The sequence below is a fragment of the Camelus bactrianus genome, chromosome 9 (assembly GCF_048773025.1).
Source record: "Camelus bactrianus isolate YW-2024 breed Bactrian camel chromosome 9, ASM4877302v1, whole genome shotgun sequence".
Classification (NCBI taxonomy): Eukaryota; Metazoa; Chordata; class Mammalia; order Artiodactyla; family Camelidae; genus Camelus; species Camelus bactrianus.
This window is the reverse complement of record NC_133547.1, coordinates 19,443,847-19,515,458: the sequence shown is the minus strand read 5'-3', so window position 1 is coordinate 19,515,458 and position 71,612 is coordinate 19,443,847. Positions and strand designations below refer to the sequence as shown.

Genomic DNA, 71,612 nt, shown 5'->3' with positions numbered 1-71,612 from the left:
TTATCTCCAAAGGCCTGCTCTCAGCTATTTCAACCATCTGGCTGTAGAGGGTGACACCCAGCTTCTGCTTTCAAAACTAGAATTCATTCTTGAATGGAGAGCAACTTAAAGCAGTTGTAATATGACCCTTTTTGAGTCAAGGAAATGCTACCAGCGCATGATACCAGAACTGGAAGAGGAGTCTGCCCTTCTCCAGCAGCTGTTGGCAAGGGCTGTCATGGTTAATTTGCATGCCCAATTCTTTGCGCATTGGATGGAGAGGAGCTTTATCCAGCTTTGCTCTTCTCAGTACACTGAAAGTGCTCTGGCTTCCTCTGAAAGTGGCCGGCGTGCTGTGCTCGCCTCCGTGTCCCGTATCTTCCAGGCAGCACTTGGAGCCCAGGTTGCCGTGTTCATGTACAGTCTTCTCAGTTGTCTCTTTTCTAGTAAACAGTAATGATTTCTCTGCTTAAAAAAAAAAAAAATGCCAAGAGTCTGAGACTTTTCAAAGAGCTTCCATGCTGGCAGGGTTGTTAACATGGCACATCTTACAACAAAACCATTATTTTATAATTTTAAAAATCAATCATTGTCTCTTAGAGTAGTATGATAAATAGTACCTTTAAAAGGAAAAATTTTTAAATAGCAAAATGACATTACTTTCCAAATACTAAAAATTGAACAAAATTAAGTATCTGGGATCTTTAAAAGAGAAGCGTTGTTTTGGTTTTTAATGATAGTTTATTCAGTTAGCAGTTATCACTCTGTAAGGGTTTGGGTTTCAAAGGTCTTCAGGAGTATCAAGACTCCGTCTACACACTTAGTATATATCCTGTGACTGTTGCTTGATTTGCTTCTAACTAGGTGGATATTCCTTTTGTTTCATTTTGAATTAAGGAAAACCAAAGGTCCCCATTATGTAATATATTTGGCTTGATCTGCAACCAAAGGAAGATGTCACATTTGATGGGTTTTGTTTTAAAATAGGGGAGACTTCAAATATAGATGGCAATCAATTTACATTTTGTTCTTTTGTACTTGTGAATGTGTAGTGCTTATGTAAATACTTTTATTGGAAATTCTGTCTTTCACTCTTAAGAAATTTTAGTAGGTTAGTTGTACTTCTTAAAAAAAACAAATGTTTGAATTGTGACCAGATAATCTCACAACACACTTTAGAAGCCATGCTGTAATACCTCTCACTGAGCTGCAAATGGATTTTATTCTCTTTTTTTTTCCCCTTCAGTAATATAAGAGCTGTTTGTATTTTGTCTAACCCTGCCTGCTTCCATTTTGCTGCTCAAGCACCTCGTATGAGGATGGTGATGTGGAGGAGAAAATGTTGCTAAAATGCTTTCTTAGGTATTTACTGCACAAACTCCTAAGCTTAATGACAAAAATGAAATGAAAGCTTGGAGTCATTACTGTGTCTTTTACCTATGCTTGCTATCTCCATCTTAATTTAGGCCAGAATATTGATTTAGACCTGGAGATTACTCTCCAGTGTGAAGACATTTTCTGTTTTACTGGCTGTTTGACAAATCAATGAATGTAAAAACAGCTGGTTTACATCAAACATTTAAAAATGTGTCTTTCTTTTTATAGCCTTGGGACAGTAATAAAGTCTGTGAAAACCCCTGCTCCTTGATTCCCACACCTGACAAAGAAGAGGATGAACTGGTATACCCGAATTCCGTGTATAAGCCTCAGAGCTGCACACCGTCCAGAGCCTCACCGCTGCCCATCCTGAAGTGAGCCGCCGGCCGAGTGCCTCCCAGACCCCTTACTCCCTGTACGCACTCCCACCTCCTCAGGGTGGAAGCATACTGACACCTGTCTTTTGTTTTTTTGGCTTGGTTTTGTTTTTCTGTAGCTGGGCAAATAGAGAGGAGGTATGGAAAATCATGTTGAATAAGGAAAAGATGTACTTGAGGGATAAGCACTTTATGCAGCGGCACCCTCTTCTGCAGCCTAAAATGCGAGCGATTCTCCTGGACTGGCTGATGGAGGTGAGCCGGAGCCTTCCTGGTCGCTAGGACCATTGACCACTTCTAGATTCTTCTGTCTGTTATGGGCTCTTCACGTGTTCGATTCCACTGACACATTCTGTGTCTCTGAACCGTGGCACATATACTGCAGTAGTCTAACTTTTTCGCTTATGTACTTTCTTAAAAGAATTTTTGAAGTCTTAGATATTTATAAGTTGGCATCTTTTTCCCTCAAAGTTTAAATAGTTGCAAAGGTTATATTTTCCAATTAACTATAAATGTTTGGTATTTGATCTTTGTTAATTAAATTGCTTTTAGGTGTATACAGAGGAATGTGGATAATAGCTATTTGACAGCCACTGTCGTATGCTTTAAAAATAGGTGAACGAACTTATCTCCAGCAGTCAGAAATTTTACGTCATTTTTTTTTAATTCCTTGGGATCTGTTTCTCTTTCCCCACAGAATTTTATCCTCACAAAATATATCGTTCACATCTTTTATTGATCATACTATCACTTCTCTACAATAATTGATCAAAATAACAAGTGTTACAAACTGTGATAGACAACTGTTAAACATTAGAAGTAATGCTGTGTAGGCAGTGCCCCTCTTCCTGGGAGGAAGTGTGGGTGACTCAGTAGTGGCTTGATTAAGGGACACTCCCTGGATGCCTCTGTAGGCCCTGGGTGGGTGAGAAGTGGGTTTTCTTCTGTGATGTGGAGTGATATCTCAGGCAGATCTGTTTTATGAAAAAGTATATATGCAAGTTGAGTGTCTAAATATTCCCTAAAAGTGAACTGAGCCGTGTGCCCTTTAGAAAGTCTGTATTGCCAGGGGTACGCGTGCCCTGTCCTGCACGTCCTACAGTCAAATCCCCTGCTGCCACTTAGTGACTGTGTGCCCTGGTCAGGCAAGTCACCTAACTTTGAGTTTTGGTTTTCTCGTCTGTAATATTTTCTAGCAGTATTTTCCTTGCAGAGTTTGTGTGGATTAGAAATTGTGTATATGAAGTGCAGCGTAGAAAGTAGGCAAGGAAAGATAGCTTTTTTTTTTTTCCATTCTTGATTTGTTTTTCTTCATTGGTCCCTAAAAATGTCAGCATAGAAAAGGTACCAATGTACAAATTCTTTGGCAGGCCTGCTTAAATCTATAGGCCTTGCGGGTGTCCACCAGAGACCCAGTATGGCACATAGCCCTTCTGGGCCCTTTAGAACATCTTATAATTCCTTGAAGCATTAGGTGTACTATGCTCTAATCTCCTAGGCTTCAACTGTGATGTTGTGACTGAGAGGTTCTATTTTATATAATGGCAATGGATGCAACTGATACTTCAAAGGAATGATTTTCTATGAAAGTTAATGAAAAAATGAAATACCATTGAAAGGATGGAAAAGAGTGGTCACCGTTATGTCTTCAGTGGAACGAAACCGGAGTCCACAGTTCACAGGTTGTCTGCAGCGAAGTTACGTTGCCCAGCCCCGGCCCAGCCAACAAGTCTTACGCAAGAAAGGCGGTGCTCGCGCTGTGTGCCCGACTGTGAGCGGGCGAAATAGGGCTGGAAGTTGTTTCCTTAGAGAACAGAAGCTCTAGTTTCGCTTCTAATCAGATTGTAGTTGTGTGGTTTTATAAAAACTGACTCTGAATGTGACTCCACCTGGACTTAGAAGTGCTCTTTGGTGACTGATGGAGTTTTTCACTAATATTCCTGTTGTTTCCTCTGGTGTCTTTTCTACTTACTAACCCCGTGAATTATACTTAGAAGAGATGTACTGTTAGGAACAGCAGCTTTATATGCATAATCAGACATTTGGTGATGGTAATGAATTGAGGTCTGATATCTCCTTGGTCCTTTTCAACTCCATCATGTAGACTGCTTGGCCACACCTCACAGCAGTCCTGTGAGGCAGGCAAAGCAGGTGTTGTCCTAATTTTGTAGTATGTTCCAGCTTTCAGGCTTTCATACTGAGAGTGCCCAATGTGAAGAAATGTGGTAGTTCTTTTCTCACATCGTAATGGAACTTATAAAGGGGACACATTTTTATTGTGTATGTGCTTAGGGGCAAGCAAGGTCACCATCCCTTCAGAAAAGCCACGTTCTCTCTCTTGATTTGGTTATATTATCCTTCCCCAAAAACTCATGGCAAGTTTTTTGTCTGTCTCTGTTCTTCAAGTCACTGTTCTAAAACTCACTAAATATTTTTTCAGGTGTGTGAAGTCTATAAACTTCACAGAGAGACATTTTACTTGGCACAGGATTTCTTTGATCGGTATATGGCGACACAACAAAATGTTGTAAAAACACTCTTACAGCTTATTGGAATTTCATCTTTATTTATTGCTGCCAAACTTGAGGTAAATCAATTTTGAAATGTTTGTTATGTAATACGTGCTTTTCTTGACTGCCACTGGGATTAGGGGAAGAGGTCAACTGCTTGTTTAAATTTTTCTAATTTGAGGCCTTCTAAAATTAAGCCACATATGAAAAAGGCTAGAAGTTAATCAAGAAAAGTATGAGTATATAAAATGCTTAGGTATTCCTTTAATCAAAAAAATTGAGCTTTGACCAAAAAGGATTAAAATTTTGGTGTGAATAGAAGGGCGGATGGGCCTAACTTTCAAACATGTTGCTATAGGTATTGAAAAGGTGAAAATTTCAAAACTTCCCAATGAGTAAAATTTTATTTATTGATTGATGAGGGTGAGTGTTCAATTTCTTTCACAGTTCATTCATTTTGAACCACTGAGTGGTTCTTGGATTTATCCCATCACTGTACCCCCTTTTTCTTTCTATGTCAGCATACTAAAAAGAACAATTTGGGATGTGCATTGGAAGGTAAAACTATTAGAGACTGGCTTTTTGCTAGTAGTATCTTCCTTTTATTTCCTTTTAGGAAATTTATCCTCCAAAGTTGCACCAGTTTGCTTATGTTACAGATGGGGCTTGTTCAGGAGATGAAATTCTTACCATGGAATTAATCATTATGAAGGTAGGTTACAAGTTAATTTTTCAGTCCTTTTTAAGAATACATACATAATATCTTTTCTACGTTCAGCATGAGTGCGTCTGGCTGGGTGTTCTCCGGCTGGACACATTGTGGCATGGGAAGCGGCTGCATTTTGAGCTGCTGTAGAGGACCAAGGGGAGGAGAAATGTCTTTTTCTTTTTTCAACCACTGGTCTCTTTTCTCTGTTTTCCCTCAGGCCCTTAAGTGGCATTTAAGTCCCCTAACCATTGTGTCCTGGCTGAATGTATACATGCAGGTTGCGTACCTAAATGACTTTTATGAAGTCCTCCTGCCACAGTACCCTCAGCAAGTCTTCATACAGATCGCGGAGGTGAGCAGCTCTGTTCCTTCTGTGGGGCTGCCCACCCACAGCTAGACTGAGTCTCTCCAGGAGGGATGTGAGCTGGCCGTCTCCTTCAGTGTCCTTTTCTTCTCCATAGCTTTTAGATCTCTGTGTCCTGGATGTCGGCTGCTTAGAATTTCCCTATGGTGTGCTTGCTGCTTCTGCCTTGTATCATTTCTCTTCATCCGAACTGATGCAAAAGGTTTCAGGTAAGTTGACTTCCCGGTCCATTCACAAGGTGTATTAAACCGACAAACCCAGATGTAACCAGATTGAGCCTATCGTATATTTTCATTGCAGGGTATCAGTGGTGTGATATAGAGAAGTGTGTCAAGTGGATGGTTCCGTTTGCCATGGTGATAAGGGAGACAGGAAGTTCGAAACTTAAGCACTTCAGGGGAGTTCCTGCTGAAGATGCGCACAACATCCAGACCCATATAAACAGCTTGGATTTGCTGGTCAGTACTGGTCCTTGCTTCCCAGACAGAGTCTTAAACCTGCTGGAGTAGCTAGCCTCTTCACTTCCCTTCACACAGGCTCCAGGTATCCCCAAAAGACTCCAATTCTTTTAATTCCTTGGGAAAGAAGAATTGTGGTCAGCAGATCCCGTGTCTAAGTATCATGCAGACAAGATACTTTTAGATTGTTCTTTGCTATTTTTTTCCTTCACTTACTTCCATTTAAAAAAAAAAAAAAAAAGCACAAAGTAAAGCCCAAAGGATACTTCCTTCCATTTTAACATTTCTTGCTTTTATTCTTATCAACAGGACAAAGCCCAAGCAAAGAAAGCCATATTGTCTGAAGAAAATAGAATTTCTCCTCTCCCCTCTGGAGTCCTCACCCCACCACAGAGCAGTAAGAAGCAGAGCAGTGAGCAGGAAACAGCATGACCACACCATCATCCTCCACCAAAGACAGCTGTGCGCAAGTGCCTGCTCCAAGTTCTCTCCTGTGTCCCACAGCAGAGGCGTGCGTTCGCTTTTTCAGACATTGAAATGGAAGAGTGTGTCACTTCTGCAACAGAGGGTTTCTGTGGATGGCATTGGACAGGGAGAAGTGTGTTTTATTGAATGCTTAGATTTTTTTAATAAGTGGGTCAAGTACACCAGCCACCTCCAGAACACCAATGAGTGCTCCAGATGCTGCTAAGGAGGGTGATACTTGACTTGATTGACTATTCACACAAATAACAAAGGCTTGAAGTTGAGGAGCGCCACGTTGCTGCTGGCCTCCCCTCGGGTGTTCTGGGTTGTGTTGTAGTAAGTGGAACAGGTGGTTGTGAGCGTTGTGATACGGAGCCCACAACCAGCTGTGCTGGGGGCCTGCCCTTTTCCATACTATCAGTTGACAGTGTACAATGCCTTTTATGAACTATTGTTTTGTAAGTGCTGCTACGTCTATCCGTTTTTTAATAAAGATAACACTGTCTTTGAGACAGCTGGTTTTATGAGCTATGTCTGGTAATTTAAGTTAGGAGTCAACTTTGAATGTGGCTGTATCAAGTTCTCTTTTTTTTTAACTTCATGCTCTTGAAGCTCAAGCCTTTCAAGCAAATACATTAATAGAAAACTTCGGACGTGAGCTTCTGGCGCAGCCTTACAGGCCCCTTGAGGGCCCCTGGGTTGGGGATGAGGTTCCAACTGGCATTTTCCCATGACACCCTGTGCAGCGGGAGCTCCGGTCGGGCTCGCGGGCTGGCCCTTGCAGTGGTTGTGAAGTCACATCTGCATCCGAGAGGGTTCTTGGGTATGATTCCTTCCCTGGCACAGGACAAAGGTCATGAAGTATCTGTAATTAGTGTCATTTAATAATCTTTTCGTCCCCACCCAAACCTAAGGCATCTTACCTAAAGGAGTTTTGTTCGGAGAACTTATTAACCCAACATCATAGCCTCAAACTATACCTTGAAAAAGAAAATGCAAAGTAAAATTGTATGTAGCTCAAGGCCATGATGTTCGTATACTGTCTGTCCCCCAGCCGTTGATGGAATCACCAAGTGCCTTTCGCTTTAAGGCCCCAATGTGTACAGTTCACATCACATTTTGTGGGACATTCTCAAAGGGGTGGCCTCGTGGAGTCTTGTGTTTCTCTTTCTCACAGTGCTGTGGTGTGTGTATGGGTTCATTAAGGGAGGGTGAATGAGCAAATAAATATCATTTATTTTCAACTTGGTATTTTATTATTTTGAAAAAATCTATCTGAAGTAGAAAGAACTACAGCCATTTTTAATCTACCATATTTACATGAAATTTGAGAGAGACCCTACTTCTTCACATTGTGATGTTCTGGCAGTTTTAATACAGTTTTCCTAATAAAAGCATTATAAATCTACATGTAATGGTATTTAGCCAAGTGATGCTCCTAGCTAATTAGTTCTACATCCCAGAGATGCTCCTGCCTTAAAGTAGTGAATTTTTAATGGTGATCATTTGTGATTTGTTGGAAAAATCCTAAAAGTGGTTTATTTACATTTGACATTTTTTGTGCAAAAATTGGGCACTGAAAACATTTCTATTTTCCTATAGGTTTATGTAAGTTTGAGAGCTTGGCAAATGTGAGGAAACACTGGTTTGAAAGTATGTTTGAGGCAAATACTTCTTGGATCGTTTGGCAGAGAGTGTTACTGAGTGTGCTGAGATGAGGGTACCTTACATGTAAATTGTGCCTCATTTCTGGAGATCAGTGTTGTTTTTTTTTTTTAATGGCAGTGTTGCCACAGGCAGCTCTTAATAATCTGTGCTAATAAAGGATAAGTCCCAGATGGGTAAGTGAAATCCACAGTAATCAATATTTTCTGTGGCTCTGCCAAAACCCCGAAGAGCCACTAGCAACTGAAATCAAGTTTCCCCTCTCAGAGGAGCTTCCTCCACTTGCTAGTCGTCAGTACAAACTTTGGCCCCTCACTGGTTGGCTCCATACCCATCTGCCAGATCACTTGTTCCGCAGTTCAGCTGAAACCGGCGGAGGCAAGGTGAGACCAAACAGACAGCAGGGGTGGAAATGGCAGCTCTAGTCAACCTAGGTGAACAAAACGCTCTGAGGCAGAGACGTGTCAGCAGGGAGGGCCCAGAGAAGGGAAGGGGTGTGGGCCCTTGGTCTAATTTGTGCTAGAGCTGGAGAAACAGTAATTTTATCGACAAACCATGAAGACAGATTCGATCGTGGCAGAGCACACCCCATCCTCGTGTTGCACTCTGGCTCACAGAACTCACCAGAGCTGCTGGCAGGTCTCTGTCCCCTGTGCCCGAGGAAGAAAACACTGGCCTTCAGGTGGTGGGTGCTGAAGGTTTTTCCAGGCCATCCTCCTGGTGTGGGGCTTGGACAGCGCACTGTGTTACGGAGGTCATTTCATGCTAAGCGGGTGAGTAAATGATGCTAACGTTCACATCACCCTTAAGTTCCCGAGGCCGTAAGTACAGCTGTGGGCCCTCACAGATTGGCGCTTAGTGTGAGGATATACTTCCGGCCTCCAACTCAGACACAAAAGAGATTGGAGTTTATTTGGGCAAAATTAGGCTCTACCTCAGCGCAGGGAAGGAACGAGAAATCAGATCTGATAATGTCTAGTCATATTTACCCAACCGTGCATTTTCCTACCGCATGTTCAACATTTTGAAATTCAAATCACATTTATACCTTGGACATTGTTAGAAGACTATTTTTATCCTGGCTATAATCATCTAATTTGCTGATTACAGGTCTCAAATTGCCACAGAGAACTCAATTTTTGAAAGAATTGTCCTGTTTGATCAAATATGTTATTCAAGCAATGCAGTCATTTGTTCCACAAGGTTACCTGCCAGGCAGAGCTAACCAGGAGTAATAGCATTAGAAGCCTGTACTTAAAATCAAGCATTAGCTAACCTGTCTGTGACAATAGAGTCTTAAATATAATTTGCTGCAGATACTTCAGTTCCTGCACTGACAGACAATTGCATTTCGCATTCAATGAGCATAGATTTTTCCTACCTCATCCCAATTCCAAATTTAACTCCAGAAGACTCTAATGTGCCCAGTTTCACAGGCTTACCAGGTACCATTTCCCAGAAGCCTCATACAGGAGGGCAATGGTATCCTCTATTCAATAAACACTCCCTTTGCCCCCTTTTTAAATCATTTTCCTGATCAATGCCAATTCCCCAAAGTGTGTAGCATCTGCCTGTGCGGTGAGGTTCACGTCTGATGCTGGCTCCCCTGGCTCAATGCAAGAGCTCGTCTCCCTGGGGAGCCCCTGCTGCGTGCTGGGCACCACCAGTCCAGGGCCCAGTCCAGGAGCTCAGGTGAGCCTGGGAGACAGGCAAACCACTGGAATCCCGAGGGCAGCCATACAACAGATGAGCGTGGAGTGGAAGTCCTACTTGTGCTCGAGAGGCAGACTACTGAGTCCTCCCCAGGAGGCATCAAAAGCGGAGTGGAAGGAGGGAGGCGAGGCAGGAGAGGTGAGAGGCCACATCCCAAAGGGCTTCTGCATGTGAAGCCCAAGAGGGGCTGGATATCCCTGGCAGCAAGGCCAGTGTTTGAGAGGAGGGGAGTGAGGGCTCAGAGGGATGTGTGGACACAGAGGTTGAGGAAACAAGCCCAGAGTCCTGCTTCTGTGCCACAGGGAAGTGCGCAGAACGTGAAGGACATGAAGGAAGGCGACGGGGGCCTCCATGAAAACACCCTGCATCAATAACTAACTTCCACATGGCTCTGCCGGAGGGATGGCCCGCACCCTCTGCAGGCCTCAGGGATTTCGGCCCCTGCACCTCTACATCCTCAGCCAGCTGGAACCTCACCTCCCGCAGGAGACGGCCCCCGTCTGGGGCCCACACTGACGTCACCTGGACCTGCCACCATGTGTGATTTTGGGCACCATGCTTGACTTCTCCACGCCTAACAATTCTCAGCTGTGAAATGGGGATGATAACTCATTTGTGTTATAAAGTTAAGAGGGAGTTTAAATGGGATTAGGCATGAAAAGTGCTTAGCATAGTACCTAGCACGTTAAAAGGAAAACATAATTGATGGTTGACCTTGCTGCTGCTGCTGCTGCTGCTGCTGCTGCTGGTGATACTAAGCTAGGCTGTCAGACCGAGGCCCTAGAGGGGAGTAGGTCTGCAAGGGGAACGCCAGGAACTCATGGCACTTGCTCTGAGTGCCCTTAGCCTCCTAGGCTCCTCCCCCGGGATCTGTGCCCCTTGCCTCCCCAGGCTTCAGTCGCATCTCTCTCCTGACCTTCCTGGGCAGCCTCCTTGAAAGGATCATATACACCTGCTGTCCCTCCTCCTTCAGGCTCCTCCAGTCGGGCTTCTGTCCCCACACACCACACACTGCCCTCACCAAGGCCACCTAAGACAGCCATGTGCAGACCTAACGGCCATGTGGCACTCTTTAGCCTTCACAGCACTGATGATCCCACCTTCCCTCCAGAAACCTTTTGCCCTCCCTTGATTTGTCATACCCCACCCCTATGCCACCCCCATCACACACCAGTTACCATTCCTTCCAGGCCCCCTCTCTGCTCAGCACTAGGTGGTGGAGCCACGGATCCACCGCCCTCAGCATCCCTGTTCCTGCATCCACGTGCAGGCTCACCACTCACTGAGACGCTGCTTCCTCTCTGTCTCCCTGCTCCAGCGTCGCATCCCCTGCCCTGGGCTTCAAACCAGCAGAACCACCTGCCTGAAGGGTGCCTCCACCTGGGTATCTCTTCAGGGCAATACTCACTTCACCATCTTCTAGGGAAACTCCTTATTTCACCTTCCATTGTTAATAGTCTTCCATTGTTAACAAACATGTGAAAAGCACTCAATTCACAAGTCATCAGGGAAATGCAAAATAAAACCATCAGATCAGTTCACACCCACCAGATAGCAAAAAATTTGAAATGCAAAAAATAATACAATGACTACCTGTGGACCCATAACCCAGATTTGCCAAACCGGCTTCATATAATTTTATTTTTTTAAGGAATACAACATCACAGACACATTTGAAGGCACCCTGATAACCCGCCCCAAGCCCACAGTTTTTCTTTCCTCCTCGGAGGAAACCACCAACCTGAGGTTGATACAGATCATATCCACACATATTTTTAGAATTTTATCTTTTCTATTTGGGTCCATAAGCAATAGATACACAGAAAACACTGCTTTGGGTGCTTTTAAAATTCACATAAATGGAATCAAATCTCACACATACCAGTATTTGCAATTTTCGTTCAATGTTGTTTTCAAAATGTACCCATGTTGATACATGTCGGGTTGTGTTTAATCGTTTTTAACTGTGATAGAGTTTTCTCTTGAGTGAATTACCACGATGTCTATATCCCCTTCCAGGCTGGTCCACAAGTAGGTTTCCAATTTTTTCACCATCACAAACATGCTGCAGTCAACATCTCGTGCACACGTGTGCCACATGTGTGAATTCCATAGGGCACATTCCCAGACATGGAACTGCCATGTTAAAGGGCAGGTGTTTCTGCAACTTTGCTAGATGTGGTCAGTCAGCTACTTCCCCCAAATTCTGCCAACTTATGCTCCCAGGTGGGGAGTGTAAGAGTTCCTGCCTCCCCACGTCTGCTCCAGCCCTTAGTCCTGCTGTCTTGTCTTCCCAATAAAATTGCTACTATTTAACTTCATTGGTTTCTCTATGATTACAAAAGTGGAGCGTGTTTGTTATCGTAAGTTAGAATACTACAAACCAGTACAACAGAGACAATGAACATCCCCCAGAAATACCATTCCATTTTGGTGTTAAAACAGTGTACATTGCTCCAGAATTTTTTTCTGTCCATACACTAACATATAAATAAATGAAAATATTTGCTGTTTTTCTAGAGAGCTGTTTCATTCCATCGTATCATCTCTAAGCTGTTTAAAATGCCCATGAACATACAGACTTGCTCCCTTTCTGTTTTTATTTTTTGGTGGTGGCCTGCAGATTGATTTCATTGCTTAGCACATAATTTTGGAGCCTAGCACATTAAATATCTGCTCCATGGGTGGACGGATTGGTTCTAGTCCTTTTCTGAGCAAAGAAGCCGCACAGCTCCCGGGAGGGTTGCAAGGATGGGATGACATACAAGAAAGTGCCCAGGCTCCAATGCATCATCAGACAGAGTACTAGACAGACCATCCATTCCCCAGAACTGTGATGAACCAAAAATCTAAACTTAACATATTCCAGCAATCATAGCCTGAGTTATCCAGAAAGTTCTCTGTGTCTCTCTTGCTAAGCACCTAACCCAGTTGCCTCTCGTTAGAGGCAAGCAGTGAACGTTCAATCTGTGTGAAGTAATGACTTCAGAAGAGCTGGCCCGGGAGTTCCGCATCCTCCATCCCCTCCTTGAGGCTGCGGGGGCCCCTGGGGCTGTCAGGATGGACTAAGAGGCTGTGCTTCAGGCCTCAGGTGCCGTGCTGGCGTGGAGCTTCGTTGTGTTTGGGCTGCAAAGGGGTATTATTACTATTATTATTATTATTAATTATTATTATTATTATTATTTTGCAAAGGGGTTTTAAAATATTTGAGCCAACATTTAAAAACGTGGGACGGCTCAAGGAAAGATACGGCCCCCCAGCTCCAGCTCTGGTAGCACGGTGGGCGGGGCCTGGGGGGGTCTGTAGAGACCCCGCCCCTCCCTGCCGCCTCCCCGGCCGCCCATCGTCCTTGATCCTAACTTAGGTGCTGCCGGTCTTGAGAGGATAAATATTTTTTGTACCAGCGACTCTACCAAAGTGAGAAATCCGTATAGATTAAGAAAGTGGAGTGTTTCAAGAAAACTAGCAGAGAGAGCCTATTTCTCCCTGGAAGTGCGGGGTATTTGAATGTGTTTAATATTCAGGACAGTGTCTTGGGGTCCAGAGGCATGTTCCTTAGCTGCCTGGCTTCTACACGCGTTTGAGTTTCAGAGTAGCTCTCACCCCAAGGCCTGTGGCGCTTTTGGCCCATCACTTGCCTGCCCCCGGGCCTCCATTTCCTCATCCACCCTGTGAGCAGTGTGGCCACAAGGTACTCTCAGCACGCACCACATCTGGGGCGGGGCCAGCCTCTCAGGGTTTAAGAGTTGCTTTCTGTTTTTCTTCAGACTTCCAGGTGGTGGTAAAAGACGAGTTTGAGGTGCTTTCGGGTATGCAATCACACTTTAGGGAACCCCCCCCCCCGCCCCGCTACTTCCTGTCAATGCAAAGGAGTTTCATGTCTCTAGGTGTGGAGGGCGACAGGGAGCAGGGCAGAAGTCAGACTGGCAAGCAGGTGGCTGGAAGCCTGCAGAGGCTGAGAGCTTCCTCGTCTCCCCCTGGGCCTCCAGGCCTGCTGGTGACCCTCAGGGTGACCTTGGACCCTCAGCCCAGTTAGGGCATGTCAAGGCCAGAGGTAGGGCAGGTGTGACTCCAGGGCTGCTGCCAGAACATGGTCCCCCACCCAAAGGCTGGTGCCTGAAAGGTCACTGGCCTTGCCAGGTGGCCCTGGACATGGTCATCCCGGAGCACGCCATCCCTCAGAAGCCTCAGCCTGGGGCCTAAGCCTTTGTTCTTCTTGAATGGAATCCCATCCTATGCTGCTGGAAAACCCTCTCTCTCAATCTGCCTCTGTGATGGAGAACTTTGAGGCATCAGAAGACAAATTGCAACTGAAAAAGATGAGTTTCCAGATCCCGGGAGTGATTTTCTACACTGTTCATTTTAGCCATGTCCAGGGCAGCGCAAGAGATGACTCGCCTGTGGATGAGATAGATGCAGAAGCCAATAAAGAATTCACGGGAAGCACAAAAGGCGGGCTGTGTGGGGTTTATTAATTATATTTCTTTTATCCTCACAACAATGGCACGTCAGTAATCTACACTGAATGTGCCCAATTGACGCTAATGATTTCATCCTTTTGTTTCTGTTAAAAAAAGAAAAAAGAAGAAAGGTCTGTCTGCCCAGCTAGTCAGCCCCGGCATGAGCCTGGAGCCCAGCAGGCCCTGGAAGCCCTCATCTGGGCCCATCTCTCTGTCATTTTTGTACCCTGGCTCTCCCTGGCAATGCCAACAGCAGTCCTGCCTGGCAGTGGCCATTTGCTGAGTCCCCAGCCGGGCCCTGCCCCACCCTCCTCTATCCTGCTTTGCCAAAATCTCATGTGCTGGTACCCTGACACGGGTAATGAGTCTTCTGGGTGGAGTGTCAGGCAGGGTGTGTGTGTGTGTGTGTGTGTGTGTAGCAGTATTTCAGAGTCAAGGACCTTTCTTGGTGTCCCTCAAATCACATTCCTCACCTGGGGTTCTTTTTGAAGAAAGAATAAAAAAGGGGCTATAGATTGCTTTCTTCCCACAACCCCTATCTATTATTACTAAATGTGATTTAGCATGGGTTAGAAAGGGGATGTGTGTTGGGGGCACAGCAGTGATGGGAACAGTCACGATCATGTATTTGCCCATGTCTGGTGTCATCCTTTCACCCTCGAACCTAGGAGGAGTTGTCAGCAACAGCCTCGAAGAGTTTCCAGACTTCAGTGTGATAAACCTCAGTGTCCTTCTCTCCTCCTCCCTGTGCCGCCCTGTGATGGGCTGCCTGGCATCTGGCCCAGGAAAGAGGCCCAAGGAGAGCATGCAGGCAATAAACGTTTCTTGCTACAAAGGAACGAGACAAACTTGCATGCCCGACACCTCTGCCATCATTTGATCACACACTTCGTGAGCACAGGGTGCGTGGGGTGGGGCACAAGCTGTGCACAGCCGTTAGTTAAATTTGAGAGCCCTGTCCCGGCTCCTAACCTGGAATACCCCAGAAAGGGCTTTCCCAATGGAGTGTGGATGACTCTCCTGCTCTCACTCCACATTGGCTGGCACCTCCCCCACCCCAGGTAGCCCTGGTTTGTGGGAAGATCCTAGAGGGGGGTCCCCATGTGGCCACTTCCGCCTGTAGCTCAGACAGGGCAGTTCTGGAATTTCCATGCAGGGGGCTTGAAGATGACCTGCAGCTGAAGGTGGGGGCCATGGCATATTCTGAGGGTGGATCTACAACTGCACATGTATTGAGGTAGTTTGGGAGGAACCGTTGCTGACAGTGGAGGGGGTCAGAGTTTCTTTCTGCTCTGGCATTGCCAACTTCCTCCCCTGACCTGACTTTCTACCTTCCAGATCCCCTCTTGCCAGGCAGTGGGGGCTAATTGGCACCGCCGGTGATGCAGGCCCCTCCTGGCCCCCTCGGCCGAGCCCATGCTGAGGAGACCACTGCTGAGGGCGTTGCCCACACTCTGTTGGAAGGCCCCACGTGCTCACCCACCCTGAGCAGATGCTGGACACTGGCACACTCTGCTGCTATAAAAATATCAGCGCTGCCACCCCAGCTCCTGGAGAGTCTCTGCATGATAGCCTGCGAAGTGATCCTACATTTGAATTTCATCTACAAATCCTGGTTTCCTCCAGACAAGCTCAAACTTGCACAGATGGCCTCTCATACCAAAAAAGTAAAAATAACAAAGCTTGCAATTCGGGGCCTCCCCCTTTTCTCTGGGCAGATGTGCTGTGGCACACTTGGGGAGGCGCAGAGCCTGCATACAGGCAGCAAGCTCTCTCCTCTGGAACGTTCTCACTCACCCCTTCTGGGTAGCTGCTGGGGAGCAGCCATGGCCCCTCAGGCTGTGTCCTTGGAAGTGCTTCTGGGGTGCCCGGGCCTTTGGATTGGGGCAGGGGGTTCCCAGGTGAAGAGTTAGAGTGAAAACTCATCCCTTGCCCAATTACCCAAGACTAGCCATATTGCTGCCCATGAGATGGTAGAGGGAAGTGGCTGAGGGTCTGGAGCAAGGCTTCAGGTCAGGTGGTCAGTAAATGTAGGGGCAAGAGGCTGCCATGCATGCCAAACAACAGAACTCTCCCAAACAATGGCTGACAGCAAAGATGTGAGTGTGCTCTGAAACAGCTACAAAATCCTGCTTCCAACAACAGGATTCTTCTTATTGCAGGTGTGTGGCCACTGTCATTCATTCCCTCAGCATCCCTGACTCCACAGTGCTGGCCTCTGTGCCAAGCCCAGGATTCAGGGAAGGTTCTGGACATCCCTGTGGGGAAGCCTGCCCCACCTGGCCTCAGTAGAAGCAACTCAGCACTGAAGTCTGCCTCACCCCCCAAATTCCCCAGTTTTCCTCTCTGGTGTCTGCTAGGTCTCTCTGTGTTTTGCTTCCATCTTCCCCTTCCTTAGACCAGGCCCTGAGATCCCCCATCTGACCTGAAGGAAAAAGAGAGAGGTCAGGAGGGTCCTCATTAGCCAAAGCCCCAGGCCTGGGCCTCTTATGCACAATGCCTCTGTCTGCCACCCAGAAGACCACCCTGTGTAGACTTGCCCTCTTTGGTAGAATAAGGGTGGTGAGTCCAACCAACATAAGCTGCGGTTCAAGGAGGCTCTGTCAGAACAGGTGCAGCCAAACATGTATGGCCCTTGACCCTGGGATGGGGGTGGGGGCAAAGGAAGTGGCATTATCAGAGAGAGACATGCTGAGGCCCGCCAGTAGGTAAAGGAGCTGGGAGGAGGCTAATAGAAGGGTTCAGCTTCCCGGCCACCACACAGGCCTATGTCACTGTCCTGACCTGTCTCAAGGAATGCATCAGGGCAAGTCCCTGTTTGATGGTGCATCGTGGAAACTTCCATAAAATAGATCTCGAGGGAAAAACTGGCGTCAGGAGTTGGGCTTGGATTCCACGGCAGGAAAGCAAAGTTCCCAGTCCTGGACTGAGTGCTTTATTTCAGTCATTTAATTCCCCCACGACCGCATTTCAGGTAAGAGGAAACAGACACAGAGGGTTCAGCAACTTGCTCAAGGTCATAAAGGGGTTGGGGCGTAGGGGGCCGGTTTCAGGTTCGCGGCTGCACTGCAGGAGAAGCCAGGGCCTGGCAGATCCCATTAACCAGTTTATATGGACTCCAAAACCGAGGGTCGCGCCTAGGTATCTGCTTAAGGGGGACTGCGGGCCCTAGACCAGCCCTGGAGGCGTGGGCCTGGAAAGAGCGCTCGTTACCCATGGAGCCCGGCAGCCCAGCTTCTGTGCCCGGGATGCGCTCTTCTAGGAATGCTGAGCACTCTGCCCACTCCTCCCGGGCCACCTTGGCCCCAGGCGGTCGCCGACTCCGCGCGCTGCGCCTCCCGGTCACGCGGGCGCGGACGGAGGAGAGGAAGAGGTGGAGGAAGCGGAGGAGGAAGAGGAGGAGAGAGAGGAGGGAGGGCGGCCTGGGTAGAAGGCGACTCCAGGAAGGAGCGCTGAGTGCCCCGCGCGCCGCTGCAGGGGGCGCTGACGACCCCCACCCCCACCCCGGCTCCAGGAAGAGACGGGTGGGCCCGGGAGTCGGGCCTTTCGGTCAGCAGCGAGGCAGGGCCAGAGGTCCCCGCGAGCCTCATCCTCGCCACTCCAGGGCGGAAGCTATCACTATGATTTGCAGAGCGCCGCCTCGGAGCCTCCTCTAGAGGCGGGCACCACTGCTACCTCATTGCACAAACAGGGGATCTTAGGCTTCTGAGTGTCCCAGGCCAGGCCCAGCCCCAAGGAGCGGGAGCAGGACGCCGAAGCAGGATCCCGGCCCGTGGTTGCGTTTGGACCTTGGGTGCACCACTTTCTGGCCCCATGGCTTTGGAAAAGTTTCTAAGACGTTGCGGGCTCCGCTTTCCTCTTCTGTGAAATGGGATAGTGCCCACCTCACCGGATTATCAAAGGTTTATTTCGACCCACAAAGCAGGGCCTGACACCGCTGAGCCGACCTCAGTGCTTGCTATTGCTAGCAGGGTTTTAGCTGAAATGTTAGGAACTGAGCCTCAGCGGGGCGCACGCGGCCCCGGGCCTGGCCGCTGCCTCCCGGCCGCTACCTCTCTCCGCCCGCGGGCCGCGCGCCTCAGCCAGCCGGCCGGCCTCCCTCTGGGAGCCGCTAGCCAACACCTCCCTCCCGGCTCAGGCTGCGCTCCACGTGCGGCGTGTTTACCCACGTGACACCGCCCTGCCCACCGTCCCCAGGGCCCCGCCCCCTCCCCGCCCCTCTGCGTCTACAGGATTCCAGCTGAAAGCTGGCGGCAGCGGCTGCGGCTGCTCTGCACTGGGGACCAGGAGCGCGACCTCGCCCCTCCCGGACGCCCGCCCAGAGGAGTGAGCAGGCCTCTTACCCCTCCAAGGTAGGCTGGGCGCGGGCGCTGCGCTGGGTCCGCGCCGCAAGGGGGCGAGCCAGGGGTCCAGTCCAGCCCAGGGGCCCTGCGGGGGTGCGCACCGCGGAAGGGGCGGGGCTGTAATGGCGGGGCGGGGCTCCGCGGAAGGGGCGTACTCAGGGCGGCTGGGGGCGGGGTCGCGGGCGGAGCCCTCCCTGCGCAGGCGCTCCGCCGAGTCAGGCCCGGGGGCGCGGTCTCCTGGGGGCGTGGCCGGCGTTTTTGCCGCCGCGCGGCTGGGTACTGGAACCGGTGGAGGCCCTTGTGCGGGTGGCGGTGTGCTAGACCCTGCTACCGAGAGATAGAACCCTGTAAAGATCGGTCATTCACAGAAGGGCACTTTTTGTCTCAGATTTCTCTGCAATCTTAGCAGAGCCACTCGCTCCTTGGTTCTTGTCCCCTTGACTTCCTCAGCCGCCCGTCCTGCTGTCTCTCCACCGTTTTAGCTGAAATGGTGGTACTGAGCCTCTGCCCTCCAGAGTTGGTATGCCCAGGGCTCGGATCTCAGAACCTTTGGCTTCTAGGCTGGGAGATGTGGTCCACTCCCTAGTTTTAACTCCTACTTCTTCTTCTTCTTCTTCTTCTTTTTTTTTTTTTTTTAAGTTTAAAGGGTTTTTTATTGTGAAACATCATTTAAGTCAATAGATTTTTTAAAAGAATTTCCCATGTTCTGATTCTTTCCGCTGCCCATCAACCTTAGTTCCTCCAGTGTTTGAGTCATAATCTTCAAGACAGCCTTTCAATAAGAATTTTTGCTCCATCAACTGTTGTCATGTCAGTCAGTCCATAATTCTTTTAGCTGGGCTTCTTTTATTTCCAGTGGAACATAGACACACTTCAAAAACTCCTCACCTGTAATCTTTGGGATCCAATTTCCTGAAGCAATTTACTTTAGGACTATTACATATCTGGGGTCAGGGAAGATGGATCTGCCTGGTTCTGAATTTTAGACATCCTCTAAACATACATTAAGTTAAAATCGTATTTACTCCTAAACTTATCACACCCTAGAACAGTGCTAATTGTTGAGATATGCCAAAACCTAAAATAAAAAAAGTTTGTTAGGTTTTTTCATAGTTTATTTAGCAGCTTTGTCTTGTAATTCTTTCCCACAGATCTAACATATAGTTCTGTGAATAAAGGAAACCGCATGTTGATAGTTATACCAGTAGCTAACCCATATGTACTAGGCACTTTTCTAAGTACTTTGTGAACATTCACTAATACTGTGTTAACAACTAAATCTTTGTCTCCCAGCCCAAACCACTGCCGTCAGCTCCATATCCCTCTATCCAGATGCCAGCTGGACCCCTCATTAGGTGTTCCACAGGCCCCTCTGAGCAAACATATATGAAGTGGAATCCACCCTTCCCCAAATCTGTTTCTCCCCAGATCACCCCTCAGTGAATGGCACTGCCATTCCCCCCAACCACCAGATAGGGCTTGAGTTCAGTTTTTTCTTTTTCTATTTTTTGAATTTCACATATAAGGGATATCATACAGTATCTGTCTTTGTCTTATCTCACTTAGCATAATGTCCTCAAGGTCCATCCATGTGTCAAATATCTTATTATTGTCAAATAATCATCAGCCTAGAAAACAAGAGAATCAACAGGCTAATTGACACCGTGTTTCTCGAAGTAGTTATACCATTTTGCACTCCCATCAGTAGTATATGAGAGGTCCAGCTCCTCCACCTCCTCACCAGCACTTGGTATTGGCAGTCTTTGTAATTTTAGCCTTTCTAGTGAGTGTGTAGTAGTATGCCATTGTGGATTTAATTTGCATTTCCTTCATGAGCAGAATATCCCTTTTTCATGTGCTTTGTGGCCGTGGCCATTTGTATATCTTCCTTTGTGAACTGACTGTTCAAATCTTTCCCTGGTTATATTTAATTAATTGAAGTATAATTGACTTATAATATTATGTTAATTTCAGATGTACAACATAGTGGTTCAATATTTTTATGCATTACAAAATGATCACCACAATAAATCTAGTTATCATCTGTCACCATAAAAAGTTATTACAATATTATTGACTGTATTTCCTCTGCTGTATACTACATCCCCACCTCTAGTTTCAAATTGGGTGATTTGTCCTCTTATTATTGAGTTGTGAAAGTTCTTTTGTATTTGGATACAGTCCGATATCAGATATATGTACTGACAATATTTGCTGTCAGTCTGCGGCTTGTCTTTTCATTTTCCTAACAATAAATTTTGAAGAGTAGATTTTAATTTTGATGAAGTCTAAACTTTTCATTTTTTTCCTTTACAGTTCATGCTTTTTTGTGACATTCAAAATTTTGTTTTGCCTACACCAGGGTCACAAATATTCTATATTTTCTTCTAGTCATTTTATAGTTTTATTTTTTATCTTTAGGTCTATGAACTACTTTGATTTAATTTTTATATGCTGTAAAGTAAGAGTCAAGGTTTGGTTTTTTCCTGTGTGGATCTCCTGTTGTAACATCATTTGTTGAAGAGACTGTCTTTTCCCCATTAAAACAAAAGTCAGTTGGCTATATGTGTGGGTATATTTCTGGACTCTGTTCATTAATCTTATATGTCTATCCATATACCAATACAATATTATCTCAACCACTGTAGCTTTATAATAAGTCTTGAAGTCAGATAGTGAAAGTTTCCCAAATTTTTTTACTTTTTATTTTTAATTGCTTTAGCCATTTTAAATCTTTTGAATTTCTGTATAAATTTTATTTTTTTGCAGGAGGGAGGTAATTAGGTTTATTTATTTATTTATTTTTTCAGTGGTGGTACTGAGGATTAAACCCAGGACCTCATGCATGCTAAGCATGTGCTCTACCATTTGAGCTATACCCTCTCCCTGTTATAAATTTTAAAATCACATTGCCATTTACTACAAAAATAGCCTGCTGAGATATGGATTGGAATTGCATTGAATCTATGGATCAATTTTGGAAGAACTGTTGCCTTAACAGTACTAAATCTTCTAATCCATGAACATGATGTCTCTCTCCATTTACTTAGGTCTTTTAAAATTTCTTTCAACGGTGTTTTATACATTTAAGCATACAAACTTTAAACATATTTTGTTAGATGCATCCCTAAGTATTTCACTTTTTAAATGCCATTTTAAATGATACAGATTATAAAATTAGAGTTTGTAATTTTCTTTTTGTTTGTTTGGTATATTCTTAGGGGTTTTCTACATAGACAGTCATGTCTTCTGTGAGTAAAGTTAGTTTTAGGTCTTCCTTTCCAATTTGCATGCCTTTTATATTTCTTTCCCTGTCTTACTTCATTGGTCAGACTTCCAGTGCAATGTTCAATATGAGTAGTAAGAGGGAATTTCTCTGCTTTCTTTCTGATCTTCAGAGGAGAGCATTTACTCTTTTTCCATTAAGATGAAGTTAGACATAGGCTTTTCAAAGATCCTTTTTATCAGATAGAGGAAGTTCCCTTCTATTCCTTGTTTGTTAAATGTGTTTTCTTTTTAAATTATCAATGTGCATTTTCTTCATCCATTGAGATGATCATGAGGCATTTCTCTTTTATTTGGTTATAATAATGAACCCATTTTTTTTTTTTCATTTTAAACAAACCTAGAATTCCTAAGATAAAGCCCACTTTTATATATTTCTAGATTTGATTTGCTAAAATTTTGTTATGGGTTTTTGCACCTGTGTTCAGGAGAGATCTTAGTTTGATGTGTTGTTAGTGCGTGTGTGTATGTGTATGTCCTTGTAATGTTGTAATACTGGCCTTATGAAATGACTTGGAAAGTGTAGCTTCCTATTCTATTTTTGGAAAGAGTTTCTGTAGGATTAGCATAATTCTTTTTTAATGATCCATAAAATTTACTAGGGAAAGTATCTAAAGCTAGAATTTTCTTTCTGGGACAGACTTTAATTCAAATTTTAAGATAAATATAGTATTATTCAGATTTTCTGTGTCTCCTTGAGTCACTTTTGGTAATTCGTGTCTTTTAAGGAATTGGTCCAGTTCATCTAACTTGTTAGATTTATTGGAATTACTTTGTTCAAAAGAATCTTTTATCCTTTTAATGTCTGTTGGATCTGTGGTGGTGTCATATCTTTCATTCCTGATATTGGTCATTTATATCTTTTTTACTTTTTTTGGTTAGCCTAACAGTTTATCATATTTTTCATATTTGTAAAGAAAAAGCCTAGTTTCATTAATTTTAATCTATTGTTGTCTGTTTTCTACTTCATTTACTTGTATTTTTATTTATTTTTTTTTCCTTCTTCTTGTTTTAGGTTAAATGTTCTACTCTTTTTCTAACTTCTTAGAGTGGTGGCTTTTATAATTGATGTTAGACCTTTATTTTCTAATATAAGCTGTAAGTTTCCCTTGAAGTACTGCTTTATCTGCATCCCACAAATTTTGGTATATTTCATGTACCTTTTCATTCAGTTTAAAATATTTTTTTCAATATCTCTTGTGATTTCTTCTTGACACATTAGAACTCTTTTATTTATTCAGAAGTATGTTATTTAATATCCAAATATTTGGAGATGTTCAAGATAGGTTTTTTTTGTTTGTTTTTTACTGATTTCTAATTTAATTTCTGTGTTCAAGGAATATACTCTCTTGATTTCAATCCTTTTAAATTTGTTGAGACTTTGTTATGGCTCATCACATTATCTATCTTACTGAACATTCTATGTGCAATTAAAAGGAATGTGTATTCTACTACTATTGTGTGTAGTGTTCTGTAAGTGTCAATTAGTTCAAGTTGTTTGATCGTATTATTCGAGTCTTCTATATTTTTACTTTCTACTTATTCTGTTAACCATTGAGAGAGGAATATTGAAGTCTCTAAGTATAAATGTGGATTTTTCTATTTCTCTTGACATTTTTTTCAGTTTTGATTTTATGTACTTCGTAGCTCATTTATTTGATGCACATATATTTATAATTTTTATATGATAAAATGGCCCTTTTATCATGATTAAGGATCCTTTTATCTCTGACAGTATTTCTTATCCTGAATTTTACTTTGTCTGATATTATTGTACCCACCCCAGCTTTCTTGTGATAAATGTTGTATGGCATATCCTTTTCTGTTGTTATACTGTTAACAAAAAATGATTAAAGTGTTTTGGTTTTTTTTTTTGGACAACATTTATTTGAGTTTTGCTTTTTCATTCAGTCTGACAATCTCTGTCTTTTAATTTGGAGAGTTTAGATCATTTACATTTATTGTAATTAATGACGAATTTGAGTTGAAATTTACCATATTGCTGTTTGTTTTATTTGTCCAACCTATTTTGGGGTCCTCTGTTCTATTTTCCTTCTTTTTGTTGGCTTAAGTGAGGATTTTAAAATATTTAATTTCCATTGTTTTTGGTCATCGTTTCAGAGTTTACAATTTTACCTTATCACAGTAGTCTACATTCAAATAAAATATTACAACTTCACAAACAATGTTAAGAACTTTACAATAGTGTAACCTCCCCCTATCCTTTTGCTATTTTCCTGTTTTATTTCTACATATGTTATAAACCCTATAAAATATTGCTCATATTTTAGGCTTAAACAGGCAATTATCTTTTTGAAAAATTTTAAGTGAAAAGCAAATCCTCTTATATTACCTACATATTTACCATTTCTGACTTATTCAGTTTACACCTGGTATTATTTTCCTTCATCTGAATAACTTCTTCTAATACTTCTTGTAGTATAGGTCTGATGATAACAAATTCTCTCAGCTTTTGTTTGTCTCAAAAATATCTTTACTTCATCTTCATCAAATCATTTTGCTAGATATAGAATTCCATTTTTAAAGCTTTTTGGGGGGGTTAATTAGGTTTATTTATTTATTTTTAATGGAGGTACTGGGGATTGAACCCACTGAGCTATACCCTCCCTGCTTAGAATTCTAGGTTGCAGTTTTGTTCCCCACCATTTTAGATATGTCATTTCATTGTCTTCTAAAATATGTTGTTTCTGGCAAGAAGTCAGTGTTCGTTCCTATTTTTGTTCCTCTGTGTCTTTTTTTTTTTTTTTTCTGGCTGCTTTAAAGATTTTCTACTTATTTACTTCTGCTGGTTATAATTAAAATTTCTCCTAGCCTTGTGTGAGCTCTGTATATTGTTAGCTTTCAGCTCCCAGCTACCTAGTCATTTTTTACCTGGAATAGGTTTCACCCTATTCAGCCATAGCTTAGTATTCAACCATAGACTTAAGGGGACGTCTAAGCAGATTTTCAATGCTCTTTCTCTGTGCAGCTCCTACCTCTTTGGTTCTCTGTCTTGCAAATTCCAGCTGCTCGTCTTTCTGAGCCGTGATGCTTGTCTGCTCAGTAGAACTGCCATGTTCTTCTTTGGATCCCTACACTGTGGTCTACAAAGTGCTTCCAGGCAGAAAGCTAGGCGTCCCTATGACTCACTTTTTTCGTTTCCGTTCTCTCAGAGATCAGTTTTTTGATGCCTGTTGTCTAAGGTATGAACAGAGTTGTTTCACATGTTTAATCCAATTTTCTGATTGTTAATTGAGGAAGGGTACATCCAGTCTCCATAACTCCATTATGGCTGGAAGTAAAAGTCTTTAAATAATGTTTTAAATTAAAAATTTACAGAAATTAAGCCAAACAGAATTCTAACAAAGCTCTAGGATAAGACTTTTCCCTAGAGTTCTGTGCCGAATAATGCTCAAAGATACAATGCAGAGAATGTTTCCCAGGACATGGTTGCAGTAGACTACTCGACTCCACTAATTTATAGATGTGTAGGGCACCAGGAGAAAAAGCTCTGAGAGCTCTTTTGATCACAGATTTTGCGGGCTTCAGTCACAAATTTCCTGTGCCCAGAAAAGGAGGAAGATATTTCTCAAAAGAGGGCTTGTAGACTTGATGGGGCCTCTTATTCTGGAAGAAGGGAATGAAGAGTGGCTAGTGTGGTCTGATAACTGTGGAGCAGATGGATGAATGATTTTCTCAGCTGATGCCAGAAAGTGTAAATGTCTCAACCATTAAGTTGGTTTCCCTCCACACATAGGAAGGGGCCATCATTTTTGTTTGTTTGTTTGCTTGTTTCTTTCTTATTGTTTTAATTTCTGTCCTGAAAAAGTTTATATTTTTATTTATTGTGCCAGATTTTCCTTTATGTTCATATGCATACTTATAATAGCTGCTTTAAAATGATTACCTGCTAATTCCAACACCTACGGTTACTTTATGTTTAGTAGCCATTGTTTATCTTTTCTCTAGAATTTGGGTGATGTTTTCCTGTGTCAGAGGGTCATGTCTTCATGTGTCAGATAATTTTGGATTTTATCCTGGACATTTTGGAGATGTTACAGAGATTCTGGGTTGTCTATAATCCTCTGAAGAATGTTGATTTTTATTTAAGCAGGCAATTATCTTGGTTGAATTCAAACTGTAAACTCTGTCTCCCCTGCAGAGGATGGTAACTGAAACCTCAATTAAGTTCTTTTAACCATATTCAGGCTGCTTGGTAACCACCTCACTTATATGTCGTTCTGGGGTTAGTTGGCAGGAGATTTGGACATTTTATATGCAGATTTCAGGACTCCTCTTCTTTGACACTCTCTCTCTCTCTCTTTTTGGATTTGTCTAGTCACTTTTTAGTTGCAGTAATTGCCCTGAACCCTGGTTCTTCAAGCCAGTAGGACTGTTCCATCCACAGTTTTCTATCTACGTTTTAGTTGCACTGTGTGAGAAGACTAGAGTCTGCTGTTGGACTTACACGCAGAAAAATGGAAAACTTTCTCAGTGCTGTTTGCTTTCTCTAAATATTGATCCTCCCTGCAATGTCTGCCTTTTATCACTCTCCAGGGCCTCCAGTTAGTGTTAGATTTTGTGGCTGTTATCTACAGAAGGCTTGGTCGGACAGGAGTTATTTGCCCCTGAGCAGAGCAGAACCTCCAAGGAATGATACTGGATGGCTAAGACCTCTCTCCTTGCCAACGTCCTCAGTGTCATGACTCTGTTAGCCCTTGAAACTCAGATGGAGAGGAGGGTGGAGAGGGAAATCTAAACCAAATTTAAATCTGGAATGACTGAACGAAGCACCCGGTGTCTGAGAAAACCTGGAACTGACTAGATTAACTTTTCTGCCATCATGTAAAATGGAGGGTCAATTCTCAGGTATAGAATATTAGAGAAAATTGCATTTTCCCGTTTACATCTTGTGGCCATATACGTAGGGAAGGACTTAAAGATGTTAAATATGCGGTGGTGGGGGAGGCTGGGTGCAAAGCAGTTATTACCTTCCTAGTATTGTTTTTCTTTGGTAGAATGGTGAGGGAAGGGGAGACCTGGAAGATTTCAAAGGCTATTCATGCTTTGGGCCTGTGCCATGTGCTTTTTATGAAGTTCTGAGGCCATAGACTCTGGCCCTGACAGAGCGTCTTCTTGTGAAAAAGTGGTGTGTATCAGGGAGCGACGGGTCTCACGCTGTTCCTAATGCCCCATCTCTCTCAGGTCACAGGTCCCATTGACTCACTGCTGCCTCCAGCAGGGGAGATTTGGAACTGCAGGAAGAGCCCGAGGTATTTGAAGGATGGGGAAGCCTGGCATTCCTTAGTGTTCTTTCTAGATTGGGGCAAGCCTGCGGCTTTGTCAGCAGAAGACCGTCAGATCCTTGTGCAGCTGAATATGACCAGCTTGCCAAGTCTACCTTATTTTTTCCCTTAAAAGTTTTATTTATTTATTTTGGGAGTTTTAATTTCTGTCTTTGCACAGGAGAGGTGAGTTGTCCTTTGAACAGATTCCATATCTTCCCTAGACTCTCCTATTGCTAAATTTTTGCCGAAGACTAGGTTGGCAGTGAACTCCAAGCTCCCAGCCTAGCAAGTCTGTTAGGAAAAGAGAGCCTCTATCCCAGTAAATCCAGCAAAAATCTCAGGACTGAGCCTCATTGGTCTGTCCTGGGTCACGTGACCACCCCTGAACCACTCACTGAGGCCAGGGTAGCCCCTATAGTCAGAGGTGAAGTTAGCTGCAACCTAATCCTCTGGACTGGGAGACAGAAAGGGGGCTTCCTTAAGAAAAATGGCAGGACTGTTCCCAAGGGAAGGGAAATGGGATGCAGAAGACATAACCCACAGACTTCTGCAATAAGATTTTCTCAAAATTCCAGATCTGGGACTCTTCCAGGTAGGGCTACCAGTATTCTCACACCAATCCTATGAGGTTTGAGATAAGGAAACAGGTTCAGGGAGATTAGGTACCTGGGGCAGAAGTGGGGCGGCCCCGTGTTTGAACTTCCTGCCTCCTGAAGGCAGGACCTCGGGCTGCCCATGTGACCTGGTCCCCTTTATGCCCTTAGACCTGCCTCCCCCATTCCTTCCCCTCTACGTGCAGTCCGACACCAAGGAGTCTGTTCTTGTTTCAAAAAAGGCATGAAAAATTGGCAGTGGCCACGCATTGAGACGACGTGATAAAATATTTCTTGTTTTCTCAAGTTTACATAGACCAAGTTTTCACTGTTGCTATGGGGTGGGTTGGCAGAGAGATGAAAATAAATCTGTGTAATTTATTTTTTTCTCTGCGTCAAGTATATTTCCGCTTGCTTCGCACACGGACACACACACAGACGCACACACACACGCCCGCACGTATAGACTTTAATAAAATACTTAAACCCCTTTAATGCTCTCTGTGGAAGGAATAAATATGTACTGTACTTTCAACTTCTGTTCTTTGAAATACCATATGGTCTGCACTGTGAGCTTAAAATACTCTGGTGAGGGATGCTTTCATGCAGCAGATAGCCAGGTGGAGCTTTCCCCGCCAATCTCACAAGGTTAATTAATCCTTTAAAATACAGCGTGGAGGGGTCCCTGCGTCAGAAGCAGGCGCTGCCAGGAGGAGGCGGCCCATCGGCCTGCACGGGGCTGAGAAGACAGTACAAAGGCGGCGGGCAAGGTGGGCTGGGCCGCCGCCCGATGGTGCCTTTGATGAGCAAACGCAGTCGCTCAGATCCTCACAGTTTGCATCCTGCATAATCAGGGATAACAGGCTGATGGTTTGCATGAATAACTAAGTTTGTCATTGTGGTTAATTTTCCCTCAAAAAGAGCCCCCCCCCCATCTCTCTGGCCCAATGCATATTTATAAAGGGCAGGGAAATAAGGCAGAGGAGGCTGGATGACCCGGCACCCCAGGGAGGGGGGGAGGAGTGGCTGGACCCAGGAGCCTGGGAGACAGGCTCGTGCCCAGGCTGGTGCTGGGGGAAGGTGAGAGGTCTGGTGAGCAGAGAGGAGGGGAGCCAATGGGGGCGGGTGGGGGCGGCAGCCTGGTCTGCCATGCCTGATTTGGGCTGTCCTCCTCCCTGCTCTGGCCCTCAGTTTTCCATCTATGCAAGGAGCATGCGGGCCACTTGACCCAGGCCTCAGGGACCATCATCTCCAAATGAGGCTGCATGTGGAGTCAGAGGAGGGAGAGGTGCCGACATCCATCCCACACCTGTGAGCAAATACTTTTTAGACAAATTCTTCAATTGTCATTGCACTGTGTATGCTTTTGGTGTTCAAAAGTATTAGATTGTTCATTGTAAACATTTTAAATAGGCTATGGCTCCTGTAACTTCCTTGTGGCATTTTTTTTCCTCTACTTTTCAAAGAATGCCCCAGCAGCCTCTGAGTAGTCGGGTTTCCCCCTTTCTGTGCCTTTTAGGGGAGCCTAGGTAGGGTGAGAAGGGTTGAGAAGGGTTGAGAATGGGCTCAGGGACCCTCTGTGCTTTCCTAGAAGCCCTCTCAGGCCAGTAGGTGGCAGTTCTGAGCCTTCCGCCTTCCTCCTGGCCAGCAGTCTTCCTCCAGTCTGGGGTCCCTAAGCTTTTCAGGATAATGCTGGGAAGCTAGATGGGGCAAACAAGTGGCCATCCAGCCGCCCCTGCCTGGGTCTCCCTCCTCCCAGCCCCCCACTGCCACGCCTGGGTCTGTGCTCAAGGCAAGTGCACCTCCTGGAGGCGGTGACATCTTAGGTGAAACCTGAAAGACAGTAAGGAATTTCAGGCAGAGGGAACAGAATATGCTAAGATCCAGAGAACCCAGACCCTGGTGCTTCCAGGACCTGACAGAGGGCTGGTGTGGCTAGAAGGTAGAATATAGGATGGAGGCTGGGGAATCAGGATGATGCTTGACTCTGGTGGGGGCAGCAGGGTCAGTGCAGCCAGAGTGAAGAGTCTGGACTCTATCTTGAGGGCAGTGGGGAATCCTCCAGTCTACTCTAACCACCAGATTTGTCCTTTGAAAGGTCACTGTGGCTGCAGCTACCTGACATCTCACTATACCTCCCCTCTCCCACCGTGGGCACTGACACATCTGAACCTCCCCCCCCCCGGCCTGGGAGGAGAAGGGCTGCACACCCCAACCCCAGGGATAATTAGGAGCCGCCCTGCCTTGCACTTTTCCCCTTTTGAGGCGGCCAAGGAGCTCCCAACCCCTGGGGTAATGATCATTCAAGGGAGATGAACTGCCATTGCCCCAGCCTGAAACCAAGGAAGCAATCTCTAATGGTGGAATTTGGGGCACCAGGACTATTTTTGGATGGAGGAGGTGGCGGGTGTGTGTAGATGTGTGTGTGTGAGCCATGGCATTGGGCTCCTATCTTTCCATCTCCCTGTAAGCTGGCCCTGGGATCCAATAAGAGAGACCCCCCCCCCCCCACCTAAGTGACACATGACATTCTGAAACACCAAAGCCCAGTACAGCCTCAATCCACTAATTAATTAACGATGCTCCCCAAGTGTCTCCTGGAGGCCTTTCTCGTGTACGGGAGGGAGGACGTGGCTGCTGAGGCTCCAGTCAGGGGTTGCTGAATGGCTAATGGCTATTGAGATATAATGTGCGCTAAGTCACATCTGATTCCATATTTAATGTTTAAATATTTAATTAATTGAATGTGGCAAATGTTTAATTAAACATCAAAGCCACCATGACACTCTGCTCTGCGTAACTCAAAGGTAAGCCAGCCTTGTCTCCAGGTTCCCCATCCCTTCCTAACGGTGCTGCCATCCGCCTGCCTGGAACCCAGTTCTGAAGCTCAGGGCCCCGTGCCCTGGGCATTACTGCTGATTAGACTGGTTGTGCTGTAGGCAGTCCCCCCCACCCCACCGATAAACCTGCACCCAGGGACTTCCTCTGGCTCTGAAGAAGTAAGTGGGGGACTGCCTAAGGCCATGTTCCCTGACACCCAGAGAAAGCCAAATCAGAGAAGAACGATCTGCCATGCAGAGAGAAAAGGGAACACCTAAGACAGTCCTGACAGCAATCTAGTCTCTGGATCCAGCTGTTCTGAAGGTAGAACCACCCTTGTTCTTTCTGTGGCAGGGTAAGTGAATCAGTAAGTGCCTTGCCTGTTTAAGCCAATTGAAATCAGTCTCTTCTCTGTCTCTTTTGTTGTAATCAAAAGAGGCTTAACCAATACCAACCCACCCCTCCTTTACCATCAAGTCCCTTGTATGCAGATGAAAATGACTTTAATAGTTCAATGGTAGATGACACTTGTTAATAACATATACCTGCCAGCAAAGTATGTTAGGTTTCCTTGAATATGCCCTGTGCTCTTGAGAATGAAGGGAGGCATCTAGGCCTGAAAGGATGTGTCCCTCAGGCGACTGTTAGTCCTGCTGATAAGATCAGCATGCTTCCAGAACAGCAGGATCCAGGGGCTCAAATGCTGTCACCGCCTCCCTCCCTGTCTGTGACTCTGTCCATCACTCTGTCTCTGTCTCTCTCTCCTCTGCATGCTGTCATGTTAGTTTCATTCTCCAGCAATCCTTCTTCCTGATGTAGCCCCGGCAGGTCCAGACTTAGGTTATCCTTACAGAGAGAAATCCCTGTGCAAGTGGGAATCTTTCTTTTGGACAGAAGCACAAAAGTTCCGGGATTAGCTCTGATTGGACGGATTTGGGTTATGTTCCCATTCCTGAACCAATCACTGAGGCCCTGGTTAGGATATACTCATGGGCTCTGCTGAGTAATGTGCCTGCCCCAGAGAGGGGAATGGAGTCCAATGGACCCAGGGAGGAAGGGAGAAAAAGTTGCAGTGCTGTTCCCACTAGAAGAGTGAGTGAATATGGGCAGAAGAGGGGAGCAGGAGGCTATTAGCCTAGGCAGACACACTGGTTGGTGAACTTCCCTGCCCTGGAGACCTTGTGCTGAGGGGAGTGCCCTCCACGTGCAGGGAGTGGAGGCAAGGCCGGCACAGGAGGGAGGGAGCACGAGCAAATTGTGTCCCACAGTTTGGAGAAATGTTGGGATTATCAGCACTTTTTCCTTCCCCTGGTGGAGAGAAGGGGCAGTTACAGTGTGCACTGAGGCTGATGATGGCGTTTCTGACAGAGCCAGCCTAATGACTGAGAAAATGCCCACTGTGTGTCAACTGGGAAAAAAAAAAAAAAAAAGCACAACCTAAAGGTTGAGAATTATGTTCTATTCGGTGGACACACAGAGGACTTAAGCCTGGGAGACCACCTCTCAGATTGCTCCGAGGGACTATTCCAAAGACGGAAAGGAGGGGCCAGGCTATATATAGAAATTTTTGTGAAAAACCCCCAGATAGTTGGAACATCAAAAGAAAAACCAGACATCTCAAGTTAATGAATTTAGGACATTTCTATCTATGGGAAGATGCAAGAGTCTGGGCTCACTGAACTCATTCCTTTGATATGCACCTCAAGTATCTGGGGCCAGTCTCCAGTTTTCTCCATCCTGAGGTTGCACCGTTGTAGGGGAGGGTGGCTGCTTTGGCTGATGGCTTTTGAAGGCCATCAGCATCCTTTTTTTTTTTTTTTTTAACTGATATAACAGGTAACATTCTTCGTCCACAGGTGTATTAGACACTTGGAGAGACTTGGGCCGAGTCTGGGGCTGTGCATCTGGGAGATTGTTCAGCCACGTGACCATGCCCAGAAGAGGAGAGAATTAATGGCTTAAAGCAACAGCAATTTATTATCTTAGTGACTACGTGGCTGACTGGGCTCAGTGGGCAGTTCTGTTCCACATGATGTTGGCTGGGTTGTTCATTGGCTGCACGCAGCTTGGAGCTTGGTTGAAGGTGGAACATCAAGATGGCATTGATGCCTCAGCTGGGGTGGCTGGAATGGCGAAGAGCTGACTCAGCTCCTTTCTGGGCAGGGTAGTTGGACTTTCTGTATTGTATTCTGGGTTCCAAGAGACCAAAATCAGGAGCTGCCAGATTTCTTGCTGGCTATGCCCAGAACTGGCACACAGCCTCCCTTCTGCTACATTCTCTTGATCAAAGTAAGTCCCAAATCCAGCCCAGTTTCAAGGAGAAGAGAATTAGACTCCTCCTGATGGAAGGAGGAGCAGGTGCACGCAGGTGCAGCGGAACTGTTGGCTGCCATCTTTGGAGACCGTCTACCATGTGCCATACGTGGACACTGGGACAGTCCTGGCACATAGTAGATGTTCAACAACTATTTGTTGACTGAATTGGGTTCAAGTTGCCCATATTCAGTTTATACCTAGACGTGTTCCTAGACCACAGGAGAAGACTGGGGCGCGGTGAACTTGCTTCCCAGCCTACGGCACGATGCTCCTCTCCTCACGTATGTACAAGTTGATAAGGAACGTAAAAGGGACCATAAACAAAACAAGCAGAAGCATGAGAAGATTGGTGTCATGACCGTGGCAGCCTTCCAACCTGGATTCTAGGCTGGGAGAGCTTCTGGGAGTCCCTGTTCCAGTCAGGGCTTTGGTTTCTCCGTCTATAAAGTGTTGTGCGTGGGGTCTGTTGACTAAATGGATTTGAGGGGCTTTTTAAGTGCATGGTTTTCTGATCGTGTTAAAATACAGATTCATTCATTTATTTATCGATGTGAGTGTCGGGCACTGGGCTGGGTGACAGCACACAGAAAAGATACGACACAGTTGGTGACTTCTCAGATATGGCAATAGACACATAAATGTAAATGGCTGGTATATTAGAAGGGGGGTGTGGGCACACCCCCCTCAAGATCTAGGTAAGATCGGTTCAGATAATCTACTTAGGGCAGTATTTCTGTTCCTGGATGACCAGCAGAATCTACTATGTAGAGTTTTTAAAATGCCGATGCTGAAGTCACCACCCCTAGAGATTCGATTTAATTAGTGTGAAGTGCAGCCTGGAGTTAAGTCTAAATTGGAAGACCCCCCCCCCAAGCAATTCTAATATGCCCCGGGCCCTCTGGTTCAGATTTCCAGCCTGGAGTCCCGGTTGCCTCTTAGCTACACCCCAGCACACACTCAAAGGCAGGGCCGCTCCCTTTCTCTGTGACTTCCCCTCCCAAGTGCCCCTTCCCTCCTGGGAAGCGCTGAGAGAGGCCAGCCGGCAGTGGAGCACTAGGGAGCAGGCTGGCTGGGTGCCACTCCCCTGTCCTCCCCTCCCCCGAGTCCCTCCCACCCCCAACTCCCCCAAATGGGAACCTGGCAGTCCGTGTGTCTTTGAGGGCCTCTGGAAACCTGGTGGGCTGTGTACCTGCATGGTCTGGGGGACACCACCGCCAGCACTGATGGATGGGTATCAACATACCAGTTCCCACAGAGCTGCCCACAGGGCTGAAGCTGCTGGGTGGGTTTGCCACTGCCCAGGAGATGCCAGCAGCCTGCCCTGCCCGAGTGTTGTTAAAGAAAAAATTATGCATGACGCTTGTCAAAGACAGTAAGATAGACTTTATTCAAGGTGGGGGTGGTGCATCGAGATAGATGTAAGGACCACTGCCATGAAGTCTTGAACTGGGGGAGAGAGATTGGCCTCAACTCCGAATACAATGACAAAAAGTGGGAATTGACGAGAAGCAGGTGAGGAGGTCAGTGGGTGGAAAATTACTAAGCAAACATCAGGGGTGAGGGGGATTTGGGCTAAACCGACCTAACAGGATTCTTGCTGAAGGCAGGCCAAGGTGACCAGACATCACCTGGGGGGTGGTAGGGGATGAGGAACCAGATTTCGAGGGTGATCAGATATCAAGGGTGGGGGGTTCTTGTTAAACTGACTTAGCAGGATTCTTGCTAAAATTGGACAATGCAGAGACAAACACTAAAGTCCAAAAGCCGAAGTTTAGTTGAAAGAGAGTTCAGGGGAGCCTGAGTCGAGTTTGGTGGAGGAGAGAATCTTTTGTCAGCGTCCAGGGAACCCCCAGGCATACAGAGCCTGTGCACCTCATCTGTGAGAACACAGTTACCTGAGGCAGGAGGTCCAAACTGAGAAACCACGACAGCGACCCTACTGAGGAAGAAAAAGTCAACAAAAACCTGGGAATCCTGAAGGAGATAAACTGGGGGTGGCATGGGGGCAGGGAGGACTGTCAGGAATGAAAAAAAAATAGAATGACTTCTCAGTTTAAAAATTCAACTGATGAGCTCAGAAAAAAGAGTGATCACTGCAGAGAAGTAAGTCAGCGTCCTGGGAGTTCAAGTGAAAGAAAACCTCATCTCAGTGCAAAACCAGAAAGAGATTTGGAGGACAAATCCAGGCAATCTGACATTCAAAGGAGAGGGGTTTCAGAAAAAGAAAAAAGAAAAGGAACATATAAAGGGAAAACAATAATTGAGCAATTAATTAAAGAACATTTTTTGAGCTGAAGAAAGCCTTGATTAAAGGGGCTTGTAGAGTTCCAGGAAGGATTAATTAAAAAGACATATACTTAGACAGACCCTGGTGTAATTCCTGAATTATAAACTTCCAGACAAAAGGAGGGTTACCTATAAAGGAAAAAAAGTCATGTTAACATTGGCTTTCTCGTCTGCCACCCTGCCACCCAGTCATAACCCTGGTTTCAGACGCTTAAGGGACAGGGGCAATGACCCAGGAATCCCACATCCACGCAAGGTATCATTCACAACTCAGGGCGATGGCAAGAAGCTTCAGGGTGTGCAACATCTTGTACCCCATCTGAGGAAGCTGCTGGAGGGTTGCTACAGCCAAAACCAGATGGACTGGGGCATGGCAAGGGGAACCAAATGATGATCTGGAATCAAATTCAGAATGATCTTAGCAAAATCCAGACATTAGAGTTGGAAGAGGAGTGGAGAAAGGGTAAGGAAGGAAGGATGACCCAAGGGTTTTCATCTCAGCAGGCAAGGGAAACACCCTGATGGGAGGGCAAGTTGTTTCAATTTGATATGTCTATGTGGTGGTTTGAAAAAACACATATGTCCACAAATCTTCTATGATCTTCTCTTCAAGGGGTAGAGCTTAATTCCCCATCCAGGGAGTGTGGGATGGACTTAGTGACTCACTTCTAACCAATAGACTATAACAGAGGAGGGGGTGGTGTGACTCCGAGACTAAGCCATAAAGAGTGCTGGAACTTCTTCCCCCTACTCTGTCTGTTGTGAGCATCCCTGCAGAGAGGTCCTTGTGACAAGGGACTGAAGCTAATAGCCACATAGTGAGCTTGGAAGAAGATCCTCCAGGCCCACCCACACCTTGGCTGACACTTGATGCCAGCCTGCGGGAGACCTGGAGCCAGGACCGACTGCCTGGTTAAGCACCATCCCCACCATCCCGGACTCCTGACCTGCAGAACTGTGAGATAATCAATGATTGCTGTTTTAAGCTGCTACATTTTGTGGTAATTAGTTACACAGCAATAGATAACTAATACAATCTATAAAGAAATACAGCTTTCTATGATTATTAGGGATGGAAAGGGAACCATTGGTGGCAGTGAAAAGTATCACAGAGTTTCCAAGTTAATAAGGGAAGGAATGATGAGAAAACTGAGCAAGCAGCCAAGTAACAGTAACGCAGTGCACACAAGCAAGAACAGCGCTGTAAATGCACAATAAGACTGAAGAAAATAAAATGAGAACTCTAAATTACGTGAAACTCAAAATTCAATTCTTGTAAGGGAGGGAAATAGCTCAGTGGTAGAGGGCATGCTTAGCATGCATGAGGTCCTGGGTTCAATCCCCAAAACCTCCATTTAAGAAGAAAATTCAGTTCTTGATGGAGCAAAGGCTCCATGTGCAATCTAGGGGAAAACTAGGCATACTTTACCTACCAAAACGATACAAAAAAGATAATCATATTCCATTATATAAAAATTATTTTGTCTAGGAAAAATCTTAGGCAAAATTAATAGAAAAATAATAATTAAAAGGTTATATCCAAAGAGATTTTTGTTTTAATAAAAGATCGAGCCCTTTCTGTATAAATGCTATTGTGTCTTTTTTTTTTAACCTTTTGACCATTCCACATTATAAGACAGAGCGTATAGTATGTATCTTTCTCTGACTTATTTCATTTAGCATAATATCCTCAAAGTCTATCCATGTCACAAATGCACAAATGGGAGGTTCTTCCTTTTTTATCGCTGAATGATTTATTCATCCATCTATGGACACTTAGGTTGTTTCCATATCTTGAGTATTGTAAATAATGCTACAATGAGCATGGGGGTGCAAATATTTTTTTGAGTTAGTTTTCTCATTTTTCTTTGGATAAATACCCAGAAATGGAATTATGGCTGTCCAGTTTTCCCAGTACTATCTATTTAAGAGAGTGACTTCTCCCCGTTGTATATCCTAGGCTCCTTTGTCACAGGCTAATTGACCATATATGCTTGGGTTTATTTCTGGGGTCTCTATTCTGTTCCATTGATCTATATGTTTGTCTTTCGTCTAATACCATACTGTTTTGATTACTGTCACTTGGTGATATAGTTTGAAAGGTTGAATTTTATTTTTGATGGAAAAATAGAGGCCATTTAATATTTCATTCTATTACAATGAATTGAACACCAACTTTATTATATATTAAATTTTAGCATGTATTAGGATCTATTTCTGGTTTATCTTCTCTGTTGAATGAATTTGTGATTCCTATGTAAAATCGTATTAGTGTGATACAATAGGTTTTAAGCCTCTGAATTCTGTTAAGACAACTTCACTCCATCCTAGCACCTCAATGCTGTTCTGTTTCACACTTTTTAGGTTATCCTCAGGCTTCTGTTTTCCAGTTAATGTCTCGATTATTTTATTTCACTCAAATTAAAAAATCATATAAACACAAAACTCTGGGAATGATTTGGGATTTCACAAAATTCATTTATTAATTTAGGATATTTTATGCTTTAGGTAGATGTATTAATTCAAAAACATGGTATGTCTTTCCATTCATTCAGAACACAATATTACATTCTTTAAAAAAAAAAAAAAAGAGGGTGAGAGAATTGAATTCAAATATCTGATGACTTATGTAACTTGCACCTTTAGGAGTTACCAGAGGGAGAATCTATGAGGTCGCTGGACATACTGAGAATTGCCTCCCTGCTTTGCAGTGAGGTTTTGGAGGTGGATCAGCCTCAGTTTGTATTCAGTTCTACTACCTAAAAACTATGTGCCCTTGAATTGAGTGTCCTTGAATTCCCCAAGCTTGTTTTCTTTTCTGTAAAATAAACACGATCTTCATTGTTGTGGATATTAAATGGGAAAGATCTGCAAAGCACTTAGTGCCTAGAGGAGTACAGTGCCTGGGAGGTAACGGATGCCGTCTGCCGTTGACTGTTACTAGCATGTGAGAAAGAAGAGCAGTTTAGACCACCACTGCCACCCCCCTGCAAGGCACCAATGGCCTGAGCTGTATCTATATTACAAGATACACCTCATCCACTCCAGCTGGTGTTTCAGCGGGAGGACTGTCTTTTCTAGCCTGCAGTCTGGATGCAGCACCTGAGAGGCACTCACACCCTCAGAGTCCAGGTCAGAGAAGGAGAGTCTGAGCCCCACTCTCTGTTCCTCCCACTCTTTAGGAGCTTGCGGGGCTTGGTGATGACTTCTGTGTTGGTCCCAGTGGACCCTTTGGGTCCTATAGATATTTTCTGGATCTCTCCTATGTCAGATTCTGCTGAGCATTTCTTCTTTGAATCATCTGCACCTTTGTTCCTAGAAATCCTCAGAGAACTCCGAGCTCTCCTCCTTCCCTTCTGATGACCCCTTTCTGGTCGATGTCCTCCTTGGCCCATCCGCATCCCCCAGGATTCTGTCTTTGGTTCCCTGCCCTTCTCCTTTAAGCTCTTCTTAAGTGATTTCAACCATGTTCATGGTCCCTGCAGGCTTTCACCAGCCTTTTCATCTCTGACCAGTTTCATATCTCAGCTCTTTATTTGGGGATTCACTTATGGGGTGTCCATATGAACTTTAAAACTGGTATGTCCAAAATTAAATAAATCTCCTCCACTTCCTGCTTCCATATATATACTTCCCAAATTACCTTATATTCTTCCTTATTGCTAATTCAGTTAACAAGGTCACCATCCAGTCAGTTCCCACACCAGAAGTCCTGATTTTTCTCCCACCATGTTTAATTCTTCCAGACCCAGGTGACTTACCAGGTGTCCGTCGCTGCATGAGTAACCCCAGGCAAGCACAGCAGAAGAACCACCCAGCTGAGCCCACACCAAACTGCTGACCAACAGAGTCATGAGAAAAGGAAATTGTTGTTTAACAGGTTTTTGGAGTGGTATCTGATGCAGAAATAGATAACTGAAAAATCATCCCCATTTTGCAAATAAGAAAACAGAGGCACAGAAAGGTGAGTAATTTGTCCAGATTTTCACAGGTAGAAAAAAGATTAAGCCATGATTCAAATCTAGGTACCAAAGAACCAAGCTTTTATAAAATCAATCCCCACTCAAACATTCCTCTCCGTTTGCAGTTAGCATCTATTCTAGACCAATGCTCCAACATTTTTGGTGGTCATAGCAATATCCCATAATAGAATATAACACAAGTCAATTGCAAAGTGAAACTACAAGTCTTAAAAGAAATTAGGATTTTATGAAGTAGGATAAATACATATGTAGGGTTTTAATTGGTTTTTTAAAAGAATCATATTTGGATTTTACTTTCAAAAATGATATTGGGGAATGGCTAGAACCACATGCAGAACCACTGACCAAGAGCAGTAAACAAAGGAGAAGAGAAGTTTTACCAAAAATAAAAAAAAAAAAGTGTTTCAAAAGAAGATGGTTTGATTATTGTAGCAGAAGCTGTTAATTGTCACCCAATATTCCTTCCCTTTTCACTGACAGCACCTGGTTTTGTTCAAGTGGCGATGTGCCGAGTTAAAAAGGTCTCATGTCTCAGACTCCTTTGCAGCCAGGAGTAGCCATGTGATGACATTTTGGCCAATGAGATATGAAAGTCTGCTTGTGGGGCTTATGTGAATGTCATTGTTTTACTGGTAAGTAAGGAAAACACTAAGCTGGTGTGAACATTTTTTGCCCTTAGTCCTGCCCTCTTCTTTGAGTTGGGATGTGGATATGATGTATGGAGGTGCAGCAGCCACTTTGAGCATGCAGGGATGGAAGCAGTACCCAGAGGATGCCAGAATAGGAAGCCAAAGGAGCTGTGTCTCTGATGCTCCCTGTAGGCAGTGGTGCCCCAGACCATCTGTTTACCCTTGGTGTTTTTGTCATAAGAGAAAAACAAACTCTTAGCTTGTTTAAGTTGCTAAATTGGGTTTCTGTCAAATGCCATCCTGACTGATACAAATAGCAAAGGATTAAGAGAGGCCCTTAGGATGATAGCTGAAGCCATCACTCACCATTTGCAAAACATAATAGTACTGCAGAAGTCAAACATGAAGGGTGTCTTGTCATCCTTTCATACAATTTTCATGGAAATATTATACTTCCAAAAAAATCAACCTTAGATTTAATGTTTTTAAGCAAATGTTTCATTCAAGTACAATGTAATATGGAAAAGCACACTGGAGTTATATTTGTTTGTTCTAAAGAATTATTACCTCATTGCAATTATAACCTAAGCTTTAGTAAATATTGGATAAATGTTTTTGCACAATATTTTGTTTCATTATCACCATATAGTGCCAATAAAACCTTTTTACTTTATTCATGAAATTTTGTGGATTTCACTTTAAAGTGTTTTTCCTTTTTTCCCTAGTACACTTATTCTTGGATAATGATGTCCTGTATCTCTTACAGAAAGTGGTAGATCTGAATAGATAAAGATGTAGAAGATTTGAATAAAACAGCTAATTGTTATAGGTTTTACCCTATAAATGGAGAATGTACCTTGTTCTCTTATGTCTCCTGGACAGTCCCAAACACCAAGCATGTTCTTCCCCATGAGCAAAACTTTAGGCGATCTCAATGAAATCAAGATTCTACATGTCACATTCCCTGATAATATCCCAGTGAAAACAGAAAGCAATAATTAAAAAAAAAATCCCTTCAAAAAAATCGCAGAGGAAAAAACCCTGTAATATTTGGACATTAAACAGCCTCTTCTGAATTATCTGCTCAAAAAAGGAGTTGAGGGGAACATTTCATACCACAACCTAAGGGACATAGTGAAAATCACAGGAAAATTTACAGTAAATAAATATCTTTTAATATTAAAAAATAAAGTGAAAAAAAAACCCCATTTAAGTATTTAACTTAGGAAATTAGAAAAGGAACAAGACAAAAGGTATGGTACCACACACATGCACATAGCAGGAGGGAATTAACGAAGGCAAAGTTTGCAAATAATAAGATGGAAAACTGAGAATAATACTGAGATAAACCCCAAAGTGATTCTTAAAAAAAAAAAATTAGACTCCCTTCAAATCTGATATTAAAAAAAAAAAAGAAAAAAATTGGAAATGAGGACATAGTTACAAGCACAGACCCCAGAGTATGCATCTTTATGGCAGTAAACTTTATAATCTAGAGGAAAATGGATAATTTCCAGAAAAAGATTGATTACCAATGATTACTCAGTAGTAGATAGAAAAAAAATCTAAGCTGACCAAGAATCATGGAAGAGTTGTAGCAACCAAAGTTCTACCAGTGGTCTAGTTTTAGAGAAGAAAATGAAACAAATGGCACACACGAAAGCCAGAAGAGACCAATGTAATTCCAATTACTTTGAAATATAATTTGGGGAAGAATTGATGATCGTAAGTCTTCCTATCCAGAAACATGGTATGTCTTGCAAATGATGCCTTTAATCTTCTTTTATTAATATCTAAAAGCTATCTCGTTATAAATGCTGAACTCTTCTTGTTAAATTTATTCTTTATTGTTTTCTAGATTTCGTAACATTGTCCATGGAGTTCCTCCCATTTCTGCTCCTTCTCATTTCTAGTGGGCATGGAGGAAACCATCGATTTTGGTATATTTATCTGGAAGCTAAGAATCTAGCAAAATCTCTTAAATTTTATTTATTTACTTTTCAGCTTCTGCATGTAAAGATAATTCTTTGTAGCTCCATAATTTATTTCCCCATATTGATGGGCATTTGGGTTATTTCCAGTTTTGTTGCCTTACACACAATGCTGCAGGGAATATCCTGGCCCAGATTTCTTTACACACTGAGATTGTCAGTGGCGTCTGGAAAGTGGGGTTGCTGGGTCAAGAACACATCGATGCTAGAGCCAGGACCCTTGGGTGCACAAGAAAGAAAAATATCTTTCCACTAAAACTTTATTTCAGTTTCACGTAGACAACTGATTAATTTGGGTTTCCCTCCTTCTGGATTTGAGTCTACGTTCTGGTCCCCCCAGATCTCCAGGCACTGAGGTGTTGTGAGGAATGTGTGATTCTCTTTCATGGGTCCATTCTGGCTTCAGCGACATCATGGACTCCTGGATCCTTCAGTCCAGGCAGCTTTCCCTCCTGGTTCTGTGTTATGGTGTGTGGGGTGGGCTTGAAATTATCAGTGGTGGGGAGGATTTTTTGCCACCCTAATGCCATAGCCCAGCATCTCAGGAGGGGGCCTGTCTACTGCAGAAAGGCACAGACACCCCACAGCCCTTCCCTGCTCTCTCCAGGCCAATGTCTTGGCTCTTGTCATCCTCTGCCATTCTGTCTGTCCCCATGCAGTCCACCCATCTGGACCCCAGCCCAGACAAATCTTTTCTGACAAATCTTTTCTGAAGTGTGGGGTGGCGGGCAGGGAGCAGAGCTTCCTTAAATGTCTTCCTGCTCTCCTAACGTTTCTCCAAATGTTCTCCCTGTGCCCAGTGTCTTCTCTATTTACTTCAGGGCTTGATTTTAGGAAAGTAAGCTAGAAAAATGCTTGCAGACTTCACCCTCCCACTCCTCTCCTGAGATGATGAGAGGAGAATGGCCCAGCTGCCTGCATTGGATGGGGCTGGAGGAGGGAGAGGGAGAAGCGGAGGGAGGGAGTATCAGGTGGAGAGAATAAACATGGAACAATATGTAAAGTATCTCCTGCCACAGACATTATAAAACTGTAATGAATACTGCCCAGTTCAAAAGACATAGCAATTCACCCTCTCATCAGTGATGACCTCTATAGGTGTCTATTTCCTACAGACTCACCAGCTCCAAATGCTATGTAGTTCTTTTGAATTTTTGTCACCCTCAGGGGTACTGTTCTCATTTGAATGTTCCGGACACTTAAACACGCTGAGGGTCTTTTCAACATCTGCACCTCCTCTTCTGTGAATCCTCTGGTTCTACCTTTGCCCATTTTTCTATTGGGTTGTTTGCCTTTTCCTTATCAATCTGTAGGAGGCTTTTGTTTACTAGAGGTCAAGGAGGCCTGGGAAGTGAAGTCAACCATGTGAGTAGTGACAAATTATAGAGGGCTGAGCTGTTGGGTTCTTGGAGGGGCAGATCAGATTGCCTGAGAGAAGGAGCCCCCATGCCACATAGTCAAAGCATTTACAGGACTGTGGGTAGGACAGCAGCAGTGCGCAGGGAGTGGGGTGTGCCAGCATCTTGGTAGGGTCCGTAGAAGAAGAAAGAGTAAAAACAAGGAAATAGGTAAAATAAAATACAATGCAAAATAAAATGCAAGTGAACTGAGAAAATGAAATGAAATAAAATGTGGTGATGCTCTGGGGCAAAAGACTGTGGGGGTCTGAAACTCTTTGGTCAATGACCCTTGACAATTCCACACCCTCTCCAGTGCTTCCTTCCTTTTAAAGCCCACAGCAATCCTGTGAGTGTGATGAATATTCCCACGCGGTGGATGGTCCGGGGAGGACTTGTGAAAGGACTTGCTTGGAGTGCAGAGGAAGTGGGTGACCGAGCTAGGAATGAGATTGGAGGCTGTTGATTCCACTTCACATCACTGGCCTTTGAATTTTTAACTTTCTCATTTCATTGTGGTTTGTTTTGCTCCATTGTTTCTAGTCTTTCTTTTCCCAAGGAATCCTAAATAAATAGGAGGGAGGCGTAGCAGTGTGCCCACAACAGGCGCGCAATCACTGTCTCAGAAACACAGCTGCGGACGCGGGCAGGACTGGCCCAGCCCCTGGTTCCCGGCCCTCTCTCACGTGCAGCCCAGCAGCTGGCCCAGGGCTGGGCACAAGTGCGCACGGCCAGGTGGGCTTTTTATGGCACGTCCCGAAGAGGTCATTCTTATTAGTGGATTTTACAACGTTCACTGTGAGACACTATTTTCAGCTTCTTTGAGGCTTCAGTAGGAGACAGCCTGCTGGTTTTCTCTCTGCTCGCCCCCACCTCCGCCTTCAGCTCCCGAGTCCGGTGGCTCCTCCCGGCTAGTTTTCCGTCTGCGGGGTGCGGGGTCCGGCTAGAGGGCCCCAGGCGCTTGGACTCGGGCCCCCTCTCCTCGCGCAGAGGATACTGGCTCCCAGGTCATCGCCCTTCTGCACCTTCTGCACTGCTCACGTGGCCGACTGGAGGCCCTCTCCTACCGCTGCAGGTGGGAGCCTGGCCCTCCCTCGCTCTGTCTGCCTTCCCTCTGCCCGCCTCCACCCCCTGCCCCACACGCACGCTGCCTCGAGCCGACTCGGAAAGTGCCTGTGGCTTGCCCCGAGGCACCAGCACCCACTCTTGGCCAAATGCATCATTTCCGGCAAATCCCCAGGCTCTGGTAGCTGTCTGTGTGGGGCCTGGCGTGAGCCTTGGAGCAAAGACCTGCTCAGCTTCCTGTTCAGCCATCTACCACCCAAGCGTCGTCATCCAAGCCCTGTCCCAGCCAGTTTCCTCGAGGGGTCGAGTGGGGTGACAGCCCCCCTCCCACAGGGTCCGGAGTGAGCGGTGTGAAAGGGCCAGCCAGAGGAAGCGCTCCAAGGGGTCGCGGTCAAGCTGGGCTAGTCCTCCAGCCACCTGGCCGCCGCCCGTCCCGGCGCCTTCCCCGGAGGGGTTGCTTGCTCGTCGGGCTTCTCCGGCTTCAGCCCATCAGCACGCCTGCGCCCTAACCGCGAGAGGAGGCGGCCGGAGAACCGGGTGGGGGGTCAGGGTCAACTTCCCCGCAGCCTAAGTTACGGGTCGCGGAGGGCGCAGGCCAGGCGGGCTGCTGGTGGAGGCGGCCCCGCTCCCGGGGGCGCGCCGCAGGTGGCTTCCGCGGGCCCGCGACCCGGCCCTTCGTGCGCTCCCGCCCGGCGGCGCGATCGCAAAGCGTCTGCTGCCATCTGGTGGCCGCGCCGGCGCAGCTGCGGCGCGGAGCAGGGAGGCCGGACCAGGGGCACCCGGCTGGGGCTCTAAGACCCCCTCACCCAGAGCCTTTCGAAACCGCGCGACACAGCCAGGAAGCCCCACGCCTCCGCCCTCTGGCGCTGCTCCGGATTCCCCAAGCGGAAGGAGAATGGCTGGTGTCCCAAGAGAGGCAGTGTGGCGCAGTGCTCGGCGCCTGGGCTTTGAAGCCCGCGCCTGACTGGAGCCACCTCGCTCCGCCGGAGAGGAGCCCTTCACTCTCTGAACCCCATTTTTTCATCTATAAAGTGGGGCTGAAAGAAGTGCGTGCCTTGTGGCGCCTTCAGATTGCCTGGGCAGAAGCATATCAAGCCCCAGGCCCATGGTAAGAACGTGATAATTATTAGCTATGACGCTTGTAAAATTCCAGACCGCTTCTTACACACACTTTCTTTAGGTCATTCTGCCACTCACCAGTGTGAACCCTTGGCCATACCGTGAATTTTCTGTTTCTCCCCCTGTAAACTGCAGACGTCAGTGCTGGTCTCCCACTGCCGGGTAGGGTGGCTGGTGTAAAGATGGCCCCTCCTCCCTGTATACCGGGGCACCTGGCATCCTTGGTCCTCTGGGCCTTGCATCTGTGAGCTCCCAGAGGTTAATTCTCTACCAGAGCAAAAAGATTCTCCCAAGCTGCTGCCCAAACCTGGATGCTTTGCCTGGGTTTTTGTATCTTGAAGACAGGACCTGTTTTCTGAACTAAGAGGATCTCGGTGGCTTTTCTGGGAACCAGAGACCAGAGGGTCCAAATTACGGATCATGCTTCTCTGACCCCTACCAAAAGAGGCCACACTGAAGCAGATGCCTCATCCTTACAATAATATGATGCAATATTTAAGGGAAATAAATTCTTCTTTAAAAAAAAGGGAAAGCTCTTTGGATCCATTCATACACTAGGCACTGTCCCCAAGACTTGGGTCCAGTGTGTATGTGTGCACACACCATGTCTTACACATGATTCCATTAGGCACACAGCTTCAATTACTTCTCAGCATGCAGCAAGAGGGGGCATACAGAGCTGGCGTGGCAGCCAGGGCACCAGCAAGGAGGGGGGCATCACAAGCAGCCCTGCCATTCAGCCTGTGAAAATGTCAGCTCCAATGCGAAGGTATCAAATATTTGCCTAGCTGTTCAACATTCCTTTAAATAATATACTCGAGACTAATTCATATCTAGACTCGTTGTCTTCATCTCTCCCAGGCCTCCCTCCTGGATTAGTGTGTCTTGTCTATTCTGGGAGAAAGTCGTCCTACATTCTAAAAATAGACCCCAGATTCCGGACACCAGCATGCACAGTCACCGGCGGCTTTTTATTTATCTTGAGGACACATTGGTGAAACAGCCAGTCATGGGCGCCCAGGTGCATGGAGGAGGCTGGGTCCTCCTGAGATGTTTGTGCTGGCTGCTGCCTTCCAAAAGAGGGGTGGTCTGTTCCCCACGATGCCCTTTGGGTTCTTTGACCTTTTAGGGGGAGTACATGCCTCTTGCATCAGAGGCAACGGCCTTTCTCCTCCACAGGTGAGTCCATTTTCCCCTTGAAGTGAGAAGCCCAGGATGTCCCTGTTTCAGCCAGGACCAGGCAAGAAGCAGGTGGCACGTTCACTTGGGTCATTCAGGGAGAGTTTAATAAAGAGGCTTTTTTACGAAGGGAACCTTCGAAAGAGGGTCAGCACTCTGGGTCTGGCTGTGGTGAAGCCGTTCTCACCCCTGGGGCTGCAGGGCTGGGGGAGGAGGAGGCCAACGTGGCCATGCAGAGAGTGCCATCTGACAGCAGTGGTGACCTCAGGAGGAGTAACCTGGGGAATGGCCACCCTAACCACTCTCCTCTGCCCCAAGCCTCCTGCTAGGTGCCCCCCTCCCCCACCAGGGAGTGAACCCATTCAGAAGGCAGTGATGTGTGTGATGCATTCCTTTTGGGGAGCCCACAGGGGAGGTGCACAGAGCGGGTGAGGGAAGGTGCAGAGGGGTCCACAGGGCAGAGGGAAGACATTCAGCTCCCTGTCCCTTTCTTGGGACCTCTCCACCTCGATAGCCTCCTCCTGTCTCTCCTTGTGCCGGCCAGCGTTCCCGTCTCACTGTCCCATCGTCTGTGTCTCTCACGGACACAGCCCTTTGTTTTTCTCCAGATCTATCCTCCCCACTGTCTGTGTTGTGAAGGAGGAGGGTGGGGTGGGTACCATGCACCTTTCCCAAGTGATCCAGTTGCGGGGGGCCCAACGGCTCTTTCCACTGTCGCCTGCTGCTGCTGGAGCACGGAGAGCGGCGGGCCCGGAGACTTCACGTGATCCCCAGCCCTTCCCTGTCTGAACTGCTCTAAGTGAGGCCAATGAGCATCACTTTCATTTGATTACTTCGAGGACTTCCTCATCCACTTCCTTTCATCCTTCTTGCTGCTTTGGCCTGGAATTAGCAAGGAGTTCCTGGCTCCTTGTATCACCTCTCACCACCATCCAGCCCTTCCACAGAGCTCCTACTGTGTGCCCAGCCTGCGTGCATGATGCGGGGGTGCCAGCGCCCAGAGCACGCGGTCCAGGTGGGGGCGCGACCCTACCACCCATTCACTCAGTCGTCCGATAGAACACACCACAGTGCATGGGCTCCAGGCCAGACCCTGGCTGTATAAATAGCAACGAGGGATTTAGTGTCTGCTCTTGACCGGACAGACGCGGAGGTTGCACAGCACGGTGGATAAGCCCAAGGAAGTCCCGGTTTCCTCTTCTATGAAATAGGGGCGACTATCCCTCCCTCCCAGGCTCTCTTCAGGGGGATTTGAGATCACAGACGTTGTTATTACTTAAGTGGAAGAGACTTCCGCACCCCACCCCCCCTTAAAAGGTGTAACCTCAAATGGAGGTGGGCCCTCCCAGGCTGGGGGGGCGGTGAGGAGGTAGCAGAGAGAAGGGCTGGGGATGCAGATCTCAGACAGCAGGAGGACCAGGAGAAACCGATGTGGACCTAGGCCCCCAACTTCAGCTCTGGTGTTACGTGGAGTAAACTAACTTCCAGAATGACCATCCCCCTGCGAGGCATGTCCACTTGTGCGGGAATCTCCTGTAACAGGTCTTACCACAGCACAAAGAAGTCCTCTCCTCATCTAGGGATGATATATACAGCCAGCTCATGCAAAATGAATTTTCATGTTATTTTTGCTTATTTTTAAGTCCGTTGGGTGCATCGTGGCTGATCGCTGTTCTGACATTTTTCTTCCCTCATTAAGAAAGATGCCCCTGGTGAGTTACCTGTGCTGGGCTCAGAGCAGAAAATAAATATCGCTGGCATCCACTTTCCTGTGCTCTCTGGGTGTAATTAAGAAAAAGACACCTGCAGGAGAGAGAAAGAACAGAGTAGAAAATGGCCCAGTGGTTCCTCTTCACAGAACTCCCCAGTCTGTAAAACCACCCGAATGTTCTTCCTTCTGTGACCTGTCAGGGCCTCCCTCTGACCTTGAACCCTAACACTTCCCTCTGGGGACTTTTCCTTTCTCCCTTAATACGTTTCTCATCCCTGCTGTGGTAGACAGCCCTGTTTTTTCCTTTGTCTGAGGCACCTGCTTTTCCTTTGAGGACCCGCCCTTCGCTGGAAGTCCGTACAGTCTGGGTGAAGCTAGCCTGTGCCCCAGCAGGGGAGCCAAGCCGGGCCAATCAGAACCAGCCTCAGGATGTGGCAGGGGATGCTTCGTGAGTTGCTCTCCAGCAAGGCTCAGCCCGTGCCTACGGCCACTTCTGACATCACTTGGGGGAGAACCAGTCTTGAGACAGAAGCCAACTCCAAGGACAGCTGAGCCTCTAGCGAGAGTCTGGGACCCTAAGTCCTGTTTGAGCCCTGGGTCCAGGGCTTCTGGACTTTGCCTGCAGTCATTGTCCTTCTCTGCTCCCTTAAGTGTCCCTTAAGTGGGGGGAGCTGGGGACCCTCTCACCCAGGATGTCCACCTAGTCTCACCGCACCATGCTCCTGCCCCCGGCTGAGGCAGCTCATGGTGGGTCCCCAGTCTCCAGAGGAGGCAGAGCTGGGTGCCCAGAGCACAGGGGCCAGCAGCCGGCTGCGTTCTCAGCTCTCAGGGCTGGGCCAGGGTCACAGTTACTGCAGCCCAGGGGACCTTAGAATTCCCTGATTTCCTGTTTTACACCCAGAAGTGGGCCACAAATGACACAGAGGCCCCAATGAACTGAGGCCCCCACCTGAGCTCTCAGAACCCAGTGTATCAGCAGCAGTTCATGCCGGGGCCGACCTGACTTGTTTCAGAACCACATTTGTCACTGTCACACTGGGCATTTGTCCCTGGTCTTTGGAGGGGGCTTTGAATATCAGATGCCAGCCTCTCTCCTCCTGTTCTGATCCCCTTGCCCCACTTTGGGCCCCTTTCCTCTCTCGTCATGTCCCTTTTCCTCCCATTGCCTTCAAAACTCTCTCCAGACCGTGAGCATCTATGAGGTACCATGTATGCACTCTTGTGAGTAGAGGCTTCCCTGACACCACGTCCTGTGCGACTTGAATTTCCACCGTCTTCCTCTCTCAGGGCGCCCCGTTCTTTTCCTTCACAGCAATTATCACACTTTATCACTGTTAAGTGTTTGTTTATTTACTGGACTCACTGTTGTCTCTGCAGTAATCTGTCAGCTCTCAGAAAACGGAAACTTTGACTATTTTTCCCCTTAAGTGTGCTAGCACCTAACTCAGAAATACGAGGTGACGGAGTGGGTGGGTGTGAGTGGGCCAGGCCCTGGCCCCCGTGTTGGAGGGCGGCTGAGCAGAACCAGCCCAGAAGCTGACCCCAGGAGGCTCGGCTTCTGGTTGGGTGAGATGGGATGGGGCGGGGGGTCCAGGCCTCCAGAACTATGGTGTGAGGTGGCCGTGTGTCCTATGTGCAGACCAGGGCTCTGAGAAGAAGGCAAAAGCTGCTGGGCAGGAGTGTTCACTGGACAGACTCTTGTGGCTGAAACTCAGCGAATTAAAGAGAAATGTAGAAATGAGAGAATGGGGACTTCTGTCCACTGCTTGGTCCCGTTCACCCCTGCTTTGCCCTCTGATCCCCACTTCCTGAGCAGAAAGTCAGTTCCCTGGGATGGAGACGAGCTCTGACGCTTCTCTCCTGTCCCACGTTGCTTGGCCCAGGGCTGGGCTGCATGGCTGGTTCCAGACCAGGCTCCTCACCTGCAGGAAGTGGCTGTGAGAGTGTAGGCGGCAGCTACATAATGTCAAAGTCTCCGATGCCCAGTTTCAGGTCTGGGGTGGGTGGGCTGGAAGGGGGAGCCCCATGAACTATTTGGCACCGGCCCAGCATGATTCCATCCAGCAAAGGGGTGATGTTTTCCTCCCCAGAGCCATCTCAGTGTCCCTGTGTTATTCACGACCTACAGCCAGCCCCAGGAGCCCCAAACTGGGGGCCAGTTCGCCTGGAGGAGAGGGGTAGGGCATGGGTGGCTCTGAGCCCCAGCTGACCCACTAGTGGAAAGTCGGGGGACAAGTCCCCTGACTTCTCCCAAACGCACTTCCTGCCCCTGAGAAATGGGCTTAGTAAGTACTCTTGGGCGACACCTGGCTGGTGATGAGGGATTCTCTGCCACAGAGAGGCCACCACCCCAAGCCCTGGGCAGAGGGCTCCTCAGAGGCCTCTCAGCTCCCTGCTCTGGTGCCAGCGTCAGCCGAGTGTGGGCTCCCTGCCCTCCCCGCCTTGTATGCTTCTTGGAGGGGAGGGACCTGATGCCTCTAGGTGCTCCTGGCTCCCCACCTCCCCACCCAGGGCTCAGCACTGGGTCCGTGCACTCAACAGGTATCTGTTGGATGCTGTGTAAACGACTAACAGGAGTTCAGTTGACCTATGTGGAAATACCAAGCCGTTTTGCTAACTTCCCCCGAAATCCCTGCCACCCCTGCCCCGGCAGCACTTGCCCTGCCAGCAGGGAGGAGGGGCGGCCAGGCAGCCGGGAGAGGGAGGCTGAAGCCACAGATACAGGACTAACGGCCCCATCAGATGCTCACACACAGCCTCCTCCTGGCCCTCATTTTCGAGTGTGGCCCTTCTTTAAGCAGCCTAGAGACTGCAGGGCCTCCTCGCCATCCCTTAGCCCCCGTGCTGTTCAGAAGATGGGACATTAGTGATTCCCAGGTGCAGCTCTGCTCCTGGAAACGTGTGGCGCTGGGAACTCGAGATGCCAGATAAAGGCTTCGTTATCTAGTGCTGCTAACAGGAGCTGGCTCTCTGCCGCTCACCAGGGTCCCGGAGCTGAGGGCTGGAGTTCAGATTCTAAATCTGGCAATTCTGACATTGATCCAGTCCCAGCCCCCAAAGATAAACTAGTCCAGTCTGCCATTTTCCAACATAGTTCCTTTTGAAGCATGAATAGTCCAAATGCTAAACATCTAGGCACTGGCATTTGGGGTTAGCTCTTGGTATTGGTTTTAGACCAGAAAACTGACTCTGAAAAACACAACCATGAACACACATTCACATATACTGCACCCCATGGGGTCCTGATTTTCAAAATGCTTAGAGTCCTTTCTAAACTTGCCTAAAAGATGCTGTCTTTGGAGTTCATTCCAGTGGGTTTTTAGAGAGTGCTCTTTAAAAAACAGGAAAAAGGAAAACACTGACAATTTCTCTCCTCTCATCTTCCCAGCAGCAGGGGCGTCCGGCCCCTGAATGTGTTTGGGCCTTTGCCGCATGCTGGACACTGAGGTGTACTCACAAGGGCCGGGATCACGGGGCTGGGGCACAGGCACCCTAGACAGGGACCAGGTCTGGCCTTACCACTTACTTACCCAGAGCTGCTGGAAAGTCTCTTTACCTCTGTTTGTTCATCAATGAAATGGGAACAATAGACCTTTCCTGCCTTCCGGATGTGAAGATCTCTGCAGAGGGCTGGATAAATGCAGGGGCCATTGCTGTGACTTGGGAGGTGGGAGAGCAGCAAGGATAAGCATGTGGGCGCTGGAACTGGTTGCCTGCGCTTGTCTTGCTACTGCCCATCGCTAGCTGTGTGACCTTCAGGGAGCTACTTAACCCCTCTGTGCCTCAATCTCCTCATCTGGGGGAAATATGAATAGTCCTGACCTCATCGGGTTTTTGTGAGGATTAGATGAGCTCATATGAGTTGCTGGTCCATGCAAAGTGCTGCTGCCTGCTGCCAGGCACTCCATTTTGCTGGCCTCAGTCACTGTCTCCTCCAAGCAGCCCTGGACACTCAGGGCCCTCTTCTGACCCAAAGAGTCTTCTCCAGGGCCCAGCCCCTGACCTCAAGACCTGGCTTCCCCATGGTTAGGAGAAGCCTGAGTCAATTCCACTTTTTGAAGCTTCCAGTGTATTAAATAGTGAAAAAATGCCAAAGCAAGTTTATATAAATCAAGATAAACTGAATATATTTGCATAAAGCAAGTTATTGCTTTTAAGCTTTTAAATAGACACACACAGAGACTCCCTGGAGACCCACACTGGACCCAATGACAACAGTCTGCACTTGATGTCCATCAGAGCAAGTGGCCTGGGCTGACTCCTTCCCCTTGTCCCGGCTGGAGGCGTTTAGGGGGAAGGTAGAAGGGGCAGAAATAACCCCGACTCCCACCTAGACGGCAGCAGAGACGAAGGGCTGGGGGTAGGGGTGCGGGGGCAGAGGATGGCTGCTGTGCAGCTGGGCACCTGCTGCTCCTTGGAGCTCTCAGTGACTGGCCTGGGTGGCCGCAGTGAAGAAGCAGGATGGCCAGGGGGAGGTGGCCAGGGCCTTGTTGCTGGACTGGCCTCCTTGGAAAGAATCCCCTCCTCCCTGATGGCCCTAGGGTTCTCTAAGAGCTGGCGGAGGATGGTTTGAGGCAACTTGAGGCTTAAACAACTCTGAAAATTTCAACTCTTGGCGTGTCCCCGTGCTCCCTGGGATTTGGTGGCAGGTATCGGGCTTTATAAATCTAGGCAATGCATGGCTCCTGTGGTGGCAGGAAGCTCCAGCTTCTAAACCTGCTTCCTGGTTAGCTCTCTTCTTGACTCCTTGTGGCCTGAGTGGCCTGCCTTACCTGGGACTCTAGCAACCAGCCAGGAAGCACCTGGCAGGCAGGGTCAGAATCTAGTTCTCACCTTCCTTCGAGACCCTCCCCCAGCTCCTGGGTTTCTCAATGCTGGCTGTGCATGACTGTCACCTTGGGATGGTCTTTACAATGCTGGCACCTGTTCCTTGCCCCACTCCAGAACGCCCGACGGCAGAATCTAAACCCCAGCCAGGGGCTTCTTCTGGAAGGGTCCTGAGCAGAGGATTAAGGTCCAGAGAGGTTGCTCTCCAGTGCAGCCACAGCAGAAATGCCAGCTTGGGAAGACGAGCAGCAGGTGGCCAGATCCCCAGATCCTCTCCAGAACAGCAGTGAAGCTGTGGGTCAGATCCAGCAGGATATAGCTCCAAATCCAGCCTGCTTTAACCAAGCACAGCTAGGGGCCAAGTCCCTGCTGGGGGTGTCATGGCTCCCGCCCTTGCCACAACACTCCCCTCTTTTTACGTGTATGGGGTCAGAAGGGCTCTATGTTAAAACAGGAGCGCTGGACCGCGGTTCCATGGTCTCCCTGGCCCCGTTCACTCCCAGGGAGCTGGCATTGTCAGCAGAGTCGTTTGAATGCTCGCGGTGATGCGGTTATTCAAGGGGCTTAACTGATTTCACTGTGCTGAGAGCGCTGCCATGACCCTGAGGGGCTGGCCAGGCTGAGAGCCTCCATGATCTGGTCCCTGCCTGCCTTCCCAGCATCACTTCCACTCCCCTTCCCTCACTCCCCACACTCTTGCCATGGATTTTCCCTCTACCCTCACGCACCAGACTTATTCCTGCCCCTGGAGCCTTGACTCTTGCTCTCCTCAATGCCTGGAATGGTGCTCCCAGAGCCCCCAGGTTGCTTCTTATCCTTTAAGTCTCAACTCAAGGTCACCTCCCCTGAGTAGCCCTCCCTGACCACCCTTCCCACAACTGGCATATCTGTGTCAGTCACCTGCCCCTGAACTGCAAGACTGAAGGTAGCGAGCTGGTTGGACTTGTTCACTGTTTTAGCCACAGCACCGGCAGTTGTGCCTGGGGCAGGGTTGTTCCTGACAAGCATCTGTTGTTCTCGATAAACACTGAGCATGACAAGTCCTCCCAAAGCGAAGAATGAACTTAGGATTGCGGATAGCGCAGGACCCAGCGTGGGAGGCTCCATGGATCCCCTGCCCCTGCTCCTGCAATATTCACCTTCCCTTAGGCACAACTGAACAAGTGACGGGCTCTCTGCTGGGGGACCAGCTCCCGCCGTGGGGGCCTGCTCTGCCTGTGTTCAGGACAGGTGGGAAGTGCCAGGAATTAAGGTGCTGGAGAACAGCCTTCAGTCAATGACAAGAGACATCGTGGATAAATTGCCCAGCTCCCTCGCCCTGGGATGGGCCAAGGCCAGGTATGTGCTGTGTTCCTGGTCCCAGCAATGAGGCTGCCTGCAGCAAACCTGCTCCTTCACATGCTCTGGAACTGCTTCCTTCCCTTCCCTGCCTCGCGATGCCACCCTACAACAGCACACAAAGAACCACCCCTTTGCTCAATCTGCCCAGCGGCCTTTCAGTGCTGAATCCACTGTCCTGGGTCATCAGCCCCACGGAGGATGGGGGTGAGCTGGGGGTCTCCTTCAGCTCTGTGTTCCTTTGGTTCTCTGGCTCCTGCCCCACAGATAACTAAACCAAACAGGGTGACAAAAGTTGTCATCTGGAAAAGTCTTGTGGCCAAAGGTTGCAGGGGGAACAGGTGGTGGGAGAGAAGGATAAGGCAAGGAGGGGAGATGCCTGGAGAAGATAAGGTGGGAAGCAACTCCACAGCGAGCTCTTTGCAGCCAGGACACAAGCAACAGCCGCTTGATGGGAGCAAAGAAAGTTTCTCTACTCCACCCTCCCAGGATGTTTCTAAGAGCTTTATTTTTCTTGCCAGTTGGCTAAGAAGCAAAAAAGGAACAATAGATTCAAGCTGAAATAATTTGCATTTGTGATGAACACAAGGAATATCTACCTTGCATTTTCCTAAAAAAGAAAAATTAAACCCCGTTTTTAATTAACTGATAAACTATTAATCAAATTTTTGCAATGTTAGGTGACACATTATTCATTTAGATAGAATGACTGTGAACTTAAACTAATCAAATCTGATTTGCCCACATAGGCTTGATTGAAATACATTTTAACTAGCATATACAAAGAGAAAATCTTGGATTTCTTACCTAATCTTCAGAGTATACTGCTGAGTTAATAAGGGCAGTTTTTTTAAAAATGAGACCACCATTTCTTCATCTGCATATCAAAATCAAGAGGAACTTAATTGCAAAACACATATTCCTGAAATCTAATCATTACACTGCTTTAGGGTATTTTATTGAAGCATGTTAAATTATGGACAGAATATTAATGACGGAGCTAATCAAACCCAATTAGTCACTTCTAACAATAGTCACATAAATATACAAGTCAGGTACCAAAGTACCGTAGATACGGTGTAAAATTGTTAAAATATTAAATGTATGGGATATGGATGAAATATTCGTATAGAATTTAAAGCCAAAAATTATTGAGTAAGTCACTTTAAAAAAAACAAGTTAGGCAGTGTCCTGTAATATTTGACTAGAAATTCGCAACTTTTCACATATTCTTCTGGCACATTTGAATTTAAGAGATTAGAGTCTATAATCAATCAATCAGCAAATTCTAATAAGATGACTTACCATATTCATGACCCAGGATTTCACTCTTGCATCCAGAGTTTTTGGCTTTTTTTTTTTTTTTTGGTCTTTTGTTTTCTGACTTTTTCAAGGCCTGGTGGAAAGGTAGGTCTGCGGTCTCCAGCCCGCAGAAGTGTGATGGAGGGGTGGATGGAGTTTTCCGGGTCTTAGGGATTTGCTGTCCATGGCGTAGGCCAGGCAAGGCATGGGGGCGCTGCCCGGTGAACTTCCTCCTCCTTCCTTAGATAAGACTTCAGGAAACAGGGCTAAGGGGCCCATGGGAGTCCCAGGCCGTGGGCTGCGAGGAATCTTGGTGGAATATTGCAGGCCTGGGAGCTGGGCCAAAGCAGGTAGGCAGCTCTGGCTCTGGGCATTTCCCCTGCAGAGTCCACTCCCTGCTTCATTTCAAGCCAGTCGCCTCTGGCTTCACAGTCGCAGACTCGAGCATCTGCACATGCCTGAACGGTGATTTCACCACAGGGTAGCTCCCAAGGGTCCCCTTAATTGTCAGGCCTCATGGTTCACTTTCCTGGCCTTGGTCCTGTTTTGGTGTTCCAGTCCAGACCCCCCTTTTTTCCCTCTCCAGCCCTTGTTCCAGGACACTGCACTTCCACCATGGATGCCGGAATCTCAGCTCTTAGGGAGAGAGTGGACCTGTAATGTTGGGCCTAGCTCTGGCCAAACGTCCCAAGTCGGGAGCTAGAGGAAAGAGGAGACACTGTCCTTCTTGCCCATCCATCCATGCATTCATGCATCCATCCATCCACCCAATAAACATTTCCCGGGTATGAATGTGTCCCAAGCTCCATGCTGGACCCCCCTGAGCTTGGGGAGCACAGAAATGAAGCAGAAATTGCGTTGCTTTTCCCCGCACATCATGCGTGCACCTGCTTCAGGTAATGGCACCTCCAGTTTTCTTTGAAGAACCTCTCTGCCCCAACTCACTGTCTCTAAGGCTTTAAGGGGGCTGCTCCACTCCTGGACGCACAGTGAGCATGTGACCCAGGCCTGCCAACAGTGCACTCCACCCTCCAGTCCTTGCGATTGGCTCAAAGGTGGAACATGGCTAGAGTGTAATCCTGGAGGTTTTGCTGGAAATGTAAGGAAAGAGAAGCCGCTTTCTGTTGGGGTGTCTTGGGAGGAGAGGCCAAGGCCACAATATGGAGATAACCTGCCTCAAGGAGAGACTGAAGTCCACACAGAGGAGACAACAAGTCCTTAGGACATCAGTTGAGCTCCCGAATCCAGATGTGCCTGGGACTTTTCAGTTACCTGAACCAATAGGTCTCCTCTCTTTTCTTTCCCCCTTTAGCCAGTTGGAGTTGTGTTTTCTGTCACTTGCAATGAAAAGAGTCATAGCTAATAGGCAAAGGAGAGAGATGGAAGGTGTGTCATCTGGAATCTCTGAGACAATCTAAGGATGAGGCAGCATGTGGTTTCATGAGTGGGATACAGCCTTTTGGCTTCTGCAGCTTGGACAATGGGAGGTGAGGGGCTGGAGAGGAATCTGGGCATGGTTCTTGAAGGACTGACAGGGCTGCATCTTCACCTGCGTGCCCTGGCCATCAGTGAGGGAGGTGGAGCCAATGTGGTTGCCTGCAGGATGGGAGGGTGGTGTAGACGTGTTGAGCATCAGCCTGGGGTCCATGCCCAGCATGTGGCTTGATGCATGGTACCAGATGCACAGGGGCTGATACATTCTAGCAAACTGACATGCCAGACTAGTACCAAAGACACAAGCTCATTCTGGCAAGAATGCCCTTCTTGCCTGGCATTGGTGGCTCTTCATGGTCTGTCCCCAGTGTACCTGGGCAGCCTTCATTCCACTGCTCCAGCTGCACCTCTCCATTTGCTAGTCCCCCAAAACCTTTTACACCCTGTGGAATGCCACATCACTTTGTCATTTCCTTCTGCAAGGCCCAGCTCCGCTGCCACTTCCTCCATGATTGCTGCCTTGGTTCCTCCCAGCTCATTTGGTTCTCTGCCTGTTTTGAAGCCTGAGGGGCTGTTCTTGTGGACCTCTCATGACCTTGGCTTTCTGTGCCTTAGAATGAAAAGGGAAACTTGAGGTGCAGAGGCTGCATCCACGTTTGGGTGGAGGCAGCAGCAGAGACAGAGACCTAGACTCCAGATACAGAGTTAAAACCAAGATTTTAGCAGAAGCTCAGCCAGGCATGAGCAGCAGAATTTGCAGCAAGGCCATGGGACCCCTCATGGGAAGTGGGAATGGTGTTCAGGCCCTGCCCTTCTAATTGCCAGGGAGAAGGTGGTGTCCTTGACCTGGTACAGGTCTGTGGCTCAGGTCCCCACTCATACCATGAGCCCCCAAGGGCAGGCAAGGAGCCAGCGTCCCTTTAAGCCTCAGGCACCAACACGATAGGTTGGTTGGTGAGACAGCTCCAGAATCTGAAAACTTTCCTGAGGCTCTGGGACCCCAGTCTCAGGTTCCCAAAGCAGGCTGTAGTTGAGATCTAGCTTTGAGTCAGCATGTGGTTGACATTCCTGGGCTGCTGGTACAATTCCAATCAGGCTAAGCCGGACTTCTGTAGAGCACCACATGTGCTTTTGAATAATTTAAAAAATCAGATAGTAATGCAAAATAAGTACCAGGTAACATTTTTGTCATTTCTGCCTCAAAATTTTTTTTTAAAGAAGCAAAAAATAGAAGACAAGATAATGCAATATATCCATTGCCTAATAATAGGCATTTAGATTTTCAGTTAGTGACGGTCCTAGGTGTCTCCTTGGGCACACGTGTAGGCATCTCTAGGGTGTGCACCCAGAGGTGCAGTAGCGTCTTCAACTTGCTCTCTGTTGCCAGAAGTACATTTCCACCATAATGTGAGCGTTTCTCCACATCCTCTCCAATGTTTGGTGTTATTGGACTTAAATGTTTTTCTTATCTCATGGATGTGAAGTAGCAGTTCATGGTTGATTAATTTGTGTCTTCCCAGTTGCTAGGTGTCCCGTGTGCCTCTTCAGGCCGTTTTTAACCCATCCTATCATCACATTATTCCGGTCCTCCTGTCTCTCATATTTGGGCTCCTGTAGGAGGCACAGCTGCTGTGCGTTTCAGGCAAGGAACATAGCTTCCGTGTCCTTATCTGTGAAATGGACATAATCATGACTAACCCATGAGGTTCAGACAACACAGACCAGCTCCTGCAGCCTTGTAAGGGCCAAGCTGATGGGTGGACCACAGTCTTCCTCCTGCAAGCCATCAGGTCTAGGATGATGCTTTTCATTTTTGTCAAGAAGAACAGATGAGACCAGGGTACCATTTCAAGTCAAGGGGAGTTTCTCCTGAAGCTGGAGCAGCCCCCGTTTTCCCAAGGCAGGCTCACTTCTCCCGGCCAGGAGGCTACGGGGAGAAGGTGGTGGAGGTGGGGGAGCATATGAGCCATCTTCAGAGCTGCATCTGGTGCGGCTGGAGAGCCTGCACTGTAACGATGGTGCTCCAGCATCACTTCCTGCCTTCTCTCGGCAAGCCTCCATCACTCACAAGGCAGCCCAGGGATCTGGCCTCTCCTACCCGAGGGCCTTGGCAGACCCAGGACGGGGAGACAGGGCCCAGGGTCAGGTCAGGCTGACACCACAGAAAGGAAGCTTCTGTGTCAGAGACACACCTGACAGATGATTTATTTCTGCCCTAAGCTCTCCAAAGGCCCAGCCTTATCTCTGCTTTGCAAGGCCTCCCAGGCTCAAAAGCAGAAAAGCTCTGATTCACTCAAGACGAAAGAAACATCTAGGTGATTGTCTGAATTTTTGCTGGAAGCTCTGGCCCCCGAGGATTTCCCTGAGCACATCCTGAAACTTACTTGTTAGCCATCAAGACGCCAGCAACTTACCTAAATTTTTCCATTAACTGAAAGCAGTATCAGGTCGCCTTAAATGGCACCCATTTTAAAGTTTAAAGTTGATGAGTTTTGACGAATACGTACACCTGTTTAAGGAGACTTAAAGTCTTCTGAAATGCACAGTTTCCATGGGTTTTCATTTTGTTAGTTGAAAACATAAAAAAGGCAACTCTTTCCAGTTGGTGAGCAGGCACACTGACCGACGTGGGGAAGACCAGCATTGCTGACCAGACTGGAACAGAACCTGCACGGTTGGTGGATAAAACTGGCAAGTAAGCACCTGACTTAGTGATGCCTGTTCTCCATTCGGATCCGCGTGACTTTCTGAAGTGCCTTATTAGTTATCAAAACCATTAAACCAAGTATCAAGATAAAATGAACTCAGAACCAGGCTTCCAAATTGCTGCATCCCAAAGTGTTAATCAAGATTTTAAAAAATAAATGAAGCACATTTAATCATATTGCCACTTACTAAGAATATCATAATTAACAGTCGGGTGAGAGCAAAAAGATTGTGTTGTTAATAAATAAGTTATTTTAAATACTGTTTATCTCTATCTTATCCTTTTAAAATGTGTATTTTGTGTATGTTTTATTACAAACACAGTGAAGTAATACCATAGGAGACAGCAGACCCCGAGACAAGGGTTTGGGTGCCGGTCATTTATTTGAGAGGTGATTTCCGGGAAACAAGAGGGAGGGAAAGGGGGAGACAGAGAGGGGACATAAGTGAGGGCTTACCCCACTCCCTCAGAGGCCAGCTGACGTATCATGTAGAATGTTCAAATTGTCCCATCGAGGGATGGGGGAGCCGGGATGTTCTCCACTGGGATACCTACCTGTTTTCCTTCATCAGGTGGCAGTTGCCCTTGGGATGTTAACTTTAGGCAATCCCACAAGCTGGCTAAGGAAGCTTCCGTGGTGTGGGAAAAGCCTTTAGTCTAAAAAGCAGACAGGAGCCGGTGCAGGTGGGGGAAGCTGATGCTTGTGTAGGAGCATCCTGCACAGCTGTAGGCGAATTCAGAGACGGTGGCCCTCCCCAGCACTCGCTGAAAAGTTTGTGCTAGAAAATTTTTGACTGCAAAGAATGCATAACCTAAAACTGAGTGGAGACCACTAAACTTGAGATGATTCAGAAAGTGGTAAAAAGCTACACAGTGACTGCGAATAACTGGTGTATAAAACCAAACTCCATCCTTGTTTTTAACAGTGAAAGCAAATCTGCCATCCACCACCCTTTCCACTGGCACCCAGCCTAGATTATTTTATGGGTGAACATATCAAATCCTTAAGGACCAAGGTCCTGCTTCGACTATCCCAGAGCATAGGAAAAGCATAGAAAATGGAAAAACTTGCTGTTGAGATTATGGCCATTTCCCTTGGATTTATCTGTAAATTCAACGTAAGTGGTGTCAAAGTGAGGAGAAACTCATTCTAATTTTTTATGAATTTCTTGAAAAACTCCTCAAAGGCATCCCTCAGTGCCTCTGAATTCTATTTCTTATTTTTATTTATTTTTAAATTTTAATTTAATTTTATTTTTTAGAGCAGAGGTCATTAGGTCTATTTATTTATTTATTAGGCTTTTTTTTTTTTTTAAATAGTATTGGGGATTACGCCCAGGACCTACTGCATGCTAAGCATGCGCTCTACCACTTGAGCTATACACCCCGCCTTGAATCCTATTTCTTCACCAACTTAATTAAGGTGCAATTTCCATACCAAAAAAAAAAACTGTGCCCATTGGAAGTGAACACTTTGATGAGTTTGGCAGGTGCCTGTACCCCTGAAAACAGCACCACATCGAGATACAGAATATTTCCATCATCCCCAAGAGTTTGCTCATGTCCGGTGCAGTCGCTCCCTCCCTCTGCTTCTGGCCCCAGCAACCGATGATCTACTTTCTGTTACCAAAGATTAGTTTGCATTTTCTAGATTTTATACGTGTGGAACTATGCATTCCTTTGTGTCTGGTGTCTTTCACTCTGCATAATTATTTTGATACTTTTCCACGTGGTTTGTTTGGATTTATTAGCAAGTAGTTTTCCTTTGCGTGGCTACACCACATTTTGTTCATTAGTTCACTTATTTTGTTTTGTCATTCATGTTGTTTACAGTTTCTTTTTTTTTTTTACTATTATGCATAAACCGTGAACCCTTGTATACGAGTGTTTGTGGGGACAACCCCACGAAATTGTCAAATTTTGGCATTAGATTTTGTTGACTTTATAAAAATTAGTTGGAAAATGTTAACCTCTTTCTATATTTTGTGAAAGGGTTTGTGTTAAATTGGTGCCGTTTTTTTCTTGAAAGTGTAATGGAATTCACCAGTGAAGCCATTTGGGCCTGGAGTTTTCTCTGTCGAAAGGTTTTAAGTACCTAGTCAATGTTATTAATAGATGTGCAGGACTATTCAGATTTTGTTACATCTTGTGTTAATTTTGTGTTTGTAATTGTGCAAGTTGTATTCTTCAAGGTATTTGTCCATTTATCTCTTTTTATCTTGATCAGTCTAGTAGATGTTTATCAATTTTGCTGATTTTCAAAGAATTCTAATTTATTCTAATAAACACCCATGGAGCAGACATGAGCCCAACCCACAGTTAAGAGCCCAGTCTAGTGGCCTTGAAACTTAAAGCAGAGACGTTCAGAAGAGCCTTATGCAGGTCAGCCAGTTTCCAGCCAACCCACAGATACAAGAGTGATAACAGGTGATTGTTTCGAGGAACTGAGTTTTGGGGGTGATTCTTAAGCAGCTACAGCTGACTGCTACAGTTTGCGCATTTAAAAATTGTAAATATACGCTAACTAAAACTATGCTGATTCATGTTCACAATCAGCAGTTTATAAGCATCTATTTTTCCTCGCAGTTTCCAAAACTAAAGGTTAAAATATTTAATTTTCATCAATCTAATGAGTGAAATTTAATATTTATTTAGCATTAGAGAGGTTTAGTAATTTTCCATATACACATTGACCATTTATATTTCTTCTTCTCTGAACTGCTCCTTCATGTTCTTTGCTTGCTTTTATTTGTTGGTTGGTTGGTTTTGTGTTTTGGGGCAGGGGGTGTTATTAGGTTTTTTTTTAAATGGAGATCCTGGGGATTGAACCTAGGACCTCGAGCATACTAAGCATGCACCCTACCACTGAGTGATATCCACCCCTACCTTGCTTTTATAATAAGTATTTTGTCTTTTTCTGTTTATTTGTAGGAGATTCTTATATATTCTGCATATAAATCTTTAATCTGTTAAAAATATTGCAAATATTTTCATTCTAAGGCTTTTTTTAAAGCTTTGCTGCAGAGAAGTTTAATGCACAGTTAAATCTGTTAATTTTTTTCTTTATGTCTACTAGATTTGCCTAAGAATGCTTTTCCTATCCAAAAAGTATTAATTTTTATCATATTTTCTTCTATTATGTTTATAAAGCTTTTTATTGTTTTGAGTCTTTAAATCATCTTACTTTAGTTTTGGGTTATTATTTTGAGTTAAATATAAGATTCTTTTTCAAAACAATAGGTAATTATTCCAGCAGTGTTCATCCAATACCCCATTACTATTTCTTCTTTAATTTGAAATGCCAGATTAAAACTAAATTTTGTTTAGGAGTTGTTTCTAGAATGTCTGTCCTAGTCCACTGATCTCTCATAGTCTTATGTCAATACTATGTTGTTTGACTGCTGATGACTTAAACCATATTTTGGTATTTGCAGGGAAAGTATTCCCCATTGCTCTTAATACAATTTTTTTTCTTGGCATTTACACTTCCAGATGAACTTGAGAATATTAACAAGTTCATAACAAAATCTATGTGGATTTTTGTTTGGGATTACATCAAATACGTAGATTAATTTGTAGAGAATCATAGTCTGACAGCATTGAGTCACTGCACATGGTTTATAGAATTCCTTATTTTAATAATCTTCAGCAAAGATTGTTTGGCTTTCTCTGTGTAGGTTTTGCACAATTCTTGTTAGGTTTAGTTTTAGAGTTTTGTTGTTGTTCTGAAACGATTCTACTGACATGATTTTTTTATGGTATATTAGGCCAAAAATCAGGTGAATAGCATTTATGATGTGATTCTGGTTTTTGTACAGAATATGTCTGTGAACATGGATACCTGTTTACATAGAAAAGCTTTCAGTGGAACTGCTTGTTTAGTTCTCGTCTCCACTAGGTTCACCTCTTGTAGGGCAGGAACCATATTTTGATGACTTTGTATCTAACACCTGCATAGCACCTGGCACATTTTAGTAGCTCAAAACACCTCTGTAAAATGAATGAATGAATGAAATAAAGGGATATTGAAGGACTTACATAGAAAGGATAAGTATCTTTTTCCTCCGTGTACAGAGTTATGGATTTCCTCAAGTTTTTTCTGCTTTGCTGTATTTTCTGATTTTTCTCTCATGATCACGTATTATCTTGTATTTGAAAAAAGAAAGATGATTTTCACTTGGTGAAAGATAAAAACCGCAATGAAGGAGCACCCTACATTGCAGATCGTTTACTACTTGTAAATTTTAAAAAGGGAAAGAAAAAATCTGTGGACCCTGAAAAGGTCTAGCGAGGCAGGTTGTTCACCTCTCTGGAGGGGGTTATCCCAATTTTAGAGGCTTGCTTTCGCCACCTGTAAAATGGGATTCCTTTTGCCTTGCCTCTGTCTCTCACTGATCCTCTTGGGCATGCTTGTGCCAAGCTCCAGGCCCTCACAGTCAGGAGGAATTAGAGGAAAGCCAGGGAAAGTAATTCTTCAGTCCCTGAAGTTGTTTTTACATTATGATGATATATGGTATATGTTGCTACAGTGCCCAGAGCACATTTACAGGGAGGGCAGACCATGAAGCCCTTAGGGCTGGGAGGTCCACCAGGTCAATAATATATGCAGCTGGCAAACGAGAACACCGACCTCATTTCCTGCAGAAAATAGATGACGATAACCCCGGAGTCCTGGTTTGCATGTAAATAATGGGCAATGGTACCTCTTGGCCACTTGTATCATGGAGGAGAAGGTGAAACAAGACCGAGAAAGACAAATTGGAAAAATATGAAAGCACTGCTTATAGATCTGCGTAAGGAAGTTTCATTCATTAGGTGAAATTTGCTTTCTCTAGGAAACACAGTGTTGATATGTTTCTATACTTGAGGTTACATTTTTTTTTTATTGGTATGATTGTTACCAGGTAAGGAAAAAAGTAATAATCAATTTCTCAGGAGGAAGACCTTCATCAATTACAGCATTTGGTGATGGAGCCCATTAACCCCCGACATGGCTCTTAAGCAGTTGCCCCACCCATGATATTACCATGACTGCAGTGGTAATAACCTGGGAAGGAGGCTGAGGGTGTGTGATTTGGGGGAAGTGAAGCTCTCTTTCCAAGCCTGCTTAATCTGAAAGCTCCTGCTTTGTTTTTTTTTGAAGCAAAGGCATTTTCTTAAGGGCGGATAGCTCTCACTCTACGTGCGTTGTATCCCCCATGCTACGCAGCACAGGGCTAAACCAGTGCCATGCACTCCATTGAGTCTCTCCCTACACACCCACCTCTTAAAAATATTTAAGATAACATTTTGAGAGTAGTTTTAAGCTTATAACTAAATTGAAGGGAAGTACAGAGATTTCCTGTACATCCCCTGCCCCTACACATGCATAGCCTCCCCCATTATCAACATCCCCCACCAAAGCAGTACACTTGTTACAACTGCTGAACCCACACTGACACATCATATGATCACCATTGTGCATATTTTACATTACAGTTCACTCTTGGTGCTGTCCACTATGTGGGTGTAATGACATGTATCCATTATTATGGTATCACACAGAGTACACTCACTGCCCCTAAAAATCCTCTAAACTCAGGCTGTTCATCCCTCACTCTGCCCCAAGAACCACCCTGGCAACCACTGCTCTTTTTATTGTCTCCATACTTTTGCCTTTTCCAGAATGTCATGTAGTAGGAAACATACAGCATGTAGCCTTTTCAAATTGGCTTCTTTCATGCAGTAACATACATGTAAGTTTCCTCCATGTCTTTTCGTGGCTTCATAGCTCGTTTCTTTCCATTGTCTGGATCTACCGTAATTTATTTATCCGTTCACCTAGTGAAGGACATCTTAGTTACTTCCAAGTTTTGGCAATTACAGATAAAGCTGCTATAACATCTATATGCAGGTTTTTGTGTGAACGTAAGCTCTCAACTCTTTGTGTAAATACCAAGGAGCGTGATTACTGGATTGTGTGGTAACAATATGTTTAATTTTGTAAGAAGTTGCCAAACTGTCTTCCAGAGTGGCTGGACCATTTTGCTTTCCCACCAACAATGTATGAGAGTTCTTGTTGCTCTGTATATCCTCCTCAGTATTTGGTGTTGTCAGCGTTCTGGATTTTGGCCATTCTAATAGGTGTGTAGTGGTATCTCATTGTTGTTGTCCCTCCCACTCTTTTATTATGGAAAATATAAATTTATATAAGAGTAGACAAAATAGTATAATACTCCCTCCCCACGCCCATCCCACAACTTCAACTATTATCAATTCATGGCCAAATTTGCTTCATCTCTACCTGTACCTCCTTCTCTTTACATGCCGGTGGACCGGGGAGCCAGGAGCCTTGGGGACAAATCCAGTCCTGTGCGAGATTCCAGGGCACAGACAGCCAAGTCTATATACCTCAACAAGACCATGACCTTTTCAAGTCCAGGGGAAGAGGGGACACCAGGCTGCAGAAGGAAAACCTTGTGAGATCACAGGAGCCATCTTCAAATCTTGTCAAGGCAATTAAGGGAGGAGTAAAGGAAACAGATTTTAAAATCTTGGAAACTCCAGGAAAACAAATTTGGGGTACAGCTTGAGAAAGAATGTCAAAATCATGGGAAATGTATGGCACAATACTCAGCAAAGTATGACAGCTCTGGGGTGCTGGGGACTGGGACCAGCACTAGGGGTTGAGGTTGAATGACACTTCAGCCTTGTCTGCAATGTGTTAATTATTTATTTCAAGGGGAAATACATTCAGGTTTTACCTCCACTAAGAGTAAACAATTTTAAAGGAAGGCATTTCCCACAGTGATGTCTGCCTTCAAATGGAAGTTCTCCATCACTGGAGATGGGTCCAACTGAAGTTGCTGGACATGGTGAGTTTACCCAAGCCAGGCTGAGGAGGAGCCACTGAGGACCTTGCAGAACGACAGAGATCATGGTTCAGCAGGTCTGGAGCGGGGCCCAGGAGTTATTGTTGTTGGGTTTTTTTTTTTTTAATGTTCTACAAAATTTAAAGTGTGACTGGATATTGGATATTAAGGAATTATTAGTGCCCAACAGATATATGAAAAGATGCTCAACACCAGTAATCATCAGGGAAATGCAAATCAAAAGTACAATGAGCTTTCACCTCACACCTGCTAGGATGGCTATTATCGAAAACAAAAGATAAGTGTTGATGAGCATGTGGAAAAACTGGAACCCCTGCACACCGTTGTTAGAAACATACAGTGGTGCAGCCATTATGGAAGGTGCCTCAAAAATTAAAAATAGAACCACCATATGATCCAGGAATCTTATTTCTGGGTATTTCTACAAAAGAAGTGCAGTTGGGATCTCAAAGAGGTATCTGTACTCACATGTTCATTGCAGCATTATTCACAATAGCCAACATGTGTAAATGGTCTAAAGTCTATTAATAGATGAAGGGAAAAAAGAAAATATAATATAAACACACAATGAAATATTCAGCCTTAAGGAAGAAGGAAATCCTCCCACATGTGACAACTGGATGAACACTGAGGACATTACACTAAGTGATGTAAGCCAGTCCCAGAAGAACAAATACTGCACAATTCCGCTTCCATGAAGAATCTAATGTAGTCAAACTCCTAGAAGCAGAATGTAGAGTGGTGGTTGCCAGGAGCTGGGGAGGAGGAAGTGTGGAGTTGCTATTCAACAGGTATAAAGTTTCACACCAGTCAGAATGGCCATCATTCAAAAATCCACAAATGACAAATGCTGGAGAGGCTGTGGAGAAAAGGGAATCCTCTTATACTGCTGGTGGGAATGCAGTTTGGTGCAGCCACTGTGGAAAACAGTATGGGGATTCCTCAAAAGACTAGGAACAGACTTACCATATGACCCAGGAATCTTGCTCCTGGGGCATATAGCCAGAGGGAACCCTACTTCAAAAAGACAGCTGCACCCCAATGTTCATAGCAGCACTATTTATAATAGCCAAGACATGGAAACAGCCTAAATGTCCATCAACAGATGACTGGATAAAGAAGATGTGGTATATTTATACAATGGAATACTATTCAGCCATAATAAAACCAGGACAACATAACGCCATTTGCAGCAACATGGGCATTCCTGGAGAATGTCATTCTAAGTGAAGTAAGCCAGAAAGAGAAAGTAAAACACCATATGAGATCGCTCATATGTGGAATCTAAAAAAAACAAAAAAAAACAAAAAAAAACATAAATACAAAACAGAAACAGACTCATAGACATAGAATACAAGCTTGTGGTTGCCAAGGGGGTGGGGGGTGGGAAGGGACAGACTGGGATTTCAAAATTTGTAGATACTGACAGGCATATGCAGAATAGATAAACAAGATTATACTGTATAGCACAGGGAAATATATACAAGATCTTATGGTAGCTCACAGCAAAAAAAATGTGAAAATGAATATATGTATGTTCATGTATAACTGAAAAATTGTGCTCTACACTGGAATTTGACACAATTGTAAAATGGCTATAACTCAATAAAAAAATGTTTAAAAAATAGGTATAAAGTTTCAATTATGCAAATGAGTAAGTTCTAGAGACTAGCATAGCATTATGCCTATAGTTAACAATACTCTTGTACACTTAAAAATTGGTTAAGAGGGTAGGTTAACAATTGTTAACAAAAATGTCAACAATTTTTAAAAAAGGAATTATAATTATTCTTAGATGTTATAATGCTATTCTGGTTCTATTTTATAAAAAAGTATTTATCTCTTAGAGATATATGTTAAACTATTTATGGGTAGAATGATATAATGCAGGGGCTTTGCTTCAAAACAACTCAGTGGGGAGGTAGTAGGTGAGGGGACAGATGAAATAAAATTGTCTATGAGTTGATCATTGTTGAAGCTGGGCGATGGAAATGTAGAGTTCATTGTGTTGTACTACTCACCTCCTCCCACACTGGATTGAAACATTCCATAAGAAAAAAGGCTCCCCAGGTGATTCTGATGATCAGCCAGCGGTGGGAACCCCTAGCTTGGCTGAGCTGCAGTCCGTTTCCCAGTTTTGTTCTCTGATCTTCCACGGGGCAGGAACTATGATGATTAGCCAGGCTTGGGTCATGCTCCCACCCTAATTGGAGGCAGCAGGGAGGCAGGAGTCATGGGATACCTTAACAAGAAGAGGGTCTGGGGGAAGACTTCCAGACATCCAAGTTCAGTCTATGTCATCACCTGACCTGCATCCAGCTGGGAATAGCATTTTGAATCAAGGTTTTTTTGTTCCTTAGAGACATGGCCTCTTTTCCTATAAAAAATATACGAAGAAACCTATCTTTATTTTGAAAAAGAAAAAAATAAGATGACTTATTAGTTTATTTATTCAACAATTATTTATTGAACTCCTATTCTGTGCCAGGCACTGTGCCAATCTCTATTAAAATGGTTCTGGAAGCATGGACTGTAGGTCTCTTGGGGTCCCTGAGACCATGTCAAGGGGTCACAGAACAAAAAGTCTTTTATAACTGACGTTATTGATAATAATACCAAGACTGATGTTGTACCGATGATACAAAAGCAGCTGTGAGGAAAACCGCCGGTGCCCCGGCACGCATCAAGTCTGTGGCACCAACTGTACAAGCAGTCATTGCACTCTTCTCACCACGAACTCATAGCTAAAAAAATCCACTTGCACTCAAGAAAGTTCCCAATGAAGCAGTAAAAGTTACTGTTAATAAATTTCAGTCACTGAGTACTCATCTGTTTTAGATGCTATGTGATGAATGTGGCGTTCACATGGAGCAATGCTGCTAGGACCGGGTATACCAGCTGTCTCCAAGTACAGTGCCGTGTAGTGTATGAGTTGTAAGCTGAGCTAGCTGCTGGGTTTTGTTTGTTTGTTTTAATGGAACACTATTTCCACTTGAAAGAAAGGCCTGACACATAAACCTATGGTTTTTCAGACTTAGGTATTTGGTATTTCTCAAAAATGAACAAAATGAGCCTATCACTTTAAGTCAGGATGAGTTACCAAAGATAAAAGTCAAGATTTCAAGTTGAACATTGAAATTTGGGGAAAACTTGTATCCACCATGGTGGGCTTGTCAGCTTCTGTCAATATTTAAAGACTTCTGATTATATCAGTAGTGATATTAAATAATTTGACTTTTTTTTAATGGATGTGCTGGGGATTGAACCCAGGACCTCATGCATACTAAGCATGTACTCTACCACTGAGCTATTTCCCACCCCACTAAATAATTTGACTTTTGATATAGTATAATAGCATCAACACTTGGAAACTCTGCTCAATTTAATGAACCAACACTTTCCAAATGACCAGTGCATGATGTTACAAAACCCATTCAAATTTCAAGATGGATATTACAAAGCAGTTCTACTTCTATGTAGAATGTAGAGTGGGAAGTAGCATTGTTCCCAGCCTAACAGCAAGAAAAAGCCAGGTAAACCATGAAATCAAAAGTCTTCTTGTGTGGGAAGGTATAGCTCAAGTGGTAGAGTGCATGCTTAGCATGGATGAGGTCCTGGGTTCGATCCCCATTACCTCCACTAAAAAATAATAAATAAATTCTAAAAAAATTAACAAAATCCTTCTTGACCTCTTCAAAGAGCTGAGATTTCAGGGCAACCAAGTAGCCTGTCTAAGAAAAGACAGGTGCCTCTAAAGAGAGAGGGGACATGAGCACTAGGTCATGATCCATGTACCACGTGAGAGGGAAAAGATAATTCAGTTACGGCTTTTAGCAAAGTGCTAGAGCCTGAGTATAGACTAGTGTCAGAATAGATAACCATGGCACTGCAGGCCCAAGGGGAGTTTCCAGAGACCTCCAGCAGATGCTTATAAGGACGGGGGCAGAGCAGAAAACAGGGAAAGCTGCCCTTGGTGCTGCATTGGTCACTTTTGCAGGGAAGGCATAAAACACTATCCAGACTTCTTGCCTACTCCCCTATGGGACAAAAACCCTAAACTGCCACAGAGAGGAGAGGAAGGACCACTGAGAAAGCCCTACCTCTGAGGCTCAGGGATATAGGAGATACTGGGTAACAGGCAACAACAGTCCACTGGTGAGGAGGATCGAGAGTGTGGAGAGGGCCCCTCTGAGGAGTGGGTGCACAGGGAAGGCCAAAAACTGAGGGTGAAGCCGGAGTATCAAGAACCCAGTCCCACCATGAGCACAAGGTAATGCTGAGGAGTTTGAACTTGGTGTTAGGCTGACAGAAACCATGGCAACTCAGATTGCCTCCTGGCTGGATCACACCCTGGCTGGATTACTCAACTGCCCACACCCATGACTGAGCACAGCACAAATGCCCATTTTCAGTCACACACACCGCTTTCCTTAAGCACCACTGTCCTACACAAAATATCTAGCGTTCATTTGAAAAACTGAGACAAAAATTCTGCAAAAACAACCCATTATCAAGACACAAAACTATCAACAGAACCAGCTTTTTTATACCCAATAAAAAGTCTTTCAAAAAATAAAGATTTTTCAGACAAACAAAAGCTGAGAGAGTTTATTACCAGCAGACCTTCATTACAAGAAATGTTAAAGGAATATCTTCAGGCAGAAAGAATATAGCACTGTGAAAATAAATAAAAGAGAAATCTCACCAGAATGGAGTCTGGAGGCCAGAAGGGGGAGCTCTCATGCATGTACCACTCGACATCAATACAGATTCCAATGGGAAGAGAAGTACCTTGCATTTTCCCCACGAAGTGACACTACTTTACTACCACCAGCAGGAAGAAGAAAGACTTTCTCCTCACCTGGCAACAGCTCACTTAACCTGGGAAGCCTGTGATAATTTCAGGAGTTACTCTCAGAACGGCAAATTGTTGGTTACCCATTGATGTTAGAGATTTAATATGGAAAGATACCACATTTGATGTCAGAAGAATCCTCGGAGGTACCAAACAGATACATGAAGAAATAAAGATCACTGGAAAACATTAAGA

The 71,612-nt window shown here is 45.7% G+C and overlaps 1 protein-coding gene and 1 long non-coding RNA gene across 2 annotated transcripts in view; both read left to right on the top strand.

Annotated features, from left to right (window-relative positions):
- CCNE1 (cyclin E1) overlaps positions 1-6,749 on the top strand; it is a 10,314-nt gene extending 3,565 nt beyond the window's left edge. Inside the window, exons 5-12 of the mRNA XM_074369865.1 lie at positions 1,585-1,730; positions 1,853-1,988; positions 4,174-4,320; positions 4,860-4,955; positions 5,170-5,304; positions 5,414-5,525; positions 5,617-5,774; positions 6,084-6,749. Of these exons, the coding sequence (XP_074225966.1) occupies positions 1,585-1,730; positions 1,853-1,988; positions 4,174-4,320; positions 4,860-4,955; positions 5,170-5,304; positions 5,414-5,525; positions 5,617-5,774; positions 6,084-6,206 (1,053 nt within the window). The 3' untranslated portion in view covers positions 6,207-6,749. The remainder of the gene's footprint in view (positions 1-1,584; positions 1,731-1,852; positions 1,989-4,173; positions 4,321-4,859; positions 4,956-5,169; positions 5,305-5,413; positions 5,526-5,616; positions 5,775-6,083) is intronic.
- A 9,868-nt stretch (positions 6,750-16,617) lies between these two features.
- On the top strand, positions 16,618-49,362 carry LOC141578599 (uncharacterized). The gene is made up of 3 exons (XR_012509059.1): positions 16,618-18,429; positions 38,755-38,972; positions 39,472-49,362. It is a non-coding gene; the product is annotated as an uncharacterized LOC141578599 (long non-coding RNA).
- Positions 49,363-71,612: the final 22,250 nt, after the last annotated feature.